The sequence below is a fragment of the Malus sylvestris genome, chromosome 16, assembly GCF_916048215.2.
Source record: "Malus sylvestris chromosome 16, drMalSylv7.2, whole genome shotgun sequence".
Classification (NCBI taxonomy): Eukaryota; Viridiplantae; Streptophyta; class Magnoliopsida; order Rosales; family Rosaceae; genus Malus; species Malus sylvestris.
This window is the reverse complement of record NC_062275.1, coordinates 18,631,186-18,703,274: the sequence shown is the minus strand read 5'-3', so window position 1 is coordinate 18,703,274 and position 72,089 is coordinate 18,631,186. Positions and strand designations below refer to the sequence as shown.

Below are 72,089 nucleotides of genomic sequence, written 5' to 3'. Positions count from 1 at the left end.
GTGGAGTCATATACCACTGTAATTTTCTTTCATAAGTCTCCATCGCCTTTTGGAAGTAGGAAAGTTTAAGCAAAGGCGAGTGGGTTTTTCTTGGACTCACCGTACTGACTTCTAGGGCGAGTCTATCGGAATACCTTAAAGTCCCCTGTACCTTCATGTTCCTCTAGGACCTGTCGTTCATTCCTTAGATTGGCAGCTGGCATAAGTCGTGGGAGGGGACCGAGTCTTTCAGAAATCCTTGGGTCATTGATCTTCGAGCATATGTGGAGAGGATTCTCTCGACATTGCTTTAAGAAGTCTCGGCAGTCATGATAAACGGCTTTGGATCCTTCCAACCCTGTTGCAAGGAGGTGTCTTCCTCCACTTCTTCTACTTCGGGTCGAAGCATCTAGGTTGAGAGAAGTCTCATGTTGATCAATGTTTTGATGATTAGCTCGCTCCTCATTAGGGATACCCATGTCGAAGGGAGGTGACCCTCCGTGTTGGGGGGTACCCATGAAGGAAAATTTTGTGAAAACAAGTTCATTTAAGCAACATCATATAGCAAGCAATTAACAATTAAAGGCGGAATCATGCTAGCATGCACTTAAAAACAAAACATTAACCAAGAAATTCAAAGCCTAGTAGATTGGTGAACCATTAATCAACTCAAAACAAAGTGAGTTGAGATTTATACCTTTGTAGATTCCTCTTTGCATAAGCAAAGGCTAATCACCCAAAGAGAGGGCCTTCATTCCTTGCATCTTAAATCTATATTTTTGGATGGAAGAATAGGTTTCTCCAAGTTCCCAAAGTAGGGAACCTCTAAGTCTCTTCACCAAGGAGAGATTGGAGAAGAAATGAGTGACCTTGGAGTAGTGGGATTGCAAGATGCACCCCCCAAGGGGCCGGCCTCCTAGAGAGAAAATGGAGAGACAAGTTCTCACCAATTTTCTCTAAAAGAAACCCCAATGAATAAAAGGCTATAAAGTCATATTTATACCTTTATTCATTTGAGTGGCAAACTTGTGATTAAAGCAAGTTCACTACCCTTCCTCTAAATGGCCGGCCATGGGGTGTTGTTTGGGCTTTTGGGTCTTAGTGAATCATTATTCATTAAGTTGTCATACAACTTAAGTCAATGGGCTTGACGTTCGAAGCCCATTGGGCCTTAAGGTCCAAAACCTATCCCGAGGTCTTTAACGAACTTATTCGTTTGAGTAATTAACATATTAATTAATCCTTGCCATAAATAAATGATTAAACCATTTAATCATTCTTACTCATCTCCGTTTAATCTCCAATCTCCACCTCTTATGGTGTGCGATCCATTAGGTTCCTTTTAGCGAGGCAGTGGGCGATTAAAACCATTTCAAATCGATTGTGAATTGAAACTTACTTTCAATTCTCCCTTTAGTGATTACACACGTTTAGGGCTTCCACAAACCATGAGTGACACCTTGCAGCATATCATGGTTACCCAAGCTAATCAGAAGAGGTAGAGAAAACCTATTCAGTTTGGGATTACAAATGCAATACGGTCTTTCTCTAATCTAATACTCCTGACCACATTGTTTGGTTTGATAGTTTATTTATTCATGTCTACTATCCAATGTGATTCGTGTGCTTATATGATTTCATTGAATGTGATTTAGAACGACTTTTCTAAATCTCATTCATACTCTGGCCAGAGATTCTAAATCATATCATAGAGTATTCTCCCTCAAACGGTTTGAAGGTTAGAGATCCCTTGTTGCGCATTCACTTGCCTCCATGACTAAGTGGCTTAACCCCAACGATGCCGTGGACACCCCGATGGGGTGACTTTGACATAATCAAAGATCAAGGACTTAACCACAAGACAACTGTGATGCCTCAGGTCAAAGGACTAATTTGCATTATCCCAAACATGAGTTCTCATGTGACATGAGTATGAGAACTCTTCGTTGATCACGTTCAGTGAACTCATTCTCTACTGAGCACCTACGTACTTGTCTTGATGTCACACACACCAATGACTCGAGACTAGTCACTCTCCCTGAGAGAAGACATAGCACGTACCGATCTTGACGGACTGTCAATGCCCAATTGGCAATCCTATGATCAGGAACATTTAGGATGTGTCTACGAAAGAATGGTCTCATGAATCTAACTTCATTAGATTACATTCTTCCAATCACATATTCCTTGGACTTTATCGTTTAAGCATATAACATTTATATGAGACGGCTCAAACAATAATCTTTGCCCTTTATATTAAACTATATTAGTTTAACATGTGAAATGTCCGTAAAGTATCATCACATGATTGGTTTTAGGGCACATTTCCAACAATCTCCCACTTGCACTAGAGCCAATCAGCTTGGTCATCAGTGATGATACCTCTTCTGTAGTCATTTCATAAATGGCTGAATAGTAGGCCTAGGCAATGGATATCTATATGTTATCCATAAAAGCAACCTTGAGAATAACGACGTCACCATTATACATGATTCTCAATCATGTGGTTCAATCTCTCATATGAGTTCGGATCTTGATGAGACCTTGATTCCCTGGCTTGAGCTATCGCCCCATTAGTGTCATACACTTTCTGGTTGGAACCGAATAGAGAGTTCATAAATGAACTTTCTCATCCAAACAACATTGTTGTAAGCTTCTATATGGCAATATATTTTGCATTCATAATGGAACACACTAAAGTCATTACTTTAATGTTTCCATCCAAATATCTCTTTAGTCATAATAAAGAGATATCCGTTTATCTCTTCATTCATAATGAAGAAACATCCAATGATGGATTAGATTCATAATCTAATACATTTACGCTTCCATTACATTACTCTGATTCTTCCTCATTCTTTGAGGAATTTATCCTTTAGTATTTCTTAAATACTTAAGGACTTACTTGACAGTTGCCATGGTTCTGATCCTGGGCTTACACTGATATCGTCTTGTACCTTTCTAGGTACAACCCATATCAATGTTTTTCATACAATATGAAATACATAAATCACCTTTCTGCTTACGCATAAAGGATTCTATTTACGCATTATTTCTTTGGGAGTCAAAGGGTACGTTCCCTTTGAGAAGAGCTACCTCCTAGTCTCACTAGAGTTGTTCTTCTGATTAAAGTTTATCATCATATGAGGAACTTCCTAGCATCTTTTGTCTATTATTAGGGATTAATATAATCAAATTATATCCTAAAATCTATCAATATAGATTTCCATCCCATGTATATAGACTATGTCTCCCATATACATTCTATCTTCATATAATGTTTAAAGTCATAACTTTAACGAAGAAATATTCTTTTCATTTCCAAAATTAATATATCATACATATATTCATATATATCACATATATATTTATATATATATATATATATATATGCAAATTTAGGAATATGATTAACTCCCACTAATCTTTTGTAAAACGAGTAAACAAAAGATTCATTTACATCTTTATGAGAAATCAAACGATTTGACCTTTCTCTCATAAGACGCTTATAGCTCCCACTAGCTTGCTAAGATCCATGATGGATGGATCTCTACAACTTATATGTCTTGTGATTCATAGTTTTAGACATATATTATCAAGACTATCTTAATAATGGTTTCGGAAACCCATATTATGTCCAAACATTGAATCACCATTTAGTTGTAGCTAGCAATCTTCAAATTAATTGAAACTAAGACTACGTCAAAAATGGTTCCTTCAAAGTCAACCATTCTATTTGATTGTAGTCACCTTAAGCTACCAATTAGCTTATGAAGGTTTCATTATTTCGGGTCAAATGGTACTTTACCATTCCCATGAGTATATATCGTGTATGCACTCAATGTAGTCATAAGGATTTTCATTCTTATTTCTTTCGAATTAAGAGGTGCAACTCTATGACATAGTCATAAAGTTCAAACCATTCAACTGAGACGGTTTATAAATCCTTCTCGACTACCTTGGAGCTTATGGTATAGGAACTAGGTTGTTATATTTGTTGATTACTTTCTTGTCTCTCAAAGAACCATTCTTTGAGTTCTATCCTTCGTTCATTTGCTCTTAGGCAAATCACATTGTAGGATTACAATGAACTATCCAACAAAACAACATTTGTTAGTTGGTTTATAGAAGCGATATCCAAAAGTTAATTTAAGGATATCCTACAAGATTGTTATCAAACAAATATTGTGTATTAACACACAACCCCAAATCTTAACATGCTTAAGATTTGTCTTTCTTTCCAACTACATCTTATGGAGTCATGAAAAATTTGGAAGATCTTCTAATTGACAATCATATTGTTTTTAGAAGTATATATCCTATATATATGGGTAATTGATAATATCCAACGAACTAAATCTTATTCAAGTTCGTTCTTCTCCTAATGGAGAAATCCATTATCTTATGATGCTTCTTTCCTTGATATCTTTCAAGAAAACTATTCTAAAGTGTTACCATTCCTTGGATCAAATCTGAGGATGTAAATACTTTAGACGTCTTACTCATCAACTTACATTTCTTGAATTCTTTGAAACATTTTGCAAAGTATTCGGACTTGTGTTTATTCAAAAATAAACTATAGTCCAACCGAGAGTGATCTTCGGTGAATGTTATCCAACATGAGTAGTATTATGTTTGTGGACAAGTGCCACTAACATCTAAGTGAATTAACCTCAACAACTTTGTGATTCTTTCTTCTTTCCAAAAGAATAAAGATTCGAACATTTCGCCTCTATACAATTTTAACAAGAAGGTATTGGATCCGGATCTAATGATCCAAAGCGTCCATCTATGACCAACTCGTAATTTATGTTTTAGAGGTATCACAACTTTAGTTGGGATTAGTCACTACTTTGCAACCTTGTGGGTTTTTTAAGCATCATTATATTCTAAACAGTTAACACTACCATATCATCTCTACTATAGAGATAATTAATTAGATTACAATAATCTAATCATTGATTAATAAAGAACAATGTTTTGTCAAACAAAACATTCATCCATCTCTACTATAGTGACGGAATTAAATTCCTTAAAATTGGAATATAAAGACAATCTTTGGTTTTTCCAATTTCTTTGGCAATTCATATGAGGAAGTAAGTACCATCTGCTTTCGCAGAAATCTATATTTTATTCACTTTCCGAATGTGAAGTACTTTCTCTTCTCTCATATATCTTCTACTTCTTATTAGCCATACTTTTACAACGATTGTAAAACTTTAGTTACTAATACGGAATCAAGCATTCAAGTAGAAGAACCAACTGTTTTGAACTATTCAAGAACAATTTACAACGCCTTCGAAAGGTGTGTTCTTGACACTTGCAAGACATTTCTTGCAAATACCCCTTCCAATGTCCATCCTTTCATAAAGAAAGTTTGTTCCCTTGGAGTTATTTTGCTTTCTTCATTTGACTTCTCCTTTGACTACCATAGTCAAGGTCCCTAAACTCCCACTATCTCTCTTGAAACTTATTTCAATTATGTTATACACATCAAACATTTTGGAGAGCATGTGGTTATTGTACACTACATAGTTTACAATAAACTTAGTGAACGATTAGGATAGGGACACAAAGGTGAAGTCCTTGCCTAGTTCCCGTCTCTAGAAGTGTTTTAATACTTCAACACTCAATGATTCAAAATCATCATAAGTCCATATTGATGGACTATTTTTGTCAACCAACCATTATGTTCTAAACATAATTACAAACTTTCAAGAGTTGTTCAAAGCAACTCTCATTTCTTCATACAACAATTTGTAAGTGAAGAATCATGGCACATTAAGTGTCCATGCCTTTGTGCTTTCTTCTCAAGTTCTTTGTTCATTTAACAAAGAAACAAGCACTAAGTTTTTGCATTGACTAAGGGTTGTTCAAAACAACTCATTATTTCTTCATACAACGATTTGTAAGTGAAGAACTAATAACACTAAAAGTGTCCTTTTCTTTATGCTAATCTTCGTAAGTTCCTTTGTTCATATAACGAAGGAATAAGCATTGGTTGTTTGTGTTGTCCTCTTCATGATAGACCTTTCTAACATGTTCTTCCAATGATACATTATCATTAGGAAGATTGTGAGGATGAGACTACTTAGGTACATATACAATCCATTTAAGACATTCTTTGGGATTGTGGTACCAAGTCCGGAAACTAAAACATTCGGTTTTTATTTGTCAAGTGTTGGATAGCGTTTGCATATATATTGGTAAACAAATACATAACGAATATAAATTGATTGATTTTAAGCCATTTGATCCGGGTCTTTAAATCAAATAGCACCACCCACTATTTTTGGCAAATTCCATATCCCTCAAAGGAATTCGAGAGTTTTTGGATGAAACTCCTAGTAGGTTATGGGAGGCTCACTATTACCAAGCCCACCTCACAATGATATGATATTGGCTAGCATTAATAATAATGAGAGAGTACGCTTACTCATTTGCAACTAATGCAAGTACCCATCTTATTTGGCCTCTAGAGAATGTAACCTCACAATGATATGATATTGGTTCCATTGCACTTAGTTAAGTCATTCCCACCATGCTTAGTTCATGAAGGGGTTCAAGAATAGCCTCACAATGATATGATATCGGCCATCCTCGTTGCCTACACCAACCTCATCATATGTTTATGGATTCCTCCTGAGTATAAGCATGCACTTTGTACTCCCCCATGATAGGGTGAAGCCGGTGTACAAGTCATAAACGATTGGATCCCACCATGGTGGAAGGCCTACGAAAGAGTGTTCTAAGCACTCTCACGCTTATCAACTTAATAATGGTTTGGATGAGGGTTTTAGGTCTCATCACATATAAACATACATTTTAATCTCTATTAAAACAATTTTGGTCCTATTACAACTATTGGTCCATATGATTGTTTTTAGTTGTATATAATACTCCCACTATGCTTATAAAACGGTTTTTAAAGCAAGAGTATATGATACTACTAACATAACCTTTGCATTCATTTGATGGACTATATAGTTGCCTTAGGGCCTTAGGATGATTATGAACCTTTGTTTAGATTCAACACGAGCCTTGTGTTGAATCTCGGTCTAGGAATGGTGATTGATTTTAGTTACGCGTTTAATCACATTAAGGCGTGTTGTCTTAGGGGCGTTGGACCCAACTACTTCATTTTCATGCATATCATATAAAGCAAGAAAGAAGTACTTCAAAGTAAAGGTGAGCTTATGCTCATTACAACATTTGCATAAAACAAATTACTTTAAAGTAAAGAAGAGCTTAAGCCCTTTTACAACATTTGATCAAATCAAATTACAACCAAAATCTAATCTACACATTCCCATGGTTCAAACAAATTTGAAACGGCCTTTCACATAGCTCAATTATATTAGGCTTAGGTTCATAATCACCCTTTAATTAATTAACACTTTAACTAATTAAATTGAATGCAACATTTTCATTTGGTTTTTGTATCCATAAAATTGATTTAAATGGAGCTAAACAAAATGAAAATCCAATTCTCATTTAAAGAGACAAAACAATTTTGTTCTCAACCTAATTTGGGCCATCATGCAATAACCACAACTTTTGGGCTATCTTGCAATTAACCTCAACTTTTGGGCTATATTGCAAAACTATTGGGGTCACTTTGTAAAGACACAAAAGTCCACTACTTCATGTAATTACAATAGAACCCAAAATTTAATCAATGCAAAAACTTCATTAAAGGATCAAAACAATTTGTCCTTTAGCGTTTTTGGACCTAAACGTAAAAACGTAAACTTTTGGGCCAAAGTGCAAATACACAAAAGTATCAAAACTTTATGTAATTGCATAAAAGACCCAAAAGTACTCCCACTTGAGGGAGGGCTGGTTTTAGAGAAGGAAAGGGAGTGGAGATAAGTCCACAAAATTTTAGAAATTTTTTTTCAACAATTTCATAAAGCCTTGCAAGTGGAATTTGTGACATAAATTCATGCAAGTGGAATGTGACTTAAAGTCATGCAAGTGATGTGTGTGTAAGAGAAGTACTTCTTACACACCTATCACCATTTCCATCACCTTACACAATTTCTATCACATTAAAACATTTGATAAAACACAAAACAAAGACTTTATGAAATAAATCAAAACTTTGAATCAAAACACAAACCTTTTTGTTCTTGGCAAAAATGTCAAGAACAATGAAGAACACTCATGAAAAAACTCAAAATTTTCCATGAACATTTTTCACCCAAAAACATTCCAAAACCATTCAAACTTTAGGGAAATAACATCTAACCAAACTAGGGTACATAGGGGTTCCAAAAGTCACTTGAAAACACTTTTAACAAGTCAAACAAGAACCCAAAAAACCACCCTTTGGATTTGGCCGAAAATCCCCAAAGTCATGGCACCAAATTTTAGCTCCAATATTCATGCTCATATGAACTACATCTACAACATTTGAGATGGCAAATTTTCTAACAAAATTTACATTCAAAGAAACAAGAATAAAGCTTGTAACATATTACAACTTTTAAATCACAAACTATGAATTACAAAACCCAAAAGGATTCACCAACTACTAGACCTAGGCTCTGATACCACTTGAAGGAAAATTTTGTGAAAACAAGTTCATTTAAGCAACATCATATAGCAAGCAATTAACAATTAAAGGCGGAATCATGCTAGCATGCACTTAAAAACAAAACATTAACCAAGAAATTCAAAGCCTAGTAGATTGGTGAACCATTAATCAACTCAAAACAAAGTGAGTTGAGATTTATACCTTTGTAGATTCCTCTTTGCATAAGCAAAGGCTAATCACCCAAAGAGAGGGCCTTCATTCCTTGCATCTTAAATCTATATTTTTGGATGGAAGAATAGGTTTCTCCAAGTTCCCAAAGTAGGGAACCTCTAAGTCTCTTCACCAAGGAGAGATTGGAGAAGAAATGAGTGACCTTGGAGTAGTGGGATTGCAAGATGCACCCCCCAAGGGGCCGGCCTCCTAGAGAGAAAATGGAGAGACAAGTTCTCACCAATTTTCTCTAAAAGAAACCCCAATGAATAAAAGGCTATAAAGTCATATTTATACCTTTATTCATTTGAGTGGCAAACTTGTGATTAAAGCAAGTTCACTACCCTTCCTCTAAATGGCCGGCCATGGGGTGTTGTTTGGGCTTTTGGGTCTTAATGAATCATTATTCATTAAGTTGTCATACAACTTAAGTCAATGGGCTTGACGTTCGAAGCCCATTGGGCCTTAAGGTCCAAAACCTATCCCGAGGTCTTTAACGAACTTATTCGTTTGATTAATTAACATATTAATTAATCCTTGCCATAAATAAATGATTAAACCATTTAATCATTCTTACTCATCTCCGTTTAATCTCCAATCTCCACCTCTTATGGTGTGCGATCCATTAGGTTCCTTTTAGCGAGGCAGTGGGCGATTAAAACCATTTCAAATCGATTGTGAATTGAAACTTACTTTCAATTCTCCCTTTAGTGATTACACACGTTTAGGGCTTCCACAAACCATGAGTGACACCTTGCAGCATATCATGGTTACCCAAGCTAATCAGAAGAGGTAGAGAAAACCTATTCAGTTTGGGATTACAAATGCAATACGGTCTTTCTCTAATCTAATACTCCTGACCACATTGTTTGGTTTGATAGTTTATTTATTCATGTCTACTATCCAATGTGATTCGTGTGCTTATATGATTTCATTGAATGTGATTTAGAACGACTTTTCTAAATCTCATTCATACTCTGGCCAGAGATTCTAAATCATATCATAGAGTATTCTCCCTCAAACGGTTTGAAGGTTAGAGATCCCTTGTTGCGCATTCACTTGCCTCCATGACTAAGTGGCTTAACCCCAACGATGCCGTGGACACCCCGATGGGGTGACTTTGACATAATCAAAGATCAAGGACTTAACCACAAGACAACTGTGATGCCTCAGGTCAAAGGACTAATTTGCATTATCCCAAACATGAGTTCTCATGTGACATGAGTATGAGAACTCTTCGTTGATCACGTTCAGTGAACTCATTCTCTAATGAGCACCTACGTACTTGTCTTGATGTCACACACACCAATGACTCGAGACTAGTCACTCTCCCTGAGAGAAGACATAGCACGTACCGATCTTGACGGACTGTCAATGCCCAATTGGCAATCCTATGATCAGGAACATTTAGGATGTGTCTACGAAAGAATGGTCTCATGAATCTAACTTCATTAGATTACATTCTTCCAATCACATATTCCTTGGACTTTATCGTTTAAGCATATAACATTTATATGAGACGGCTCAAACAATAATCTTTGCCCTTTATATTAAACTAGATTAGTTTAACATGTGAAATGTCCGTAAAGTATCATCACATGATTGGTTTTAGGGCACATTTCCAACAACCCAGATGATGGTTGATATCCACAGGGGCAATGAGCTCGCGTGTTTGAGTACGCCTAGTTTCATGAAGTGTCTCAAAGAGCTTCTCATACTGCTCCTAGAGAACCTCATTCTTCATTGCTATCTTGTTGTTTTGAGCTTCTAGCTCATCGACTTTAGCTTGAAGAGCAACCATTTTTCCTTCCTTCTTTCGTTGCTTCGCACTAGGTGCAAGAGGGGTGTCATTTTGTGTGTTGTGGCTTCCTTCGCTCCCTATGTTGGAAAGGGATGCCTGGTCAAAAGAGAGTGTACGAATGGTGGAAACCAGCTTGGCAAAGCTGAAGAGAGTGGGAATAAGTGTCGTTCCCACATACAGCGCCAAATGTTGATGCATAAAATCAGTGAGGACTTTAGTATAACAGAAAGTGTTAAGTTTGTGACCTTCGCTAGATTGCTCCGGTCACTAGTGTGGATAAGTATGCAAATGGATAGAGACAAGGAAGCAAACACAAGATGTACGTGGTTCACCCAGATTGGCTATGTCCACGAAGTAGAGGAGTTCTCATTAATTGTGAAGGGTTTACATAAGTACATAGGTTCAAACTCTTCTTTAATGAGTACTAGTGAATGATTTAGTACAAATGACATTAGGAAATATTGTGGGAGAATGATCTCCTTTTATAGAAGAGAGTTTCTAGCTTTATTCTGACATTGACACGTGTCGTGTTGTGATTGGCTTCCGATGTCGACACGTGTCGCGCTATGATTGGCTTCTGATGTCGACACGTGTCGTGCTGTGATTGGCCTCCTGGTTGGAGGGAAACTCTTTTGGGTCCTTGATGGTATAACGTTAACCAGTGCTCGGTAGTTTTGGGATTGGTTGAGTATGGTACAAATAGGGTGCAATCTCAATTGCCTCCCCCCCCGCATCTCGGCAATTAAGATTCTAAACCTTATGGTTTGGTGTGATTCTAAACCTTCGAATCAACATGTATGAAGTCTCGAATTGGGTGAAGTGGCTATTTTCTTTGTCAAACTTGCCTGTTGGTTTGAGTAAAGACCAAATGTACTTACTCTCGTATGTTGCTTTCACATGCTGGCATATTTGGAAAGCCAGGTGTAACTTTTTGTATGATCACTGACCAATCAATCCCTCATAGGTCTTATGTGCTATCACTAACTCGATTGGAGCTTTCTTTGAAGCTGTTTGCAGGAATTCAAAGCCCCCAATACCTATGCCGGTGGCTCCTTGGCCGTCCCGCTAGTGCCCTCCTACAGCACCATACTTAAAAATTAATGTTGATGCTATTTGGTCTGCTTTATCGAGATCTGGTTATGTGGGGATTGTTATTCGGGATGATATGGGTTCTTTCGTTGCTGCGATACGACATGCCATTCACGCTCCATCCGTGGATGCTGCTGAAGCCCAGGCAATCCTTAAATGTTGTGAATTTGGTTTGGCAACGGGGCTTTCAAAGGTTGTTGTTGAATCTGATTCCTATGACTCTATTAGCTCTCTATCGGGTTCGATTGAAAATGGCAGGTGGGAGGCTTACCCTTACTTAGTGAATGCTCAAAGGTTAGGGAAGTCTTTTCATGACTGTCGCTGGTCTTGGATTCCAAGATTAGCCAATAGGCGGCGGACTTGTTGGAGTCACAACAGTGTGAGGAGATGTGTGACCATTCTTGGGTCAATAGACCCTCATCTTCATTAGTTTATGTGCTTCAAAGTGATGGATTACCTTGTCCTTCATGATGGGTTTGGGGCAGTAGAGGAGGCGACGACATAATGTGGCTCTGTTGTTCGTATTTGTTTTTGCTTTGATGTTTGCTTGCCTCTAATAGGCTCTTCTTGTATGTTTTGGCTTCTTAGCCTGGGTAATGCATTTCCCTGTTTACCAAAAAAAAAAAAACTCTTGTGTTTTACCGTCTCAAACAAAGGATCGAGGATCTCGATGATCTTCCAATCACATATCTTTATCGTATATCATGCAGTCAGTTTTCGTCAGGTATTGTTTATATTTAATTTCAAATAAAAATTTTACAATGATTTCTGACCACACGATGTATGATGAACGGATGTGATTGAAGGATTTTCGGGATCCTCACAAAGAGAATCCGAAAAGGACTCATTCCAAACAAATATATATATATATATATAAGAGTAGATGCATGCGAAGCCCGTTCATCAAAATATTTGTCAGGATAGTGTGATTGTCTTTTTAAATTTTACTTCAAGTTTAGTCAATTTTCTCTTTAAGGTAGATAATATTATGTGGTAAAAGAAAATTTTCTAAAAGATATTTTTAATCATAAAATAAGATGTCACTTAATATACGGTCAAGTGATAGCTCTTATGTTCATTTCTCTCAAAAAGTGAATTTAAACCACATTTGTAACGACCTGTTCCCAATTTTACAGTTTTTATAATTTCAATAAGTGAATTTACGAAAATGCCCTTTGAGGCAAGTGAGTTGACTTTCATTGACTACAGTGTCGTGTCACGTAAGACTCATTTTCTTGGCGTATCCTCGTAGTACTCGTCGATACGAACACGTAGGCGCAAATGGAACATAAATTGGAGTTATAACGAAGATTCTACAAACCTTTAAATGTCGAGGGTATTTTGGTAAATTGACAATTGAACATGTGAAATTGGTTGTGCCACGTAGGACCCACAGATTGGTCCCCATTCTGGATTCTTCTTTTCCTCTTCTCCGTCTTTCTCCTGTAACTCTCTTCTTAGCTCACATATCTCTCTCGCCCTCAACTATCTCCCACTTAAACACCAATCCACCTTCCCGATGAATTAACGACTTGAAAATCACCATATTCTTCCTCTCGTCGGACCTAGAAACCTGAATCCAATTTTGGTTTCTGGAAATACTATGCACAGATGCCATTTCAAGATCCTTCATTGGAGCCGTGGGGTTCCCTTCAGTTTCAGACAATTTCCAGCCATCTTTTGAACTCAAAACAGGTATAAATCGATTCCTCTCGTTGATTAGATGAATTTTTATGTTTAGATCGTTTAATTTAGTGAAGAAATGAGAAAGTTATAATGATTTAAAGTTTGCCCAGTTTCCGGCGACCTCCCCCACTTTTGAGGCGTTTTACGGCCAAACTATGGTGAGTTATATGTCGTGCAAGGTACCAATCTCTTTGTCTCGTTGAGTCATTGAGAACTATGATTTTTGTTTTTGAATCACTTGATTTCGTTGCGTATTTACAAATTATGAACATTGAAAGGTTTCCCAGAAATTCTGTCGAATTTCCCTTTTTTCCCTCGGGCAGCCTTCTTTCAGGCCATTTTGTGGCCATCTCCGGCAACCATTTGGACTCCAATCAGGTATAATTTTTTTTCTACACTTATCTATCTTCGATTTGGTATATTATGGGTCGATTTTGGTTGAAAAACAAGTGAGATATGGAGTTTTAAAGATTGCCCAGGAAATCTGCAAAATCTGCATAATTAGACAAAATTTCATTAAGGTCCGCCACTTGAATAGTATAGCAATCAACGATCCGACTGTTGGATCATCACTAAAATTTAATATGTTATAGTACATAATATTTGAGGACCATAGGAACTTACGGATCGGGAATCTGAATTACGGATCTTTCTGAATTAGATTTGTAAGTTCGTAAAATAAAACGTTAACCGCCACATGAATTAGCAATTGACAGAGATCCAACCATTGGATCATAATGAAATTTTAGTATGTTATTCTAGAAGCATAATGTAGATCTTTGGAAGTTACGGATCGAGTTGCGTAGGATTATGGACCCTACCATCGACCTTTAACCGTCAGTTGACTTTTGGTCAATGGGTCTCAAATCATTCTAGAATGTCCTTGAGGATGTGTTTTATGTGAGTTACGTGTTTTATTGATAAGGATTCTGAGATGTGGTTTGATAATTGTTCTAGGCATCAATCGCTTGTGACGCCTCGATGTTTATGCTAGGGAGTTGTAGCACGGACTCTAGGTGAGTGGGCTTTTGGTTTTCTATATATACATATATATGTTTTCCATTTTCCCAGAAACAGTTTTAAATGGATCTACGTTTTTAAATGCCATGTCAATTGCATTACATTTTAGTATATGCATTAGTATAGATATGCATATTATTGCATGACGCTACGGACGCCCAGGTAAGCTTTAGGTGAGTGCATATTGATGATAGTAATTGCAGTGTGTATGATTATGTTTAGATGCATTTAGTGCTCATTATCCTACACTCCGGTGTTAGTGCTTCGCCCGAGGCCAGGGCCTAGCCTTCACGTGATCGTTCACCTCCCGCACCACACGCTCACCTTGGATCCAAGGCAGGTGCTAACCTGTCGTACAGACCACATTAGGTGGTTCTGACTCGTAGGTGATTTGTGATACTTCGCATAGCCTTCACATGATCGTAGCACTTGAGCGTATCTATTTACACCCTGTTAAACCCCACCCCCGAATTTATATGTAATTTTATAAATTCCCAAAGTTTTATTGAAATTATCATTTTGGTCCTTAATTATCTATCCATTTCAAATTTAATATTTTTTATTTTTATTTTATCCTCCACTCCCTAACTGCCACTTGGCAGCACCCTAACTCCCCATTCTTTTCTTCCATTTTCCCCCACCTCATGACCCCCTCTTCTCTTTCTTCCAGCTCTTCTCTTTCAAACTCTCTCTCCCTTATCTCTCTCACTCTCAGATCCACACACACACGCACACACATGCAATCACCACACTCCCGTACCCACTCACTCCTCGACATCATCATCATCATCATCTCGTTGTCTATATCTCTCTCTTGGTGTGTGAGGCTTGGCCGAGCCCAGGGAAGCCCAAGCAAACCGAGGGCACCCAAACCCGATTTTCGAACATCACCGGTCATTCCAAGGCGAACAAAAGGTATAACCTCACTCCCCTCATTTTCCTCTACATTTTATACCTAGATTGGACCCTAAGGTCCATGTTTGTAGTCGGCCGGAGCTGGGATAGCTCCAGCGTGCACCTCCGACGGGATAGGCCTTTCAGGCCATTTGGAAAACTATTGGGCCTTAGGCCCGTTTCAATACCCAAAACCTTTTTTATATATATAATTATTTTTATTTTAATTATTAATTGTTTTAAGTTAAAGGCCTTTGGGCCAAATTAGCTAAGGCCTAAGCCTTTTTATCAAAAAACCCAAAACCCTTAAGCTTAAAGCCTTCGAGCCTTTTGAACCAGGGCCCTAAGCCCTCTCCTCTAAACCTAGCCCACCTAATTAGCTAAACCCTAACCGGCCCATAGCTTTTATTGGAAATATTCTGTCAGGGAATATTCCATTAGAGAATATTATGCCAGGGAATATTCTTTAGAATATTCTAGAGATATTCTGTTGACATTTTACGAAATTTATCCGGGACCCTTCTTAGGATAATTAGACATTCTGAATCTGTTTCCAACGTTCGTTTTCCCAAATTTAATTTCTATTATATAGTTTTATTAATTGGACTCTTTATATGCTTAGGGGCAATTATAGTGGCATTTCTGTCTTCGCTAGTTGCGTGACTCTTCGGCGACGAAGTACTGTGAGTGGACTCCTTCTAAAATTACATGATTTCATAGTTTAATTGCATAAATGAATAGCATGCCTTACGAGTTTATGAACTGATTTTATGTTAAGCATGTTTATGGAATATGTTGTTTATCGTCTCGTTTTTTGTGAAGAATTAATTATTAGCCTATATTGAGCTATAGTTTGATATATCGTATTTTCTATAAAAAAACCATGAACTAGTAGACTATCTGATGGATGACAATAGGATGCTAGAACATGTTTTAGAAACCCCTCTTTATAATATAGATGATGGATGACTTTATACTATGAAGTGGTTATCTATGAGAGGCGTAACTATTTGTGCATACCTAGTGGACACTATGCCACCTGGGGTGAGGATTTGGTGTTGGCAGATAAGCCGGGAGAAATAATCCCTAGCTACAGGCTGAGGGACATGGAGCAGGCATTGGGCCGGGAGTTGGTAATCTTTGGCTACGGGCGCAGAGATCACGATGTTGGCATAGGGCCGGGAGTTATATTTATTCAGTGATTTTACTGGCAGCACACCGCGCTTACGAGACAATCTATGAGACGTTTGATGTTTTGATTTTTACGATGTCTTTAGAGATGTTTTTGGCTTGCTAGGGTTTTCAGTAAACCTATCACTTATTATGCTAGTAGTTTTCTGTATATAAACTATGGGGGTTAGTATCTTGATAACTGTTTTATTATTACTGTATATATGAACTTGGTCCACTCATGTTTGTTTTGCACCCCCTTCAGGACTTAGAATCGAGGCATACAATCCTGGCATCCAGGCACTTTCGCATCGGCATCTTCAAATCCCCTCGATGTAGGACCCATTACTTTATTCATTCAATTTTTATATTATTTGTTTTAGTGTTCTAGTTAGTTGTATGCTCTGAACACATTCTTTAAATGCATATTCATTATTCGTTTATATTTATAAGTCTTCTATCCCTTGTTTTCAGCTTTTGCACTCAATAAATGGCTTTTGTCACCTTCGGGTGTCAGCCAGCACGTGCCTATCCTGGTATTCGGGGAATATCGGGATCGGGACGTGTCACACCCAGCCTATCATACAGACCACATTAGGTGGTTCCGACTCGTGTGTAGGAATTGGTTATGAGCTATAAGTTCTGCCGTACATGTCACGTTAGGTAACTCCGGCTGATATATCATATTATATTGATTCACATCACCTGGCTTACATATTTATTAATGAGATACTTGACATGGCACTCACTTTGGTTTTGATTGCTCTCAAGCCTGATTTCTATATACTTATGTATTATTATTTTCTGGGAAATTATACGGGTTTTATGGTGAGAGGTTAAAGCTTTGTTTTTGCCCACTCACGTTTTCTGTTTTTCGTCCTTTCAGGTTTTAGCTGTTGAAAGTTCATATCAACGAGGATTCTTGGCGAATCTCAGTATAGGTGGCTACCTATGATGCGAAATATATAAGCACACAAATTAAACCCTCTTTTGTCAAATTGTAGTAGAGATGTAAGTAGGGATCGTTCTAGACCGGGGATTAGGAGGGATTGCTAAACACTTGGAAACTGACTTAAAAACTCAAAAACAAAGTTTAAACCACTAAACTAGACTCAAAGAATGCAAAACTAAAGGTTAAAACACTTAAACAAACCTAAAACTCAAAACAGCAACTAGAAGGCTCCAAACTGCCTAAAAACCACTTTCTGGGCAGTTTTGAGCACCTACACTAATTTGGACGAAATTTGATGAAAACTTGAATCAAAATACTTAGAAACACAAATCAAAATACTTTCTAACTAATCTAAGACTTCAAATGAGAGGGGGATTTGTTTTGGACGAAAATTTAACACAAAACAGAAACTTTAACTAGCACAGATTGTAAAAACGATTTTGGTGAAATAGATGGATAAAAGGCTAGTTAGGAGGTTCTTCTCCACACATGTCACACTTGCAAACAAAACGATTTTCAGTTGTTCTTCCAATAAATTATAAATACTCAACGCCCCACATTAACCGTGAATTGCACTAATTAACCCTCAGTTTTTCCACAAGTTATTAAGTTGGATGATTGCATACGACAACCCAAAACATTCCCTACAAGTTCCCTACATGAATTGCATAATAGAGATACAAGCAAGAATCATTACGTTCTATGAAAAACATAAGCATTGACGAAGCATTTGTTACTATGAATTGCATGAAACTTATGCTAAGAATTCATTCAACGCGATCGTTTTCAAGCGATCTTCACTACTTGTGATTATAAGATTGTAACTATTAGGTGAAACTCCCTCATAATCTAGCATCATATTCATGCATGAAAACTAAGCGTGCACTCTCAATCAACATACATAAATAAATTATCAATCAAATAGATGAACGAATTGAATCCACAACTTATGAAATAACAACTGAATGTAATCGAATCAAATTGCAAGCATGTACATGGTTTCGAATTACCCCCCAACTATGGGGGTTTAGTTCCTCATACTCACAACATAAAGTTTATTGAATTGAAACATCGAAGACATAAGAAAGATTACACCTAAAACGCCCAAGAATTCCACTTTGAATTTCTGACTTCAAGCTCCTCTTTCTTCTTCTCCTTGTTGCGGCATAGATGGTTTTGGGGGTTTTTGGATGTGGTTTTGGTTTAAGAATGGAGTTAGGATGATATGGTGGTGCGGCAAGGTGTGTGGGTGGTGGATGGAAGTGTAGAATGGTGTATGGAGGTGGATGGTGGCTGCGGCAAGGATGGGGAGTGGCTGGTTTGTATGGAGGAGTGGCGGCTAGGGGTTCTAAGGGTGATGATGGCTGCGGCAAGGTGGGGAAATAAGGTTGGATGAATTTCTGATTTTTAGAATGGGAGAGGATCGGCCAAAGGATGTAAAACACATATATATAGGCACCTAAACCCTAAAGAAATCAGATTAGACAATGGGCTAGGGTTAGGTGCGGCTAAGGTTGGAAATCCACCAGAAAATTGGGTTTCTAGAACATTAGGTGCGGCATGGGCTTAGGAGAAATGGATTAGGGTTTAACATGGCAGAAATTGAATGATTAGGCCCTAGGATGCGGCATGGACTTAGGGTTCACAAGGAATTAGGGTTTAAGTCATCTAAAAGCCCAAAGCCGAGAATAGAAACTCACGAAAATGGAAACCTCCAAGAATAGAAACTTCCAACTTTAGAAACTTTGGTTGCCAATTCCGATTTAGGAAAGATCAACCCAAAATGGAAACTTTTAGGCTTAGCTTTCCTACTTCAAGTAGGAAACCTCAAATCTCGAACTCTTCAATTTCATCCCAACCTTGTGTTCCAAGCATGTCCTTTTCATTCCAAGCTCACTTTTTGCTCCAAAAGCTCCAAATTGCATCATTTCATGTAATATGTCCTTTAAACCTGAAAACACATGAAAGTAGCTTAAAAGACTACTTTAACGAAGAAAACATAACAAAGATGCATCAGAACTAGCTAACTAAGGCGCATAAATATGCTCCTATCAACCTATGAGGGTATGATCCTTACTCACACTACTGTACTTTACTTATGTTCTGACGTCACGTGTGAAATAGGTTCATTCCTGCTCATCGGCGCACTCTTGTCTTTAAGGCACTTTTAGGTTTAAATTTATTCACATTTTTCACATCACTACACTTTATTGCTTCGTCACCTTCCAGATGTCGGCCAACACAGCTCGATTCGGAATCATAGTGGACATACCGGGTCGGGGTGTGTCAACATTATTGCTAACTTATTTTGAAGCTTAATTAGCCCACTCCCACATTATTGTAAATCAAATATTGTCGTTTGTTGCAAAAAAAAATTAATAATAATAATTCATAAAATAAGATATTTTTGTCATGGAATAGAATAACATATCATATCATATCAACGTCATAAAGGAAGCACAAAGCTTTAGCATATGACTCCTGATTTGTCTCTGAGTTCCAGCAAGATGGAGCACCATGGTAAGCCAAAGCCAACCTCTCGACCATAAAAAGGTCTTTGCAAACTAGATATAAGAATAAGAATATTAAAAATACATATTTTAAATATTAGGAAAACTAATGAAAAAGGCTTGAAAACTTTGAGTTTTAATGATAAGGAAAAAATAAAGGGTAAAGTGAATAGTACCAGGATTGACTTTTTAGTGTAAAAATGTGGTTTTTCGTTAAAGTGAACAGTACCGGGTGCTTTTCATTAAAGTTCCCTTTAATATTTCTTTTCTAGAAAAGAACATATAGTTATATTACTTTCTTAAATTGGGAAGAAGAATTTAAACTTGGATCTCGGTCCAGAAGTCAAGTTGGAATAGCTAATTAACCTTGTATTACAAAGTCTGCTTGACCGTGACTAAAGTAGGGTAAAAATTTTCATAGCTTTTTCAAGCCCGAAAGGGGTGAACAACTAGTGGCTCCTTTTTAAGAGAAAAAAAGAACCTTCTTTTACAAAGTCAACTTGTTTTGATATTCGAAAATTTTAAATTAATTCATAGAGCTAAGTTAAATTTTATTTTATGGTATGAAAAAAAGTTTTTTTGAATAAAAAAGAAAGTTACACATGTTCTGGGGAGAGAATGAAATTGACCCATCTTTGAACCAAGTTAATATAATATCTTAGTTAGTAATTTTTTATGTTTTTCAACTTTTTACAATTTTTTTATGTTACATAATTAATAGAAAATTCTCACATTGAGTCTTGTTACTAACTTTTTCTTGCTAAATTACCAAATTATATTTATTTTAAAGCGCTTAATTTTGCTTGTTTTATGTGCAGCTAGGCGACTGGAAATTTTGGATGCAAATGAGTGCCCCCAGCTATGCAAGTTAGCTTATGATTACTTGAGAAAAACGAAAGGGTGTGAAGAAAACATCCACGAATATTTCGCTTCAGAAGCAGATCAAGATTCTCTCTGCATAAATTTGATTGTCGAATTTGATAGATGCATCCTCAATTATTTTGCATTTCATTGGAGCCAAGCTACTCTAATGATTAGTCAGGTATGTGTGTGTGCGCATGCGCGTGCGTGTGTGTGTATTACCCAAAAATTCGAAATATGTAAATCAATAATGTCAATGTACCAATTAATTCCAGAGAAAAAGTCCAGCTAGAAATTAATATAAAATAAACTAGCATTTGGGTTCTTCTCTTTTCTGTTTTAGCCTTCTTAATTAATTAATCGCAATATAATATTTTATTCATTAGTTATTTATCTTGCGAGTAATATTATTCATATCATGTTTTTGTACCATATTTATATACTACCTTAGATTTTGAATGTAGAGACTAAGAAGATAACGAAGCTCAAAGACATGGTATTGGCAGCTACCAGGTTAATTCTCCCATTTAGTTTTTTCTTTACATGCTCCCATTTAGTTAATTACCTAATAATCATAAACAATTTTGCGTATTAATTTAACTTATCCCACTCATTAAGTTTTCTCCCAACTCTCCTGAAATAGGGTAGAAATTTTCAGTTCAAGTATTCTTGTATACATGAAAGGAAATTATTTTCGAGTAAAAAAAATGCCTTTCATGTACTAATACTAAACATGGCATTCGTGTCGTGTTTTCGGTGTTCGTGTCGTTTTCATGTCATACCCGATATCTTAACAGGTCATGTCATGTAACACTCGTTAAAATAAACAGGTAAAATGATCCGACCCGAAATCAACCCGATAATATTAACAGGTAATATGATCCGACCCGTTATCCGTTAAGGAAAATATATTTTAAACCAATAAATAATCAAATGAAAAACATAATACTAAATAAGTATACACATACCATATTGTTACATCCAAAACATAAAAACACATTTTTCTTTTAAATATATTTTCACTTACCTAAAGTCTTTAATAGTTTTTTAATTAATGTAGAAGTGTAAAAAAATATAGAAAAAATATATCTATGCTCGTAATGACAAGCTTTACAACTTTCATGAAGAGCTTAACTTCGAAATTCGCCACTATAATCATATAAATCATAGATCAAAATTTAACCGTTGATTGTTGTTTTCATTTACACTTTATTGTTCTCATCAAATTTTATATTTTTTTCAAATTTTGTTTTTTGGAAACTTGATCTATTAGAGGATGCAGGAAGATGAACGGTTTGGATCGTTGATATTATATTCAGAGTTTTACGGTTAGTGAAAATATTGCTTGATGTTTATAAAGTTTCTTCAAACTATATGACATCGACTCATATTTTAGTTAATCATAAATATCGAAACGTGATATCAAAGATCTAAATCGTTCATCTTCTTACATCCGCCAGATGATCATGTTTTCAAAAAAGAAAATTTTAAAAATGAAATTCAGTAAGAAAAATAAAGCGTAAATAGCAATCGACGGTTAAATATAAATTTAAGGTTTATGAATTATGGTGTTGGATTTCGAAGTTGACGCCTTCATGAAAGTTATAAAGTTTGTCACTATGAGTGATTGTATATTTTTTTTATACATTTTTTACACTTCTACAATAATTATTATTAATTTTATTAATTTTGCCCTCAAATAAAAAACATTATTCATGAAGGTTTGGATGATTTTAAAAATCTAAACAATAATGTAAGTGTAACTATTATCTACTCGTGGATGAATAATGATGAATCACGAGGATTTTAAAAATCTAAACACTTTGTTGAAATTGCTTACATGGCACCAGAGCCGTGCTAAACTGAGACCTAATGAGGCCTTCCAAATTTAGTACCTTACTAGAATTCATGCCCGCGCGATGCAACGGGTCAAAAACTTTGTCATGTAATTAACAAATACATATAAAAAGGGGCAAGTAAAGTAAAAGAGTCCATGAATTTCCATAGTGTACCAAGTTAGTAGAAATGTACTCCAACATGACTAGGTCTAAAGGAGATTCCTTCACTCTCAATATGGTTTATCAAAAGTCGTGTCTCATTTTCTTTAGGCCAAACATGTAGGACAACACCAATCACAACTACAAATATTAACAACTGTGCAAAAGAATTATAAAAACACTCATGTACCATATAAGAACAAACCTCACAATTGGTCTTAAGAATCGTTTTTCCTAAGAGACCCATTAGAGCAAGTTCACCGTTGGACCTTGCTCGGGGGACAGGAGAAAGGAAAGGGCCCGAGAGTCGGTGGGTTCGACTCCAATGTTGGGCAGCCCGAGTGAGGGTGGGAGCTCGAGGGCCAGGGCTGTGAGGGATTGCCAGCCCTTTAGCTCGAAGGGTGTGACGTCAGGCTGACGCCATGCCTAGCGTCGGTCCTTTTTTTTATTTTTTTTTGTGTCAAGCGCATGCCCCTCATGCGCACGTGCGGGTGCGTCAGCCGACACGTTTTCAGAGTGAATGACCTGCACGCAGTGACCATTGGAAAGCCACGTGGCTTCCCACGGTCCGTTCGATCCCAACGGCTCTTTAATACGAGCCGTCCGATTTCCAACGGTAATAAAAAAAAACTGATTTAATATCAACCGTTCGATCTGAGATCAACAGTTGATGTTAATTTGCTTTATAAATAAATAAAAGTTACTATTGTGACACGTGGCACAATCTGGAGTGTTGGAATTTATTTATTTTTTAAATCCAACAGCAGAGATTAATTATTTGAATAAAAAAATTTTAAATTGTAAAAAATCCGAAAAAAATATTTGAAAATTAAAAAAAAAAATTCTATTTTTCTATAAATACCTTCTCATTATCATCTACCTTACACCACAATTTCATATGTTCTACACTACTTTCAATCACATTCCTATCTTTCTCTCAAAGTTTCAATCCAATTTTTTTCAACATAATGACTACTAATGCAGGTACGAATTGGACGTCTCTTGAAGATGTTGCATTGTGTACTAGCTGGGTTGAAGTTACTCATAGTTCGCGTACAGGTAACGAGATGCAGTTGCGAGAAATGTGGAGTCTTATTCATACCAATTATCTTGAGAAAATGGGTGGGAGTAGAACCTAAGAATCGATGTCTAGTCGTTGGAAATTACTTAGCCAATCATTTACTATTTGGAGAGACGCCTTGGCACAAGCTAGTAGTAATCTTCAAAGTGGGGAAAATTACACGGATCAGATAACAATATATTATTTATTTGTTTGTACTATACCCAAATTTACATTGTAATTATTTGTTTGTATTATTTATTTGTTACCTACTTTAATTATAATTATTTGTTTGTATTATTTATTTGTTATCTACTTTGATTATAATTATTTCTTCTCCCCCATTGTGTAGCTAATTCAAGCACAAGCTTGGTATGGTGCCAAAACCAAAACAAAAAATAAATCATTCAACCGGTGGGAATGTTGGAATATTGTCAAAGATTATCCTAAATTTAGAGTTGTGCCTGTCGGTCCAGAAGTTGTCATGAACAACATCCCGCTATACTCTACACCTGATAATGGCTCACATGAAGATGATGCAGAAGAAGTGCCCGAAACGTCCATCCCTGAACAAGCATCGGGTTCGACCCGTTATCCAATTAGGCCTCAAGGTAAGAAGGCTTCAAAGAGAAAAGGAAGTGCTTCCAAGCATGATTATGCAAAGTACATGGAAGAACTTACTCGCCATAGTGAATTGACTTTGGCTCGAGAAATGGTGAAATTTGAGGCTAATAAGGCTAGAAATGAGGCAAAAGCTGCAGCTATTAAGAGAGAATTTCAAGCTAATCAGAGAGAAAGAGCTACTTAGGCAAGAAAGGGAACTGGTTAGAGAATAAAGAATGGCTCAACGAGATCGTGAGATTATGAACACGCCTTTAGAAGGGAAGTCTCCAAATTCTAAATATTTTTGAAAGTCGGAGAAAAATGATGTGGTGCGTAGCAGGCGTGCAAGAGAAGTGAGAGCAAGAGGAAATGGTCCTAGCACCACAAATTGGTTAAGTGATGATGAATAGAGTACTTTTTGTAATCGGAGCCCATAATTTTCCAATCACCTTGGGTTGTAATTTATTATTTATTGAATTAAGTATTTTATGTTGTTTCCAATTTATTGAATTTAGTACTTTATTTAAAGTGAGAGTAAATTTATTTAATATGGTAATATATTTATACTATAAGAGTCTTTATTCAAATGACATAAACACACCAAATAAAAAACTCACGAAATGAACTAAAATAAAACGCATCAAATAAAATTACATAAACACACCAAATAATAAAAAACTCACTAAAATAAAACATACCAAATAAAATTACATAAACACACCAAATAATAAAAACCTCACTAAATGAACTAAAATAAAACACACCAAATAAAATTACATAAACATACTAAATAATAAAAAAAAAAACACACTAAATGAACTTAATTATCTTCAGCTTGTTTCAATGCCCACTAGTGTGCTCTATCAAGTCATTTTGTTAGGCATTGTGCATGTCTGGCCTTTGAAATGCAGTATATCGTTGAATGATCCTTTCATTGTAACGTCAATCCATTTCTAATGGCTCATGTTGCACGGGCTCATCGGTGGCGTCATGAGCACAATATATACGTGTTCTTGAATTGTTCATCGTGTCTGACTCATATTCATCAACGGCTTCATAATCGTACTCATCTTCCACAATCATGTTGTGAAGAATGATGCACGTCATCATGATGGATCGAAGCGACTCTACCTCAAACAATCTGGCAGCACCCCTAACGATCGCCCAACGAACTTGGAGGATATAGAAACAACGCTCCACATCCTTCTTGCACCCTTCTTGACACCTTGCAAAGTGTTTTTTCTTTGCACTTCGCAGACGTGGCACTGTTTTGACAAATGTTGACCACCTTGGGTAAATGTCGTCAGCTAGGTAGTATGGCTCATCGTACATACGTCCATTGACCTCATACGTGACTTTTAGTGTCTTTCCTTGCAGGACATCGTTGAACACTAGGGATTGGACAAGGACGTTGAGGTCATTTTGAGCTTCCAAAACCCCGAAAAAGGCATGCCAAATCCATGTATCAAAAGATGCCACCGCCTCCAAAATGATGTTTTTTGCTCCTTTTATGTCTCCATAAGCGCCTTGCCATGCACTTTGACAGTTTTTCCACGTCCAATGCATACAATCAATGCTCTCAATCATCCCAGGAAAACCTCACATCTCGGCCTTCTTCAGAAGCCTTTCCAAGTCCATGTGAGTAGGTTTTCAAATGTACTATACGATGTAGATAGATTCGATTGCTCCGCAAAACCTTATCAAGGACTCAAGAATGGTTGATTTCCCTATCCTCGCTATCTCATCCACTTGGTCTGCAGATGCTCCATACACAAGCATCCGCAGAGCAACAGTAATTTTTTGCTCGGAAAGGAGACCCATAACACCACAAGCATCCTTCTTTTGCACAAAGTAAGAATCATGGTTGCAAACAACAATCATGATTTTTTTGAACAAATGTCGTTCCATTTTAAAACGACGTCTGAAGTACGTATCAGGAAATGCACTATTATGGACAAAATAATCGTCCAACAGCTCCACACCTTGTTGTTGCCTGCTTCTATCAAGGTTTCCGGAACGGGTGGGCCTGCATATATGAGCCACAACTTGAATGACTCGATAGGAATGTGAGTCTTTGGCCATTCTTGCTTCGTCATTTCTCCTTCTCCGCTCCTCAACCTCTTCCTTCTCATTTTAGGCTATATGGAGATTGAACATTCCTTCATATTGGTTAAACAATTCTTCCTCTTCTTGATCGATTTCCCACATCATGCTTGAAGAAGAAGACATTGTAAGTAGAAACTATGAATAATTATACAGATTTTAATTTGGTGAAAAAGGAAGCAGAAACTATGAATAATGATAGAGATATTAAGAAAGTTGGTGTGAGATTTAAAAGGATAGATGATGGATTATATAGAGGATTCTGAAGTGATTAGGTTGTAAATAATGTCACGTGGCATACCGTCTTTCGTTAAAAATCTGATCGAAATCTATCCTAAAAGATTCTGAAAAGATAACGACACGTGACATGACAGCATTGGATAAAAATCTTATCGAAATCCATCACTAATAATTATTTTTTCTGATAATGACACATGACGCAACAAGAATAATTTAAAATCTGATCGAAATCTATCCTCAAAGATTATGAAAAGATAATGACACGTGGCACAATGACATTGGATAAAAATCTTATCGAAATCTATGACCAATAATAGTCGTTTTGGGTAAATGACATGTGGTGCAACGAGAACGATTTAAAATATCTTATCCGAAATTACAAATAAATTTATTTAGTATTATTTTGTAAAAAAAAAATTAATAATATTTTATTGCCTATTTTCAAGGTTATTCAAGTTCAATGGTGAAGATGCAAAAGACAGTTACTGTTCATTAAGGCAGTTACTGTTCACATGGTGAATTGAATAGTGGATTGCCTGGAAGGAGGACTCCAATGATGAAGTTGCTCTTACAACGCTATCTGAAAGATAACAAAACAAGAATAATATCAAGGAAACTACATTTTCTTTGTCAAGTAAAATCTACGGCAAGTAATGAACAAAATACAAAGTTCTCAACTTTAATTTAATTATTATCAAATATTGAGGGAAAGTAGCAACTACCCAGAAATGTTTGCTCAAAATTAATTGATAATATGAATAATTTAATTACACAACATTTACAAAACCCAAAGTTCTTATAGCTTAATTTGATCTTACCATTTAATTGGAAGAACTAAAAATTACACATAAATGTTTGCACACAATTAATTGATGAAACAACCAATTGGGCAATCAAAAATTTCAGATGAAGAAATCATACCAATGGGTTTCCATTAATTTCGATATCAAAGTTTAACTTTTTGAGTTGCTCCAAATCGTTCCCCTACCAAAAACAGAAACAAACCACCAAAATAAGGAGCTCTGTTGGTTCCCAAATATTAACAACTGTTTCACGTGTACCCTTCATGAAACAGGTGGTGATCGTTGCTACTAAGCAGGATTGAAGATTGAGTATCTGATTATTATAAGAATTAGAAGTCATCTTCGAGAAGAAATCAAATACACAGGGATAGGCAATCAAACTAATGGTGCAGTGAATGACAGCCACCTACTCCCTCCCTCTCTCTCTCTGTGCAAAGGCGGCATTGCTCTCATTCACCAAACCCTCATCGAACGACAGCCACCTAGACCCATCCCAATCCGTCCCAAACCCATAGGACAAAATTAACCTTCCTAACTTAGCATCATGACCGCTTCGGATCTAAAAACTTTTGGCACAGAGAGTGCACATGCATAATTAAAATTCACAGATCTAGTGCATGCAAGCGTACATTAGAAAAAGGAGCCAGAGATTATTACATTTTACCTTGGGTTTGAGATCCTTAAGTTTTTTCCAAACGGACTTGAGATCCTTAAGCTAGGAGTCTCAATTTCAAAATCCAAATCAGAAGATAAAACAAAATTGAATGAACTATGAAGACAATTTATTCTCCACCAGAGTTGGAACGAAACTAATGAGATTAAATTGAACAAAACCTAACTCAATTGAAGCTATTCTCTGAAAATCTTCCGAATCAAATTAATAAAACAAAAATAATTTTTTTTAAAAGTTGGAAATCATAAGAAAGCATATTAAAGCAGGCAAAAAAGACAGACAGAGCATAAACTAAGAGCAGATTTCCTCCAGATTTGCTTAAGAAGTTGAGTACAGATTGTCTTCTAATGCAAAATCATCAAGTGAGTTCTAATCTAAAGGCTCCTACTTTAAAATTAGACGTATTTATCAAACATATAATTTAATAATCCTCACGCATGTAATTATCATAAATAATCAAATGCGAAACCATTTACTTGGACAAATCTTATAATTGCTCAGTTTGTTTTTTACTTTCCAAAGGCAAACCGCTTATAAACATATATATAATCTTCGGTTGAGAAAGTTTGTTTTATGGGGTTTTCACTATTTTCGAAATCCATATCAAATTTTGTAAGGAAGAGAAAAGAATTTACCTTTGGGAAAGTCTGAACGGTTGCTGTGGTTGGTAGAATCGAATTGAGATTCAACTTTCAAATATGAAGACTTTAACCCACAATTCTTTCTTAACTTTTTAGCTACTTCAGCTACATAACCCCAAAAAAATTAATTTAATTATAGTTAACTAATATGGGTTAAGATTAATAAAAAAGCTTGGAAATTTCAGATCTAAAATCACACCTCAGGCTGTAAGTAGAATAAGAAATATGGAATTTCAAAAGTCAAAACCACTCACCTTAAACACAGAGGTCTTCGCAGACTTCAAAGAATAGTCACAAACTCGAAAAACCCGATCTCCTGAAATCGAAAACAAAACCAAATCAACCATCATAAGAATAACTTTATTCCATATTATCAAATTCTAGTCAATTACAAAAAACAAAACAAAAAAAGGATGTTTAGCACTGAGTTTTCTGGGCACGAAATCGGTTCGGAGGACTGACCTGCAAGCGTTTCGGGGAGGCCTGGAAGCAGAGCTTGCGCATTTTAAATTCTGCTCCGCTCCTGGAATTTTTTAGATTTGAGCAGAAAATTTGGGAAGGAGAAGAATTTGATCGGAGAGAGTGAAAATTCAATCTACTTCAGGATCAAACACTAAAGTACGAAACTTTACCTTTTCCCTTCTCAAATTTGACATCTTCGAGAGCTCCACCATACTTTTGATCGTCGTATCTGAGTTCATTTGTGGGTGTCGGCGACTTGCAAGGATGGTGGATCCACGAAATGGAGGTTGGTTCGTGGGCAGGAGGAAAATTCGATATGGGTTCGTGTGGAGGTGCATCGGTGATTGTTCGATGGATTTAACTGAGATGATGAAGAGGAATGGGGTGAGCAGCGCTGGGGCTAGGTTGAGAGAAATGGAGAAAGAAGTATCTCGAAATTGAGAAAAATGAGAGAGAAACAGTGCTAGGGTTGTAGGAAATGAGCTTACAGAGCGAGAGAAGGGAAGGAATGGGGATTTGAAGGATGGTTATCGAGAGAGAGTCGGGAAGACAGAAAGAGGGAAAGAAAAGGCGGTGGCAATTTTGTAAATAAAGTGAAATTCGGCTCAAACCTACAGACACAATTATCCCCTAGCTTTTAAGAATTATCTTCCCAACCCAGCCCATATCTGATGGTTTTGTTGTAAATAGCGTGAAATTGAGAGGCAAATAATTGACTGTAGCTGAATGAACAATCAATCCCTCCTTAATTGTAGAATAGATAATTATGATTTTTCTTCACAACAATAAAAATTTGGGATGCATCAGATTAGATTTATGAGAAGAAGAGTTTTTTTTTCTTCTTTCGAATCAAGAATATTATGAATTATGAAAATTTTAAGGTATATAATAAGGGTATGAAGAAAATATGAGGCCGTGACGCCCAAGGCACGTGCCTTGTTCGCTTTGCCTTTAGGCTGAATTTGCGTGGCATAAATGAGATCGTGTGATACTTCTCTAGCGTGGGACAAATGAGATATTCCGAGACCCTTAACGGCTAAATCTTGGTCATTGAGTGTTTGACCAAGATCAAATGGTTCAAATTTCATGATGTTTTAACATTTTAAAGAAGAAAAATAACATTTTTGGGGACGAGAATTTGAAATTGATGAGACTATTTATGTACTAGACGAATTTTGAATTGCTAATTTGTTTATCTAATTTGGTGAGAATTTGCTTATTTTGTTTTGACATAGAGGAAGCAGAGATTTGAGAGGATCAGCAAGGAGCTTAAGATGACAAGGGTATTTTCTACTTTGGTAGATGAAATGAAAGCCATTGGAAGCACTGCAATAAAGGGAGAACCACAATGTACGGACGTGATGAAGCCGGTGGCCCATAGTGAGAGGAGTCCCATGCTTATTCTTATGGGTGGTGGAATGGGCGGTGGCAAAAACACTGTCCTCAAAGATATTCTCAAAGAGTAATTTTCATACACGCTTGCACCTTGTTTCCATGTCTAATATTGGGCGGAACAAATTTTCTTCATGACTAATGCTTCTACTTTCGACTTGGACAAACTATGCAAGTTGACATCTACTTCTTCATTCAACATTTGTTAAAACTAATAAGTTATCCACGTCAAACCAATCTTAGAGACCAAACGAGGCATGAGGATCAATTAGTGATTAATGCAGTGTGCTTAGTGTGCATGTCCATATTTGGCAAATCATTCTGGTCAGGAGCAGTAGCAAATGCTGTGGTAGTACAGGCAGATGCTTTCAAAGAGACGGACGTCCTTTACAGAGCCCTTAGCTCTAAAGGCCACAATGACATGCTCCAAACCGCTGAGCTAGTAATTAAATCTCTCTCTCTCTCTCTCTCTCTCATTTAGTTAATTTTGTTTATCACAATTTAACCTGGGAGACAGTGACTTTAGATTTCTAATCTCGGATTGATTAATCGCCTGGCTAGATCTTAGGTTGTAGGTGCTCGAAATTTGATACTTAAAACCATAAGGTCCAAGCTCTGAATGACCATTCTATACTCTAAGAGCAGTTCCACCGGAGGTGGATAGCCCAGCACCCTGTTTAAAAACAAGGCCAGCACATTGTCAATTTACTCCACCCCTTCAACTTGACTGGCCCCCAGCCCAAGTTGGTCTCTGGACCAGCCTAAAATAGACTGACCAAGAAGCCGGGCTGTTTGCCTGGCGTGTGCATTTCACGGGGCCGTGGCGTGAGTGCCCTGCAGCCTTTCAGAGGTGGGACCCCTATCGCAGGCGCACTCAGAACTCACCCCAAGTAGGCGACGTGGCTCACTTTCTGCCGTTGGATTTCCAACGGCTAGTTTTTCTAGACCGTTGGATTTCCAACGGTAAAAAAAATTTAAATTTTACTTTTAAAATAGACCGTCTGATCAAAGATCAATGGTCCATGTTTTTTCACAAAAAATTAAAAAAAAAGGCCCAACAGTCAGAAATATGACCGTTGACCACGTGGCAACTCCCCGGCTCTTGGATTTGAATATTTTACAAATCCAACAGTCCAGATTAATTAACTATATTAAAATTTATTAAAATTTATTAAAAATACAGAAAAATTTAAAAAAATACATAAAATTTAAAAAAAAATACATAAAATTTTTTAAAATGTTAATTTTTTTTTCTATAAATACCTAACCCTCATCTTCCACCTTTACACCATGTTTCAATATTTTCTACACTTTCTATACTATCTACATTTCAATATTTTCTACACTTTAAGAGAGAAAAATGTCTTCGTGGAAGCTCATTAAAGATGTTACGTTGTGTGAATGTTGGGTTCACACTACTCATGACCCGATTAGGGTAATGAGATGGATAAGCGAGAAATGTGGAGTAAAATTACGAAAGCGTTTTGTGATGCACATGGAAAAGATGCCAGAACTAGTCAAGGTCTTCAAGGTCGTTGGAAAAAACTCAACGCATCCTTTACTTGTTGGAAAAATGTCATCTTTCATGCTTCCGGTAACCTCCGTAGTGGGACAAGTTTAGCGGATCCGGTGACAATATTTTTATTTATTTATACGCATTCCACCCACATCAATATTTTGATTTATTTAATTTCCTATGTAATTTTTATGTTATTTCTTATGTAATTTTTATATGCATTCCACCCGCATCAAAATTTTAATTTATTTAATTTCTTATGTAATTTTTATTTAATTTCTTATGTCATTTTTATGTAATTTATATGCATTCCACCCGTATCAATATTTTAATTTATTTATTTGTGTTACACCCGCATTTTTTAACACTATCTTATCCCACATTTTTATAGACACTACAAGCTCAAGCATTCTACAATTCAAAGAACCAAAACAAATCATTCACCATATGGGAATGTTGGCAAATTGTCAAAGATTGCCCTAAATACAAAATTGTGGTAACCAGTCCAGAAGTTGTCATGCACGGCGTGGGTCTACATAGTTCGCCATAACCAGACACGGCCGAACAAGAAGCCGACACATTTCAAGATACGGAAGGGACGCCTAAACAAGTGCCCGAGACCCAACCAACTCGTCACTCCCTCAGGCCTCAAGGTAAAAAGGCATCAAAGAAAAAAGGTAGTTCTTCCAAAAATGACTACACTAAATATATGGAGGAACTTGCTCGCCAAGGTGAACTGAACATGGCACGGGAAAAGGCTAGAGATGAGAAAAAAGTTGTTGCTATGGCAACAATAATAGCAGCTAATGAGGCCTGTGATGCGGCGGCTAAGAGACAAAGAGAAATAGTTAATCGAGAGAACGAGCTGGTTAGACAAGTACTTCATCGAGAAAATGAAATGCTTAGAGAAGAAAGGATGGCTCAAGCAGATCGTGACACTATGAGCGAGTCTCTAGTAGGACTATCTCCAAATTCAAAATATTTTTGGACATCGGAAAAAAGAGATGTCGTGCAAAGGAGGTGTGCAAGAGATGCGGAAACAAGTCAAGGGGGTTCTACCTACACAAATCATAGCAACCAAGATCCTAGCACCACATATCCTAGCTCCAGAGACTTTGTATAATTTTTATGTAATTTCTTATTTGTTTAGAATTTTATTTAATTTCTTATGTAATTTTTATGTTTTTTTCTTTTTTTCTTTTGAACTTTATTTAATTTCTTATATAATTTTTATGTTATTGAGTTGTTTATTTTTAAAACTTTATTTATTTTTATTTAATTTATTATGCAATTTTAATATAATTATTTATGTATTTTTGTACTTTATTTAAACACGTGAAATAAGATTACATAAACTCACCAAATAAACCTAAAAACAAAACACACTACATAGAATTACATAAACTTTAAAAAAAATACACTTTATTTTTCAACCACAAGCCTCATTTTAATTATCTTCGCCTTCATGCAATCTCCACTGGTGCTCAATCAAGTCATTTTGGCGGGTTACGTGCCAGTATGGCTCTTGTACATCAGTGTACCGCTGAACGATCAATTCATTGTAATGTCCATCGCGTTCCAACGGCTCGTGTTGCACGGGATCTTCAGTCCGGTCATGAGCACAGTAGATACGTGTTCTTGAGTTGTTCATCGGATTCGGCTCATATTCATCGACGACATCATAATCATACTTATCTTCAACAATCATGTTATGGAGAATAATACACGTCATCATGATGGATCGAAGAGCCTCGATATCAAACATTCTAGCTGCAGCCCTGACAATTGCCCAACGAGCTTGCAGGATACCAAAACAACGCTCGACATCCTTCCTACACCCTTCTTGACATTTTGCGAAGTGTTTTTCCTTTTCAGTCTGTGGATGTGGCACAAATGTTGACCACCTTTGGTAAATGTCATCTGCAAGGTAGTATGATCCCTCGTATTGGGTACCATTAACCCAATATGTGCATCTCGGCGATTTTCCTTGCAGCAGATCGTCGAACACTGGGGATTGGGCAAGGACATTTAGGTCTTTCTGAGCTCCTGGAACACCAAAAAAAGCATGCCAAATCCATGTATCAAATGAAGCCACCGCTTCTAAAATGATGATTTTGGCTCATTTTCTGTCGCCATAAGCTCCTTGCCACGCACTTGGACAGTTTTTCCAAGTCCAGTGCATGCAGTCGATGCTTCCAATCATGCCAGGGAAGCCTCGCATCTCACCCTTCCTCAAAAGCCTTTGCATGTCCCTTGGCGTAGGTGTCCGAAGGTACTCATTGGTGTAGAGGGCTTCAATTGCAGAGCAAAACCGCATCAGGGACTCCAAAACAGTTGTTTTTCCCATCCTCGCGATTTCATCCACTTGATCTGCAGATGCTTCATATGCAAGCATTCGCAAGGATGCCGTAATTTTTTGCTCGGGAATAAGACTTAGAACATGAAAAGCATCATCTTTTTGCACAAAGTATGGATCATGGTTGCAAATAGCACTCATAATTTTGTTGAACAAATTTCGTTGCATTCTAAAATGATGTCTAAAAACATGATCAGGGAATATGCTGTTGGGAATAAAATAATCTTCCAAGAGATCTTTACCTCGTCTTTCCCTTTTTCTATCGAAATTTGCAACACGTCTTGGTTTGGCTATCTAACCTACAGCTTCCATGACACGGCGGGAATGTGAGGCCCTCTGCCTTCTATGGTGATCATGCTCATTTTCCTCCATGAAGAAAGCCTCATCTCCACCTCTACCTTCCTCGAGATTGGCCAATTCTGACTGTCGTGCCAACAACCTTTTCTGTTGCTCCTGCAACTGTGTATACACTCTCCTTGAAGAAGACATTGTAATAAGAACTCAAGATTTGAAAACGATGAACAAGGATTCTGAGCAAAAGAAGGATTGAGCTTAGTGTGAGGATGGATGTAGGGATGTAGGGTTTATATGGACAAAAAAAAAAAGATGAGGTTCTGGACAATGCCACGTGGCACTACGTGATTGGTTAAAAATCTTATCGAAATCTTGACTAAATTATTGTAAACTGGAAGTGACACGTGATGTGTCGGGATTGGTCGAAAATATTATCGGAAATCTATCCACAAAATAGCACGTTCGGATAATGACATGTGGCATGACGTGATTTGTGGAAAATCTTATCGAAATCTTGGCTAAATTATTGTAAAACGGAAGTGACACGTGGCGCGTCGGGATTGGTTGAAAATCTTAGCGGAAATCTATTCACAAAATAGTACGTTCGGATACTAACACATGGCGTGACGAGATTGGTTAAAAATCCTATCCAAAATTAAAACTATTTTATTTTTTTATTCTTTTAGAAAAAATTTAAAAATATTTTAAATGGGCTGGGTGTCAGCGCATTTTGTAGGGGTGGAGATCGTTTGTGGCAGCGTATTTTTTAAGGGTGGAGATGCATTGGCCTATTACTATTCATTGGAGTCTGTTACTGTTCACTGAAGTGGATAAATGGGTTGGGTGCTCGCACAAAGTCCTTAGGAGTGGACTTGCTCTAACAATCAACCACGTCAATCAATGGGATAAAAGTGGAAAATTTTGAGTAAACTGTAAGATTGAGGTATTTTCAAGGCGCACGTCATGTTATCCCTGCACAAAGAATTTCTACATTATGGTTATATATATGCACATATTTTGCATTATACCCTTACATTAGTTAATCAAACGTCGCAATTGATGTCATTATAGTTTGTTGATGCATAAAATCAGTGAGGACTTTGGTACAACAGAAAGTGTTAAGTTTGTGACCTTCGCTAGATTGCTCCGGTCATTAGTGTGGATAAGTATGCAAATGGATAGAGACAGGGAAGCAAACACAAGATTACGTGGTTCACCCAGATTGGCTACGTCCACGGAGTAGAGGAGTTCTCATTAATTGTGAAGGGTTTACACAAGTACATAGGTTCAAGCTCTCCTTTAGTGAGTACTAGTGAATGATTTAGTACAAAATGACATTCGGAAATATTGTGAGAGAATGATCTCTATTTATAGAAGAGAGTTTCTAGTTTCATTATGACATTGACACGTGTCGTGTTGTGATTAGCTTTTGATGTTGACACGTGTCGTGCTATGATTGGCCTTCTAGTTTGAAGGAAACTCTTCTGGGTCCTTGATTGTATAACGTTGACCGATGCTCAGTAGTTTCGGTATTGGTCAAGTATAGTACAAACAGTGCTCCCCTAAGTTCCCGAGTGAGGGAAGCTCATCGGTTAGGGACTTGCAAGATCCAAGCCATTGAGTAATCACGAAACTTCTAAGTACTGAAGTGTGGTATCATTTTCACTTACCTTATATGTCTCATATGTAGATGTGGCATCTTCTCTAGAAGTACTTTTTCTCCATCCAATGGTGGTATCTTTAACTGATAAAGATGCACAAGGTAATGTATCAATTTTACTTGAAGCTTACTTGTAGTTTAGGGCTTGGTCAAGTGCGATACAACCCCTATAGTAGGAGTCCCCCAAGTCGCCGAGCTAGGAGATTTGCCGAATGAGGTAACATATAAGGTAAGCAATCAGATTTCCAAGCAAGCAACCTGGATTGGAGGTTTGACTTCGGCTTCCGGTTGATTGTTCTCATTTTCCTTGTGTCGTAAACAGCAACAAGGATAAGGAAAAACAAATGGAGAAGAGATGATATGAGATACTTTTGCTTTTAAAGAAGTAACTTTCCACAGGCTTATTCTTGAACTGGGATGGAGGGTTTTCTGGTTTCCTCTAGAGTATAAGGCCGACTCAAGAATTTGAGGGTCAAAACAAGTCCATTAAATCTAGTACGTTCGACCTTGATGATATAGGATACTTTTGCTGTTGACAAAGTAGTGGATGTATTGGCACGTGTTCTGTTACACTTGTCTCCACATGCTTCCTTGTATCCTTCTCACTTGCCCTATCTGTTCTTCAGGCAAATGTGGTATCTCCTCTAGAAGCATAAGATGTTGAAGATGAATACTCGAGAGCAATGCCAGGTAAGTAATCAGGCAAGGAGTTCCAGGCAGTCAGTTCCTAACTGGAAGCTTAATTCCAAGTGCTGACTGATTGCTCTATTTCTCCTTGTCTTGCAAGTAAGAACAAGGCTAAAGGAAAAGACAGGGAAAAAGCATGATATGGGATACTCTTGCTCTGGTGTAGCTTGTTTGCAGAGGTATTATCGGAGGGAAAAAAAGCTGAGTATTTCAAGAGACTCTGCTGAAAGTGCCCTCTCAGATGTGAAGAAAAGTTAAGCATTTTTTTTATTTGCAAGTCTACCTGGCTGTGGAGGATGAAGGTCGACATATATAAGAATTGTCCCAACAGCGAGTGGTAACGCTGTTTCTTTACCCTTCTCGATCATAGCAATGTAGTGGGAGCTGCAAGATTCATGTGTTTTAACTTTGTCAGAGCACTTTGAAAAAGTGGTTTGTGGTATCTAGAAAGCTGATGTTGCGTGTGAAGATTGTAAACAAGCTTTATCCAAGGAAATCTAGCTCTCGAAGTTCGGAAAGCAATCCTGTCGGGGATCTGGCTCTCGAGATTCGAAGAACAGTGCCTCTTCGATTTTTGAGAAAGCAATCCTGTTGGGAGTCTGGTTCTTGAGATTCGGAGAGCAGTGCCTCTTCGATTTTTGAACTAGTAATCCTGTTGGGAGTCTGGCTCTCGAGATTCGAAGAGATGTGCCTCTTCAATTTTTGAACAAGTAATCATGTTAGGAGTCTGACTCTCGAGATTCGGAGGGCTGTGCCTCTTCGATGTTTGAGTAAGCTATCTTGTTAGGAATGTTTTCTCGAATGTGAGTAAAGGTTTGGCATTTTTGCCAATCTGCCTTGCCACGGAGCACGGAGGTTGACACACATAGGGACTTTCCAGTTATCAAGCAGTGGTGCTGTTCCTTTACCCTTATGGGTAATAGTATGGTAGCTAGACCTTCAAAATTTATGTGTCTAAACTTTGTCAGAGATCTTTGGCAAAGTTATCTGTGGTACCCAAGGAGCTGATGTTGCGTGTGGGGATTGTTAACATATTTTACTTAGGAAAATCTGCTTCTCGAAATTCGGAGAGTGGTGCCTCTTCGATTTTTGAACCAACGGCCTTGTTGCCCTTTCTTTTATAGGGGTACCAATTGTGTGCAAGAAGTACGTTCAGAGAGTTATTGCTTGTAGGAATTTTCCTCTTATTTTTGTACTTCAGAGATTTATTGCATCTCATTTCACCTTCATCATTTCTGAGAATGTCTGGCCCATCTGACCGTTGTTTTGACTTAAACTTTGGTGAAGAGGCAGCCATGCCCTCTTAAGACAACATATGGTGCCCATCCTTCTTATCCCCTACTGTTTCTCTTATCGTTGGGGAATCTGTGATGAAGAATGATATGACCGCTGCGGTGGTGGCCAGGAACCTTCTCACTCCCAAAGATAACAGACTACTTTCCAAACGGTCTGATGAGTTGGCTGTTAAGGATTCTCTGGCTCTCAGTGTTTAGTGTGTAGGTTCTGTGCCTAATACGGCTCAACGCCTATTTGCTCGAACCCGCCAAGTTGAATCATTGGCGGCTGAAGTGATAAGTCTTAAACAGGAGATCAGATGGCTTAAGCATGAGAATAAACAATTGCACAGGCTCGCACATGACTATGCTACAAACATGAAGAGGAAGCTCGACCAGCTGCAAGAATCTGATGGTCAGATTTTACTTGATCATCAGATGTTTGTGGGTTTGTTCCAAAGGCATTGATTGCCTTCATCTTCTGGGGCTGTACCGTGTAATGAAGCTCCAAATGATCAACCTTCGGTGCCTCCTCCTTCTGGGGTTCTGCCTAATACTGAGGCTCCGAATAATCACCCTTCGGTGCCTTCTCTTTCTGGGGCTCTGCCGACTGCTGAGACTTCTCCTGAGCAACCTTTGTGAAGGCTCCCTCTTGTTTGTTTATTTTGATTCATGTATATGTATGTATTTGTAACTTATCGGAGATATCAATAAACAAGCTTTGCTTCATTTCAACGTATTGTGTTAAATACACCAAGGCCTTCTTCACTAAGTTTTTTGAACTTTTTCTTTTGTTGAAGCTTGTATGTTGAAGTTTTGTGAGTGAAGCATGTATGTTGAGGTAATGCTCCCTTAATTTCCCGAGTGAGGAAAACTTCTCGATTGGAGACTTGAAAAATCAAAGTCACTGAGTGGTCGTGAGACTTCCGAGTATCAAGGTGCAGTAACATATAGCAGGAGTCCCCCAAGTCTCCGGTCGCGGGAGTTGATGAAAGAGGTGTCTTGCTAGTAGCCAAGTTTTCAAAGTAACAAAACTTCATCATTTTCCTTTCTAAGTGGTAGCCCAAAACTACTCCTTCATATATATTTGTTGTGAAAGTTGTTATGTCCAAAGAAGATGAGGCCTAGATAATTTTTTTTCTTTTTTTTTGAATTTTTGAATTTTCAAATTTTTGAATTTCGAATTTTTGAATTTTCAAATTTCCGAAAATATATATATATTAAGCTTTATAGGTGAAGCTTTGTAGGTGAAACTTTGAGGTTGAAGCTTTGTTGGGTATCATGAATTGATTTTACTTCACACTATCTTGATCCAGATAGTGTGAAGCTTTTGTAGGTGAAGTTTTTGTGTTGAAGCTTTGTAGGTGAAGCTTTTGTGGGTGAAGCTTTTTTGGTGGGTGAAGCTTTTGTTGGTGAAGCTTTTATGGGTGAAGCTTTGGTGGTGGGGAAAACTTTTGTGGGGGAAGCTTTTGTGGTTGGTGAAGCTTTTGTTGGTGAAGCTTTTATGGGTGAAGCTTTTGTGGGTAAAGCTTTTGTGGGTAAAGCTTTTGTTGGTGAAGCTTTTATGGGTGAAGCTTTTGTTGGTGAAGCTTTTATGGATGAAGCTTTTATGGGTGAAGCTTTTTGTAGGTGAAGCTATTGTGGGTGACGCTTTTGTAGGTAAAGCTTTTGTGGTGAGTGAAGCTTTTATGGGTAAAGCTTTGGAGTTGAAGCTTTTGTTGGTGAAGCTTTGGAGTTGAAGCTTTTGTAGGTGAAGCTTTTGTGGTGGGTGAAGCTTTTGTGGGTGAACCTTTTGTGGGTGAACCTTTTGTAGGTGAAGCTATTGTGGGTGAAGCTTTTGTTGGTGAAGCTTTGGAGTTGAAGCTTTTGTTGGGTACCATAAATTGATTTTGCTTCACACTATCTTGATCAAGATAGTGTGAAGCTTTTGAGAATTTGTAGTTGTCCTCCATTGATGAAGCTTTTGTTGGTGAAGTTTTAGTGGTGAAGCTTTGTTGGGTACCACGAATTGACTTTGCTTCACACTATCTTGATCAAGATAGTGTGAAGCTTTTGAGAATTTGTAGTTGTCCTCCATTGATAAAGCTTTATTGAATTTCCTCTTTTTTTTTTTGTTTTTGTTTTTTTTTTGTTTTTTGGGAAACTAGAAATTTGAAAATGTGGGAGAGACAACATATACAAATTTTGCTTCCACACTGTTGAGCAAGAGATTGTGATGCAAACCACACCTTGTAGTAGTCGAAGGTTTGGATGAACCATATAAATTGAATTTGCTTCGAACAATCTTGAATTTGCTTCGAAGGTTTGAGAATTGTAGTTGCCCTCCATTGATGAAGCTTTTGTTGGCACCATAAATTGGTTTTGCTTCACATTGTCTTGATCAAAAGTGTGTGAAGCTTTTGAGAATTGTGGTTGACCTTCATTGATGAAGCTCTTGTTGGCACCATAAATTGGTTTTGCTTCACACTATCTTGATCAAAGGTGTGTTAAGCTTTTGAGAATTGTGGTTGAACTCCTTTGATGAAGCTCTTGTTGACACCATAAATTGGTTTTGCTTTACACTGTCTTGATCAAGAGTGTGTGAAGCTTTTGAGAATTGTGGTTGAACTCCTTTGATGAAACTTTTGTTGGCACCATAAATTGGTTTTGCTTCACATTGTCTTGATCAAGAGTGTGTGAAGCTTTTGAGAATTGTAGTTGCCCTCCATTGATGAAGCTCTCTCTTGTTGGCACTATAAATTGGTTTTGCTTTACACTGTTTTGATCAAGAGTGTGTGAAGCTTTTGAGATTTGTGGTTGAACTCCTTTGATGAAGCTCTTGTTGGCACCATAAATTGGTTTTGCTTCACACTGTCTTGATCAAGAGTGTGAAGCTTTCTACGAGTTGTAGTGTTTGCATTGTTATAGAGGGGAAATGTCTGAAACAGATGCAAGATGGCTGAATAGCTTAATCTTTGTATGCCATGCACTGAAGTTGTTGTTGGCTTGCAATAAGACTTTGTTGGTAACTATAACTCTTGTTGGGCATAAGTGCTCCCCTAGTTGAGTTGTCAAGCTTGAGGGTTTTTGATTATTTGTGAATGCTAGGAGTTCACATGTACAAGTTGTACCACTCGTTTTCTGGTAGGTGGAATGAATTGTGGGTTGCTTTCATCACTTGGTTTGTGGTATGAGTTCATTCATCACCTTTCATCACATTTCATCACTTGGTTGGTGGCATGAAGATGAGTTCCTTCTTCACCTGGTTGGCGGCATGAATGGCAAGTTGCCAAATGATATTAGAGTACGGGTTATACATTTCATCACCTGGTTGGTGGCATGAAGGAGAGTACGGGTTATACATTTCATCACCTGGTTTATGGCATGGAGATGAGTTCCTTCTTCACCTGGTTGGTGGCATGAGTGGCAAGTTGCTAAATGATATTAAAGTACGGGTTGTACATTTCATCACCTAGTTGGTGGCATGAAGATGAGTTCCTTCTTCACCTGGTTGGTGGCATGAGTGGCAAGTTGCCAAATGATATTAGAGTACGGGTTGTACATTTCATCACCTGGTGGGTGGCATGAAAGAGAGTACGGGTTGTACATTTCATCACCTGGTGGGTGGCATGAAAGAGAGTACGGGTTGTACATTTCATCACCTGGTTAGTAGCATGAAGAAGAGTACGGGTTGTACATTTCATCACCTAGTTAATGGCATGAAGATAAGTTCCTTCTTTACATTTCATCACCTGGTTGGTGAGAATAAGGGCAAGGTGTCTAGGCACATTGTAGCAAGTGTCGAATGACACAAAATATGTTGAACCCTTTCAAAGCACATTTGGCTTATGTATGAATGTGTTGGAATGTATGATTGAACGAATATACTATGAAGTTGTTCATTTATTTGTATAGTCTTGTTGACATATAATTAGACTTTGTTTCATGTTGGAAGCATTCATGTTGAAGCTTTGAACCCGAGTGTTTCATTGCTAGGAATGTAAGATGATTAGGACCGAGTTGTCTGAATCACTTCTTTATTGAATTCATGCCAAATAATCTTTGTTACATAGGATGCCGAATGGCTGAAGCTTAACACTTGTACAATGTGAGTTTACTTGTAATAGTACTTCAAGTGATCAGCGTTCCATGGATGGCCAAGGGTCTTCCCATTAGAGCTTCTAAGCTTGTAGGAGCCAGGGCGACTGATGCCAACAACTTCAAACGGTCCATCCCGATTTGGACTAAGTGTTCCTTCACTCGGGACTCTGTCGCAGAGTAATCTTTTCTTCAATACCCAGTCCCCCACTTTGAAAGAACGTGGTTTGACCCTTGAGTTATAGTAGTTGGAGATGCGCTGCTTGTAGGCGACATTCCTCAAGTGAGCCTGGTTTCTGTGTTCCTCAACTAGATCTAAGTTAAGGGTAAGTTGTTTGTCATTTTCGCTTTGCACATAGTTCTGGACTCGGAACGTTGCTTGCTCAAGCTCAAATGGGACAACTGCCTCTGTATCAAAGGCAAGTAAGAATGGGGTTTCTCCTATTAATGTTTGATAAGAAGTGCGATATGACCAAAGAACTTGGGGTACAAATTCTGGCCAACAACCTTTAGCCTTGTCCAAGCTAGTTTTTAAAGTTCACTTGATTATTTTGTTGATGGCTTCAACTTGTCCATTAGACTATGGATGAGCTGGGGAGGCAAAACATAAGTTGATGTTGAACTTAGAGCAGAACATCCTGAACTTATTGTTGTCGAACTGTCGCCGTTATCAGTGACTATTGCATTGGGAATGCCGAATCTGTAAATGATGTTCTTTCATACGAAGTCTTCTATTTTTGCCTCAGTAATGGTTGCCAGGGGTTCTACTTCGGCCCACTTTGTGAAGTAGTCAACTGCAACGATTGCATAGCGAACCTTGCCCTTCCCTGCAGGCATTGGGCCGATCAAATCCAGTCCCTATTGGGCCAAGGGCCAAGGGTTGATCATAGAAATGAGCGGCTCGGGAGGGGAGTGAGGAATAGTTGCGTAGTGTTAACACTTATCACATGAGCGAGATATTCTGATGGCATCTTGGTGGAGTGTTGGCCAGTAATATCCTTGGCGAAAAGCTTTGTGTGCTAGGGATCGAGATCCAGCATGATCTCCACAAACTCCTTCATGTATTTCTCGAAGGACAGTTTCCGCCTCTATAGGCGTAAGGCATCTTAGGTATAGTAGGTTAAAACCCTGCTTGTAGAGTTGGTCATTAATGATCAAGTAACCGGTAGCCTTGTATCGAATCTGCTTAGCATGGACTTTGTCATTTGGAAGAGTGCCATGAGCAATGAATCTATAAATCGGGGTAATCCAACTATCCCCCTGTTGTAAGTTACACACTTCTGCAGCCATGGTGCTTAGTGCTGCCAACAATTTAACCTGAATTTTTCTCCCAATCTTGTCTTACACTGCTAAGGTGAGGCAAGCCAAAGCATCTACATGACTGTTTACTGCTCGAGGAATTTGGGTGATCTGGTAGTGGAAGTGCTTGAGCAACAATTGTGTTTGTGCCAGATATGATACCATGGAGCTATCCTTAGCGTCAAAGTTGTTGGTGACCTGGTTAACCACCAATTGGGAGTCATTGAAGATATCAATTCTGTTTATACCATATTTAGGGTCTCCGTATTTAGACCTCGTATAAATACTCGGGGGACTCAAATGTAATTATGCAATAAGGGAAGGGGCAAATATGTAATAAGTGAGGAGTCCTTATTCTATAAAAGGACTCCTCATCCTCACAATTAGAGAGAGGCCAATTCCTAAGGCTCCTCTCACCCCCTCTCAACGCTCTCACTCTCAAAGCTCTCTCTCTCCGTCAAATAAATACAATCAGTGTGGACGTAGCCCAAATTTTGGGGTGAACCACGATACATCTTGTGTTATTTACATTTCATACAGATTCACGGCCGGATTTACGTTGTTCCAAGACCTCCGATTTTGTGCATCAACATTTGGCGCAGTCTGTTGGAAACGATACGAAAAGTTGTGTCGGTTTTCCTTCATATTTTCACCTCCACTGTGAATCTGCAAAATCACAAAAAACTCATAAACAGAAAAGATCCAAATCTGAAACACTCCTCAGCTCTCTCTCTCTTGTTTCTAGGGTTGTGTGCTTTTTAGTCATGGAGATCTGCATCAAGATGGGTGGTCCTGTTTTCGTCATTGGCTTGTCCTGTTTTCTCCCACCTCGCCAGAAAATGGGCAACCAGTATTGGCCATGGCGTAAGAGAGACTGAGAACGTCAGCTCCAACCATGACAGTGACATTGTGGAAAGCTGGACCGAAAGTTGGGCCACTCTGCCACTAACCCTGAAAACCCAGAAGGATCAAACTACTAGAAGCTTAAGCACACCAATTTCCGTCGTCAACCTCGCAACCCCCGCCTCTCTCAGTCGTCAGTATCACTTATGGCTCCCCCCAAAATTCTGCTCTCCGGTGACGTTTCCGACAACCTAAAGCAGCTCTTCAAACGCGTTGTTTTGATCAACAAATCGACGATGGGTCCATTCGACCCGCTGCTCTGCGTGGGCCAGTTCTTCCTTAACTCGGCCGACCAGCTCGACAAGTTCAATGATTACATCGATCTGGGTCATGCGGCCTGTGCTGTTTTCCTCCGTTGCTCTTGTGTGTTTACTTCTGTGTCCTTGGCTCTATCATGGATCCGTATACCCCTACATAAAGACCCAACAATATGAGTACATACATGTTTACATATGGCATTCAAATGAACTGTTGTTGAACTTGTAAATGTTGAGCTTAGCAAAAGCAGACGAACGAGATCTGTACCTATATGACATACAGAGGCCGCGACAGTTGCTGTTGATTTTGCTTCAGGAACCACTAGACCGGATGCTCATAGTTGTTGTCTCTCGGTTGTACGCTGGAGTTGAGGGAAAAGTTTTCAGTCACAGTAGTGGTTTTATTATTCAACTCTCAGATCATCATTCATCAATAAAAAGGGTTACGGGTTTTACCTCAACATTTGCAGATCCTTGGTTGAGCTGAGCTGCTGACTCCGGGTGTGTTCTTGTGTTGTTGTATCGGATTTGAAACCATTAGGGCTCTTCCCACTGATAAACCACATGCAGGTGTTAGTGTTTGTTCCAGATCTCTCTAACAAATAAATTGGACACTGCAACCACAAGATTGGAGGATGATTTTACCTTTGGGTTTCCGTTTTTCCGATTTTCCACCACGGCGGGGTACTCACGGCGGTGTGTTGTTGTTGGGTTATGGACGGCTACGGATGCATCAATCTGCGAGGAAACTGAGACATACACAGAACAGTCAAATGCATCAGTCACAAACATTTTCATTTTACTCTTGGTGATGAAGTTAGCAGAAATGGAGCTACATCTTTACATTTGAACGAACAAAAGGAGAAATGGCATGGCTTCGTTTTTACCTGCAAAGGGGGGATTTTTGGACGAACTGTTTTAGTTCTGCTCGTTTGGGTCTCCGTATTGCGGACCAGAGCCCTATTATAGAGGAATCAGACATGCCTGTGTCGCTCCACCATGGATGGGGTTTGAGAGCAAATCGAGAGAAATGCGAAAAAAAAAATAAATGGAAGGGAGAAGGTTTTTGCATTTTTTTTGGAGTAATGAAGGAGAGAGAGCAGAGATATGGGGAAATGAGAGAAGAAAATAGAGAGATAAAAAACCTTTTCAGATTTTCTAGAGAGAGGACGATGGGCATCTTGGATTGATCTTCACCCTTACTTTGGAATCCTATGGAGCTCCCTGCCGTGATGCTTGCCACGTGTCAAAGCTGGTGTATTCCCAGGTCTATTCATGGGACTCGGTTTGCATTAAAGAAAAAGAAGAGCCGTTCGGCTCGGGACCCAATATTTGCCGGATTTTTTTTTTTTTTTTTTTTTTTTTTTTTGAAAGGCATGCAGGCTTTGGTCATATCTCCATCAAGTGGGCACTGTTATCTGATAAGTTTATTTTAAAAAAATAAAAAATAAAATATTTTGCACGCCAGCTGCCCACCACTTGTCACACGGCATGCCAATTGCATGCCTTTCCAAGAAGCGAATCCAATGCTTTTCCACAACTAGTGCTAGGAGTTGGTGCACATGTGCCGTGCACATGGCCTTGGTTGTGGGCCGGTTCTCCATGAATGGGTTAGAGGCGTTTTGTCCAGCCACTTCATTGTCCAGCCAGGTACTATCTTTCTTTGTTTTAGTTTTGTTAATCATTTTCACTTTTATAATTATTATATTTTAGTTTAAGTTTATTTCATTTTTATCATATTTCTTTTATTTTCTACACCTTGAGGACAAAGTGTGAAATAAGTTTGGGGGTGGGAAAGTAAATTTTAGTTTTTTTTTTTTTTATTGTTGTGTCCGTTTAAAAATTTTCATTATTCCTAAGTTAATATCCATAGAGTATTTTAAGCGTTAGAACAAATGGACATGGTGAAAGTTAATCCCACATTAGAGTCTTTTCTATGTATCGTTGCTTAGACACTAATTCATGAATTATACTTTGAACTTTGCACATCACACCAACATGGTTTGTGGGGAGTGAGATTGAAATACTTGCTTTTAGTCTAAATTTATTTTTATTTTTTATTTTTTATTTTAAGTAAAGTCAGTTATTAGTGTGAAAAAAAAAAAAAAAAGTAATAATTGTCTCACCCGAGGTTTTGCCTAGTAACCGGGCCAGTCCTGCCTAATCAGCAGTGATTCTCGCGTCAAACGGTAGAGTTTTGGCATGAGGCAGGGTGGTTAGTTGGTTTCGTAGCCTTTTCAGCTCGGGTTAATAAGTCCTTAGGGGTGTTCTACACCTAGTGTCCTAAAGCCCTAGTGGTTTGGGAGTCATTGACCTAAAGCTTGCTACATGGGTTGGATCGAAAGCTTAAGTAAACCGACATTGCACGACCACTACTGTTACTGGAGAAAAAAAAAATGTTATATATAAAAAAAAAAAAAAGTGAAAAAGAAAAAAAAAAAGAAAAAGAAAGAGAGTTATATTTAAAGTTACTATGTGTGAAATAAATAAGGACGAGAGGTAAGGGTTTTAGTCGAGTCTCCTTAATTATGTTGGTTCACTTTACACCAAAGGAAGTTTGTGAATTCTTTTCTAATTGATTCTAAATGGCTTAGACTCTGTGATGGGATTGGTTGGAACTTTTGAAAAGATGTTCTAGTTTTTAAAATTTGCTATGGATTGCAACTTTGAAGGTGAAAATTTTTGTCAGTTAATTTTAGCTAGTTAGTTTGTTAAGTTTTTATTTTTGTTTGAGTCTTGTTTTGCTTGAGGACAAGCAAAAAGCTAAGTTTGGGGGTATTTGATGAGTAGATTTTATATTATATATTTTACCCTAATCTTAGTATATTTTGGTTAATATATTGGAAGAATTTTGATACTTTGAATTGTATTTTCAATATAGGACTTTCGACTTCCTCTGGAGCAAAACAGGACCAAATGGACGAATTTTGGAGTAATTCCAATTGGAGGACGTTCGTGAGTCAATTAGCTTGATCGTATCAAAATTTGGGATTTTTCCACCAAGCAGTTATTTTCTGCCGATGAAATAAAGAAGCAGTGTGCAGTGCTGGAAAGTGACGTTTTTGGGCTTAAATTGCGTTTTTGGAGCCTAAGATGACCTCGGATGGGTTCGTGGCCTTCTGGAAAAGTGTTCAGAATAGTCCAAACATTAGATCCAGCTATATTGGGCCAGTTTTGGAGCAGCTTATGGGCCAAAACGTGGCTGTTCAGTTTTTAGACGAATTTTATTATTTAATTTAGGGTTTTGTTTGCTAGGGTTTGTGTGGTGGCTTAGCAAATATATTGCTTAGCCGTCTACAGTTTTAGATTACGTTTTATTTTATGCAATATTGGAGACAGGGAGAAGTGCTAGGGTTTTGAAGATTTTCTACTTGAAGGTGTTTTCAATCCTTTTCTTAATAATATTTTCTATGATTTCAATTATGAATATGCGGAACTAATTTCTTTTGCTAGGGCGAAGCCTTGAGCCTTAGCATGAATATGTGATTTTTATTTAATTGCTTATGATCGATTGCATGCGTACTTTGAATTGTTAATCACCGGGATAAAAACTATCTAATTGTCGTAATGCCTGATCACCATTAGGATCTTTAGAAAAGTAATTTGATGCAATTTTGGTCGGAAGGTTCCCTGAAATTGACGCTGGCTTCTTGTGATTAATAATTGTAATTTCTCTTAGGATGAATATCACGTCTTAAGGATTGCATGGTTTTTCAAAGGATTTTCATAAAGCATAATGAGTCTTTCATGTTCATATTTGATCCGAACGTCCGGAAGGGTTGCATGTTAGATATACGTTCTACGTTGGAGGTTCCAAGTAGAATATGAATTAGGAAAATCTAACCTTCAAAGTGGTATGTGTAGATCATAAGTAATGGGTAAAAATTCATAGGATTACTAGGTGATGGTGGAACCCTAGTGCCTTCTCAATTTGATTTTCTCAAAACTGTTTTCTTCTCTAGTCCTAATATTGCAGATTGTCTTATCATTAATAGTTAAATTCGTTTTTAATTTAAGTAGGTTATAAAATCAATCATCTAAATTTCTACTTTACAATCATTAATTGGAATCTGATTTGTTTCGAATTATTTAATAATCCCTGTGGAGAATGACCTTGCGAGATCCGTTTATACTACAATAACCTTGTGATTCTTGCAAGTAAAATAGGAGGTTTTTATCGCATTCACATAAGCAGTAAAAATCCTATCAAGAAAATGGCGCCGTTGCCGGGGATTATTTAAAATAATCCCTACGAATCAGATTTTCAATTAGTATTGCTGTTTATACATATATAAAAAAAACAAAAAAAATATTTAATTTTCGTTTTCATCTATTTTTACAGATTACAACAGTACAGATTTCAGAAATCTGTGCATGGTCAGCACCCGTTCAACAGTGCAGAAATTGATTCCACTTGATCCAGAATTTGAGCAGCATTTAAGGAGGAAACGCAGAGAGCAAAATTTGCAGCGGGTTCATCCTCTGCAGGAGAGGTTTCTGGAATCAGTTTTTACTGGGGAACTGCACAACAAAGAAAAAATGGCGTTTATAATTCCAGAGGCAGGTCTGCCCCTGGGTGATTCACTGACTGCCCATACCACAAATATACCCAGTTGCATCACATATCCGGCAGTGGAGGAAGGGACTGCATTTGAAATAAAACAGCACATGTTGAATATTCTACCTACGTTTCATGGGTTGTCATCTGATGATCCTAACATGCACATTGCGGAATTTTTAATGGGTTGCAAAAACATTTTGGTGAGGGGATTTTCAGCCGAATCTATTAAGCTGCGATTGTTTCCATACACTTTAAAAGATCAGGCAAGGAGATGGCTCCTCACACTCCCATCTGGAAGCATTACAACTTGGGCCCAACTCAGTGAAAAATTTCTAAACAAGTATTATCCGGCTTCTAAGACCCTTGACATGAGAACTCAGATTTTATCGTTCGCCCAAAAACCAAATGAAGAGTTTCATGAGGCGTGGGAGCGATTTAAGGAGTTGATTAGAAAATGTCCGCATTCGGGTATTAACACTACTGATCAAATGCACATATTTTTCAGAGGGTTGAATATGACTACAAAAACTCTTGTCAACGCTTCATGCGGAGGTACGTACAAAGACAAAAATGCACAAGAGGCTTGTTTGTTATTTGAAAAAATGGCAGAAGATACTCAGCAGTGGGCAGTGGAGCAACCACAATCTAGGTCAGCTTTTGAGATGCCAAATGGTTCTCCATATGTTACAGCACAAATTGAAAAAATGGAGAAAAGGCTAGAAGCAAAATTTAACATGTTATTACAGAGAATGCCAGGTTCACAGGTTGCTGTACAGCAGCCTTTACAAGCTGCCTGCAGCATTTGCAACTTAACAAATCATGATTTTTTGAGCTGTCCACATAAAGATGCTTATCCGGAATTTACAGCAGAGCAGGTTAATTCATTTAACAATTTCCAGCGTCCCCGATATGACCCGTATTCTAATTTCTACAACCCAGGTTGGAGATATCATCCTAATTTAAGGTGGGACAAGGAACAGCACACTAGGCCTCAATTTCAACAGCAGGTACAGCAGCCTGCTGCACCTAAGGCTGCTTGGGAAGTTGCAATTGAAAAATTGGCAAACACTACCACTCAAGAAATTCAAAATCTACATGCAGCAGTGAAAAACATCGAAAAACAGATGGGGCAGATTGCTTTACAGGTTTCAGAAAGAGCTCCGGGTACATTTCCTAGTCAAACAGTACCTAATCCAAGAGGACGAGAAGAATGCAATGCTATACGGACTCTACGGTCTGGCAAAAGTTACAACAACAAACATGAAAATTCTGTTGGGAATTCACAGGCAGCAGAACTACCCCAAACTAAATCTGCAATTATTGAAGATTCTGAAATTTCTGCAGATTCTGGGCAGTCCCAAGACAGATCCGAAAATACTGCAGAAGCTTCCACAAAAACTGCAGAACGTGTTTACGAACCCCCTATGCCGTATCCAGAAAGGTTGAGACCTAAAGCTAAAGATCAACAGTTAACAGATTTTATGAAAACTTTGGCTAAAGTTCAAATTAATCTGCCGTTAATTGATGCCATTAAGAACATTCCGTCTTATGCCAAGTTTTTGAAGGATGTTTGCACAAAGAAAAAGAAGCTTGTTGATTTTGAGAAAGTGATTCTTACAGAACAATGCAGTGCAGTCTTATTACATAAATTGCCTCCAAAGAAAAAAGATCCGGGGAGTTTTACTATCTCTTGCACCATTGGAAATTGTGATTTTAGTAGTGCTTTAATTGATTTAGGTGCTAGTGTAAACTTAATGCCATATTCTGTTTTCAAACGTTTAGGTGAAGGGGAGCTGAAGCCAACCTCCAGTATTATTCAATTGGCTGACCGTTCAATTACCTACCCTAGAGGAGTCATTGAAGATGTTATTGTGAAGGTTGACAATTTATATTTACCAGCTGATTTTATGGTGTTGGACATGGATGAGGATTTGACAACGCCCATTATTTTGGGCCGCCCATTTCGGGCAACAGCCCGAACTCTTATTGACGTTGAAGCCGGAACATTAACATTCCGAGTTGAAAATCAAACTGTTGTTTTCAAGTTGTTTGAAGCAAGCATACATTCAGGTGACAAGCAAGAATGCATGCGTGTTGATGCATTGGATGGTTTACCAAGTGCCAAGTTTATGAACAGATCATCAACTGACCATGTGTCCATAAAGCCCCCGAATTTAACTCCTGATTTTACAAGTCCTAAACCACAGCAGCAAAGGGTGCTACATGAAGACCAGCCAATGAACACATTGAAAAAACATGAAAATTTGCCAAGCAGCCCAAATTTTAAGAAAATACAGCCTGGTAAAGAAGTGTGGTTATTAAGTTCAGATTTCAAGTCATTTCCAGGGAAACAAGAGTCTAGATGGAAAGGCCCTTTTCTGGTTACTAAAGTTTTTCAGAATGGTAATGTGAACATTAAGACTAAGGGCACAGATTTCTCATTGAAGGTGACCAAACATCAACTAAAACCATGCATAGAGAAATTTGGTGTAGGCGAGTCTTTGACTCTAAAGGCACCAATGATCTAGCCACCGGACTTCCGCAACGTCTAGCTACAGACTTAAAAATAAAGCGCTTATTGGGAGGCAACCCAATTTTTCTAAACTCTTTCTTAATTTTAATTTTCGTTTGATTTTCTCTTTAATATAAAAAAATAAAAAATAAAAACTAAAAAAAAAACAAAACAAAAAAATAATAAAAAAAAAACAAAATTTGAAAAAAATGGAAGATTGCATATTGATTTTATTTACCCAGTTTATTTGATTTTATTTTAATTTTTTGACGCATATTGGTTAATTGCAGGTTGCGAACGTGGAAAATAAAGCGCGTCCTATGCTGGAATCCTGCACCCAGCAGCAAGTCTATCGTTCACATCAACCACATCTACACTATGTTGGAAATTTAAAGCAGTCCACATAAAAAGCCATTCACAGATGCAAGTTTGGGGGTGATTGTTGCAGATCCAGCACATAAACAGAATTTAGAGCAGTTAATTTCTGCAGCTCAGTTTTGCGATGCATGGAGGAAGCACAATTAAATCACAGATCCATACACCACAGAACTGAGTACATATATTATTACCAGATCTACAACAACTACACTTGCAGGGATTCGAATTTTACCTCCCAGATGCATCGATCTGGGTCATGCGGCCTGTGCTGTTTTCCTCCGTTGCTCTTGTGTGTTTACTTCTGTGTCCTTGGCTCTATCATGGATCCGTATACCCCTACATAAAGACCCAACAATATGAGTACATACAGGTTTACATATGGCATTCAAATGAACTGTTGTTGAACTTGTAAATGTTGAGCTTAGCAAAAGCAGACGAACGAGATCTGTACCTATATGACATACAGAGGCCGCGACAGTTGCTGTTGATTTTGCTTCAGGAACCACTAGACCGGATGCTCATAGTTGTTGTCTCTCGGTTGTACGCTGGAGTTGAGGGAAAAGTTTTCAGTCACAGTAGTGGTTTTATTATTCAACTCTCAGATCATCATTCATCAATAAAAAGGGTTACGGGTTTTACCTCAACATTTGCAGATCCTTGGTTGAGCTGAGCTGCTGACTCCGGGTGTGTTCTTGTGTTGTTGTATCGGATTTGAAACCATTAGGGCTCTTCCCATTGATAAACCACATGCAGGTGTTAGTGTTTGTTCCAGATCTCTCTAACAAATAAATTGGACACTGCAACCACAAGATTGGAGGATGATTTTACCTTTGGGTTTCCGTTTTTCCGATTTTCCACCACGGCGGGGTACTCACGGCGGTGTGTTGTTGTTGGGTTATGGACGGCTACGGATGCATCAATCTGCGAGGAAACTGAGACATACACAGAACAGTCAAATGCATCAGTCACAAACATTTTCATTTTACTCTTGGTGATGAAGTTAGCAGAAATGGAGCTACATCTTTACATTTGAACGAACAAAAGGAGAAATGGCATGGCTTCGTTTTTACCTGCAAAGGGGGGATTTTTGGACGAACTGTTTTAGTTCTGCTCGTTTGGGTCTCCGTATTGCGGACCAGAGCCCTATTATAGAGGAATCAGACATGCCTGTGTCGCTCCACCATGGATGGGGTTTGAGAGCAAATCGAGAGAAATGCGAAAAAAAAAATAAATGGAAGGGAGAAGGTTTTTGCATTTTTTTTGGAGTAATGAAGGAGAGAGAGCAGAGATATGGGGAAATGAGAGAAGAAAATAGAGAGATAAAAAACCTTTTCAGATTTTCTAGAGAGAGGACGATGGGCATCTTGGATTGATCTTCACCCTTACTTTGGAATCCTATGGAGCTCCCTGCCGTGATGCTTGCCACGTGTCAAAGCTGGTGTATTCCCAGGTCTATTCATGGGACTCGGTTTGCATTAAAGAAAAAGAAGAGCCGTTCGGCTCGGGACCCAATATTTGCCGGATTTTTTTTTTTTTTTTTTTTTTTTTTTTTGAAAGGCATGCAGGCTTTGGTCATATCTCCATCAAGTGGGCACTGTTATCTGATAAGTTTATTTTAAAAAAATAAAAAATAAAATATTTTGCACGCCAGCTGCCCACCACTTGTCACACGGCATGCCAATTGCATGCCTTTCCAAGAAGCGAATCCAATGCTTTTCCACAACTAGTGCTAGGAGTTGGTGCACATGTGCCGTGCACATGGCCTTGGTTGTGGGCCGGTTCTCCATGAATGGGTTAGAGGCGTTTTGTCCAGCCACTTCATTGTCCAGCCAGGTACTATCTTTCTTTGTTTTAGTTTTGTTAATCATTTTCACTTTTATAATTATTATATTTTAGTTTAAGTTTATTTCATTTTTATCATATTTCTTTTATTTTCTACACCTTGAGGACAAAGTGTGAAATAAGTTTGGGGGTGGGAAAGTAAATTTTAGTTTTTTTTTTTTTTATTGTTGTGTCCGTTTAAAAATTTTCATTATTCCTAAGTTAATATCCATAGAGTATTTTAAGCGTTAGAACAAATGGACATGGTGAAAGTTAATCCCACATTAGAGTCTTTTCTATGTATCGTTGCTTAGACACTAATTCATGAATTATACTTTGAACTTTGCACATCACACCAACATGGTTTGTGGGGAGTGAGATTGAAATACTTGCTTTTAGTCTAAATTTATTTTTATTTTTTATTTTTTATTTTAAGTAAAGTCAGTTATTAGTGTGAAAAAAAAAAAAAAAAGTAATAATTGTCTCACCCGAGGTTTTGCCTAGTAACCGGGCCAGTCCTGCCTAATCAGCAGTGATTCTCGCGTCAAACGGTAGAGTTTTGGCATGAGGCAGGGTGGTTAGTTGGTTTCGTAGCCTTTTCAGCTCGGGTTAATAAGTCCTTAGGGGTGTTCTACACCTAGTGTCCTAAAGCCCTAGTGGTTTGGGAGTCATTGACCTAAAGCTTGCTACATGGGTTGGATCGAAAGCTTAAGTAAACCGACATTGCACGACCACTACTGTTACTGGAGAAAAAAAAAATGTTATATATAAAAAAAAAAAAGTGAAAAAGAAAAAAAAAAAGAAAAAGAAAGAGAGTTATATTTAAAGTTACTATGTGTGAAATAAATAAGGACGAGAGGTAAGGGTTTTAGTCGAGTCTCCTTAATTATGTTGGTTCACTTTACACCAAAGGAAGTTTGTGAATTCTTTTCTAATTGATTCTAAATGGCTTAGACTCTGTGATGGGATTGGTTGGAACTTTTGAAAAGATGTTCTAGTTTTTAAAATTTGCTATGGATTGCAACTTTGAAGGTGAAAATTTTTGTCAGTTAATTTTAGCTAGTTAGTTTGTTAAGTTTTTATTTTTGTTTGAGTCTTGTTTTGCTTGAGGACAAGCAAAAAGCTAAGTTTGGGGGTATTTGATGAGTAGATTTTATATTATATATTTTACCCTAATCTTAGTATATTTTGGTTAATATATTGGAAGAATTTTGATACTTTGAATTGTATTTTCAATATAGGACTTTCGACTTCCTCTGGAGCAAAACAGGACCAAATGGACGAATTTTGGAGTAATTCCAATTGGAGGACGTTCGTGAGTCAATTAGCTTGATCGTATCAAAATTTGGGATTTTTCCACCAAGCAGTTATTTTCTGCCGATGAAATAAAGAAGCAGTGCGCAGTGCTGGAAAGTGACGTTTTTGGGCTTAAATTGCGTTTTTGGAGCCTAAGATGACCTCGGATGGGTTCGTGGCCTTCTGGAAAAGTGTTCAGAATAGTCCAAACATTAAATCCAGCTATATTGGGCCAGTTTTGGAGCAGCTTATGGGCCAAAACGTGGCTGTTCAGTTTTTAGACGAATTTTATTATTTAATTTAGGGTTTTGTTTGCTAGGGTTTGTGTGGTGGCTTAGCAAATATATTGCTTAGCCGTCTACAGTTTTAGATTACGTTTTATTTTATGCAATATTGGAGACAGGGAGAAGTGCTAGGGTTTTGAAGATTTTCTACTTGAAGGTGTTTTCAATCCTTTTCTTAATAATATTTTCTATGATTTCAATTATGAATATGCGGAACTAATTTCTTTTGCTAGGGCGAAGCCTTGAGCCTTAGCATGAATATGTGATTTTTATTTAATTGCTTATGATCGATTGCATGCGTACTTTGAATTGTTAATCACCGGGATAAAAACTATCTAATTGTCGTAATGCCTGATCACCATTAGGATCTTTAGAAAAGTAATTTGATGCAATTTTGGTCGGAAGGTTCCCTGAAATTGACGCTGGCTTCTTGTGATTAATAATTGTAATTTCTCTTAGGATGAATATCACGTCTTAAGGATTGCATGGTTTTTCAAAGGATTTTCATAAAGCATAATGAGTCTTTCATGTTCATATTTGATCCGAACGTCCGGAAGGGTTGCATGTTAGATATACGTTCTACGTTGGAGGTTCCAAGTAGAATATGAATTAGGAAAATCTAACCTTCAAAGTGGTATGTGTAGATCATAAGTAATGGGTAAAAATTCATAGGATTACTAGGTGATGGTGGAACACTAGTGCCTTCTCAATTTGATTTTCTCAAAACTGTTTTCTTCTCTAGTCCTAATATTGCAGATTGTCTTATCATTAATAGTTAAATTCGTTTTTAATTTAAGTAGGTTATAAAATCAATCATCTAAATTTCTACTTTACAATCATTAATTGGAATCTGATTTGTTTCGAATTATTTAATAATCCCTGTGGAGAATGACCTTGCGAGATCCGTTTATACTACAATAACCTTGTGATTCTTGCAAGTAAAATAGGAGGTTTTTATCGCATTCACATAAGCAGTAAAAATCCTATCATCAATCAGCTTCAAAAGCTTTATTTACAAAAGCTCCAGCTTCGAAAGCTTCATTTACAGAGCTCTAGCTTCAAAGCTTCATTTACAGAGCTTCACCTACAAAGCTTCAGTGCAAGGTATACGAATACCGCATCCGAACAACCGCCACTTCGGCCCATACATGGATTTAATTTAAAGTCTCCAGCCAACATACTCTATTGACCGAATACTTGGGGGACTACATTAGGTACCATATATTGGGCCTCAACTGGGCCTCATGAAAAATACTTAGGGGACTCTAGCCCATTATTTATGTATTGAGGAGCGAGCCCTTACTTTATAAAAGAGACTCCCTCACCATCATTAGAGCAGCATCAACTCTAGCCCATTATTCATGTACTGAGGAACGAGCCTTTATTTTATAAAAGGGACTCCCTCACCTTCATTAGAGAGCAACACCGCCAGTTGAGCAACCGCCTCATCGCGAGCATCACTCCTAGCCCATCACTTATGTATTGAGGAGCGAACCCTTATTCTATAAAAGGGACTCCCTCACCACCATTAGAGAGCATCGCCGCCTACTGAGCAACCGCCTCGCCGCGATCATCAACTCTAGCCCATCATTTATGTATTGAGGAGCGAGCCCTTATTCTATAAAAGGGACTCCCTTACCTTCAACACCACAAGCTGAGCCAACCAAGGCAACATAAGCCACAAGCCGAGCAGCCTCGCAGCGTGTGCTACTTCTAGTTGAGCGTCATTTCAGATTGAGCACTGCCTCATATTGAGCATCAGTTCAAGACAGTATCTAGTTACTTCGGCCCATACATGGACTGAATTTCAAGTCTCCAGCCAAAAGACTCTCTTGACTGAAGACTTGGGGGACTACTGTTTATACCATATTTAGAGCCTCCGTATTTAGACCTCGTATAAATACTCGGAGGACTCAAATGTAATTATGCAATAAGGGAAGGGGCAAATATGTAATAAGTGAGGAGTCTTTATTCTATAAAAGGACTCCGCATCCTCACAATTAGAGAGAGGCCAATTCCTAAGGCTATTCTCACCCCTTCTCAACGCTCTTACTTTCAAAGCTCTCTCTCTCCCTCAAATAAATACAATCAGTGTGGACGTAGCCCAAATCTTGGGGTGAACCACGATACATCTTGTGTTATTTACATTTCATGCAGATTCACGGCCGGATTTACGTTGTTCCAAGACCTCCGATTTTATGCATCAACAAATTCATTTAACCCTAAGGTGTTTGGCCAAACGTAAGCCTGCTAGGAGGGCTTCATATTCAGCCTCATTGTTCAACGCCTTGAATTTGAAACGAAGAGCATACTCAATCGCCACTTTGTCAGGGGTTGTAAAGACTAGTCCTGCTCCACAACCTTGTTAGTTGGACGAGCTATCAACATATAGACTCCATGCTGGGGTTGTTGGTTCTATTTTCTGAGCTTCCGAGGGTAATGAAACCACTTTTTTAGGCGTAGAAACAATGTCAACAGGATATGTGAAGTCGCCAATGAATTCTGCCACTGCTTGGCCCTTCTCAGCTGGCTTTGGTTGGTAGAAGATGTCAAACTCACCTAATGCTATCGCCCATTTGATCATTCTCCCAGAAGTGTCAAGACTTTGGAGTATCTGTCGAAGAAGATGATTGGTAAGCACGATGATGGAGTATACTTGGAAGTAAGGGCGAAGTTTTCGAGTAGACATGACCAATGCTAGAGCCAATTTCTCAATGTTGGAGTATCGTGTCTCTGCATCTTGTAAGGCCTTACTAGCGTAGTAGACAAGTCGTTCGACATTACCATCATTTCGAATGAGAATGGAACTTATTGCTGAAGCCGATACCAACAGATAGATAATGAGAGTGTCACCAACCTCAGGTTTGGAGAGTAGATGGGCTTCACTCATGTAGTCTTTGAGGTTCTTGAATGCCTATACACATTTATCAGTCCATGTAATGTACTTATTACTTCTCTTAAGTGCTTTGAAGAAATGAGCACATCTGTCTGTGGCCTTAGAGATGAACCTAGTTAAGTCTGCCACCTTGCCAGTAAGGCTCGGGATGTCTTTTGAAGTTACCGGTTCCTTCATGTCGATGATTACTTTGATCTTCTCGGCAATAGCCTCAATGCCTCGTTGGCTTATCATGAAACCTAAGAATTTGCCAGAGCCTACGTTGAAGGCACATTTGTTGGGATTTAACCTCATTCTATACCTCTTCAGAATGGTGAAAGTTTCAGATAGGTTAGCGATGTGTTGGTCAGCATGTTTGCTCTTGACTAGCATATCATCAATGTAAACTTCCATGCTCTTCCCAATTTGTTCGGCGAACATTGAATTGACTAGTCTCTGATAAGTCGCTCCTGCATTCTTTAGGCTGAAGGGCATGACTTTATAGCAATATAGTCCCTGTCAGTAGTGAAGGCTGTGTGTTTTTAGTCCAGAGGGTTTACAGGGATTTGATTGTATCCAGAGTAAGCATCCATGAAGCTTAGGAGTTCACACCCTGCCGTAGAGTCTATAAGTCTATCAATAAGAGGAATAGGAAAGTTATCATTCGGGTATCCATTGTTTAGGTTGGTGTAGTCGACACACATTCTCCACAAAACCTTTTGGAGCAAGAGACTTTCTTTGGTCGGATTTTTCTTAACAAGGACCACATTTGCTACCCATGTTGGGTAATTGACTTCGCGGACAAAGCCTATGCCTTTGAGTTTTTCAACTTCTGCCTTCATTTCTTCGTATCATTCAGTGTCATAAGATCTTCGCTTCTGTCTCATTGGCTTGGTCTTGGGGTCAATACTTAAGCGATGACATATGATATCGGGAGAGATGCCTGACATGTCCTCGTATGACCAGGCAAAGACCTCAGTGTTCTCTTGCAAAAAAAAGATCAATGCCAACCGAATGGGTGATGACAAAGTGATGCCAATCTTCACCATGCGATCTGGATAATCTTTTGATATAGAAACCTTCTCTAGCTCTTCAGCGGGTTGTGCTTGCTAGGTAAAAGAGTCATCTCAAGGATCGTCGGGTTGACTGTTGCATCGTGAAGATCCAAGTTGGATTCGTCCGGGCTAGTCTTTATGACTTGGTCATGTATAGAAAAGGTTTCCTTGGGCACATATAGGTGTTGTTGCTTGACCAAAGTGTTGTAACATGACCGTGCACTAAGTTGATCTCCTCTAATATAACCATGAGGGTTGGAAATTTCATCAACAACATATGTGTGGATACCATGGCCTTGAGATCATTGATGTCTGTGCGTCCAAAGATGACATTGTATACCGTTGGGCAATCAATCACCAGGAAGTTAGTGGTAATGGTAGCTGTGTAAGGGCCAGTACCAATGGTGAAAGGTAAGTGTATGCTCTCTAAAGGTTACACGATATCACCGGAGAAGCTTATCAGAGGAGAAATCGAGCGATCGATCAAGTGTTCATCTACATTAAGTACCCTGAAATCTTCAGTAAACATGATATTTACCGAAGCCCCCATGTCTACCAGGATTCGTCGTACTTCAAAGTTGGCTATGTGAGCCTCCACGATCAGTGGGTCGTTGTGAGGGTAGATGATACATCTTTCTTCCTCAGGGTAGAAATATATTGGATCCTAGTTAGGCTTTTGATACTTGCCTCCTCTGATGTCTTCCACATGAAACACTTGGTGGCCAGGCCTTAAAGCTCGTTTGTTGTTTTTCATGGCTCTATTGGAAGATTCAGATATGGGTGTGCCGCCGCTTATAGAAAATATCACATTCACTTGGTGTTGGTTACGGTTATCCCTTAAAAGGTGAAGAATCAATTTTTCCTTCATGCGCCAAAGCTTCAATATGATCATGAAGGGTGATACACTTCTTGCCGTTATGGCCATTATGCTCGTGGTAGTAGTAAAACGTGCCCGTGTTCTTCGTGGGCTTGTAACCCGACTGTCTTGGCATTGGCTTCGGTATCAGGTGTGCTATGCTGGGGTAAATGGCCACGCATGTGGCGTTCACAGGTGTGTATGTCTCATACCTCGGGGTAGGGCCTATCCTGACACGTGCTTGGCCCACTGTGTTGATTGCCTAAGGGTGAACATTATCATGGTGATACCCTTGGTTATCGCGATAGTGTCCCTTACTCCTTTTACTGAAATGAGACTGGTGATGATGGAAATCTTTCCTTTTTCCCTGAGGTTGATATGTATGTTGACTTGGTGAAGTATTAAGTAAGGCAGGAGGAGGCACCGCTGCCGTTTGGAAGGTCGAGGTCTTCTCATTTGGTTGGATCTGGCTTCCACTCCCCATTTGTTGATAAGGGGTGGATGTGTGGGGTTTCCCTTGATATATTCTTGCCTCGGTGGAGGCATGGTTGTAAGCTTGTGCCATCACCTCAGAGTAAGTCTTCCAAGTGTTGGCATTGATCATGTACTTGAAGAAATAATCATGTAAGCCTACAGTGAAGGCTTTGAGGGCAGTCTTGTCGTCTGCCTCGGCACAACGGGAATACTCATAGCTGAAGCGGCCAACATACATACGTAATGACTCGTCTGGCTTCTAGCGAATAGTGTACAAGTCATCCGCAGAGTGCAAACAATCGGTCTGGAAAATATGTTGAGAAACAAACAGTTTCCTCAATTCCTCAAATGAGTCTACCGTCTCAGGTGGAAGACGGCAATACCAATTTAGAGCTCCGCCAGAGAGGGTGGAGGGGAAGAGAAGACATCGCTCTTCGTCAGTGTGCATCCAGTATGCCATGGTGGACTCAAAGAGGTTAAGTGTTCAATCAGGTCCTCATTTCCAGTATAAAGTTGCAAGCCAAGCTTATGCTTTGTCTTTGCTTGGAGAGGGTGTCGAGGATCCTCCTTGTAAGAGGGCCAGACCTAAGTTGGTTCCAATCAAGTATCTCAACTTGTCGTTCGGCCTTCAACTTGTTTACTTCCTTAAAGAGCTGTAAAACAGGAGGGTCCTGAGTGGAGTTATGTACCACTGGAGTTTTCTTTCATAAATCTCCATCTCCTCTTGGAAGTAGAAAGGTTTGATCAAAAGCATGTGATTTTTCCCTTGACTCGCCGTACTGACTTCCAAGGTATGTCTGTCGGAACATCTCTGAGTCCTCTATACCTTCGTGTTTCTCTAGGACTTGTTGCCCCTTCCCCAAATTGGTAGCCGGCCTGGGACATGGAAGGGGACCGAGTCTTTCAGAGACCCTAGGGTCATTGATCTTCAAGCTTACATGGATGGGATTGTCTCAACGTTGTTTTAGGAAGTATCGACAGTCGCGAAAGACGGTTTTCGATCCTTCCACTCCTTCTGTAAGGAGGTGCCTTCCTCCACTCCTCCTGCTTCGAGTCGAAGCAGCTGGGTTGAGAGAAGTCTCATGTTGGTCACTATTTCGATGAGTAGATCGTTCCTCAAAGGGAATAACCATGTCTAGGGCAAATGACCCTCCGTGTTGGGGGGCACCCAGTTGATGGTTGACTTCCACATGAGTGATGAGCTCGTGTGTTTTAGTATATTTAGCCTCGTGGAGCATCTCGAAGACCTTCTTATACTGCTCTTGGAGGATCTCATTCTTCATCGCTATCTTGTTGTTTTGAGCCTCTAGCTCATTGACTCTAGCCTGAAGAGCAAACTTCCTTTGTTTCTTCTGTGTGTTGTGGCTTCCTTCGCTCCCCATGTTGGAAAGGGATGTCTGGTCAAAAGAGAGCGTACGAATGGTGGAAACCAGCATAACAAAGCTGAAGAGAGTGGGAATAAGTGTTGTTCCCATAGACGACGTCAAATGTTGATGCACAAAATCAGTGAGGACTTTGGTACAACAGAAAGTGTTAAGTTTATTACCTTCGCTAGATTGCTCTAGTCACTAGTGTGGATAAGTATGCAAATGGATAAAGATAGGGAAGCAAACACAAGATGTACGTGGTTCACCCAGATTGGCTATGTCCACGAAGTAGAGGAGTTCTCATTAATTGTGAAGGATTTACACAAGTACATAGGTTCAAACTCTCCTTTAGTGAGTATAGTGAATGATTTAGTACAAAATGACATTCGGAAATATTGTGAGAGAATGATCTCTATTTATAGATGAGAGTTTCTAGTTTCATTCTGACATTGACACGTGTCGTGTTATGATTGGCTTCTGATGTTGACATGTGTCGCGCTATGATTGGCCTCCTGGTTTGAGGAAAACTCTTATGGGTCCTTGACTGTATAACGTTAACCGGTGCTCAGTAGTTTCGGGATTGATCAAGTATGGTACAAACACAGTTAATCATGATAGTTGATGTATTAAGTATATGTCTGCCACATTTTTTGATGAGCTAGAATGATCTAAGAATGTGCTTTTGTAGCAATTTTCAAATGGGATAATTCCATCATATAGTTGCATCAACTAACTGATTGATCAATGCTGGTGCACCAATCATCCGCTGATGCTGCATCATCGCTTCTAGTGATTGCACTCAATGAAGGAAGGGATGTAATCATGGACGGCACTCTATCCTGGCTGGCCTTTGTTGAGCATACAATAGACATGGCCCGGGATGTTCACAACTGCCGCTACCGCATGGAGGTCGGATACAAGGTGGAGGAGGATGGCACCGTTACCGAAAACTATTGGGAACGAGTGGATGAAGAAGAGGATCATCAGGATCAGCAGAAGATGATAGATAATGGGGAGGAACCCAGGAGAAAACCCTACAGAATAGAGTTGGTTGGAGTGGTTTGTGATGCTTAATTTAGCTGTTGTTAGAGGCATAAGAAGAGTTATCATGGTCGGGAGGGCAGTGAGGGTCAGTTCACAGTTGAATTCCCACAAGAGATTTGCTAGTTCATTTTATAGATATTGCCAGCTTGTTGACAATGCCAGGCTCTACTGCACCAACGCTACGGCTGGTCCTCCAAAACTAATTTAATTTTGTACTCTCAAAAGCTACTTACTTTGAAGTAATGTTGTTATGGAGACCACAATTTTAGACGACATTTTCTGATGATGTGTTAATTCAACCACCACATTGACGGACTCACTTGGAAATATTTTTTTAGAAAGCACTTTTGCACATTAAAAACGTTTTTATTAGAAGGATATTTATATATATATATATATATATATATAAGTTGTATAGAAACTGATGAAATGCTTTTTGAAAGAAACACAAATTAAGTCATTTATCATAAAGTCAAAATCTTTTACATTCTAGAAACGATATTAACTTTTTCTTTCAAGCACTGCCAAAACGGCCATATGCATGGCATGAAATTTACTAACTTGGATTTGTGCATAAAATGCAGCTAATAGGATGGAAGGATGGAGACAACAAGTTGCTAGTCGATCATGAAGAGATAAAGTGCTTGACAAACTTAAAGCAATTTGAACTCCAAGGTAGAATCCATATACGAGCTTTACATGCTGAACCCAAGCCGTACTCTCGAGCCTGGTTCTCTCTGGAAAGATATTGTTTTGTGCTCCTCAAGGCCCAGCCTTCAGCTTAAGCTTAAGGGCTATCATTCAAAAAATTGAAATTCCATACACTGCTAACAAATTGGGTTAATCATCAACTTAGTTCTTGTTTAATTTTGTGTTTATTTGAATTCTGTGCATACAAAAATGAAATATATAATTCACTGTCATCAGATATCATAATAATTCTCTCGTCGAATATTGCTACTAATAAGCCCAAAAAAAATCAAGGAGACCACTACATTATACAAGAGTACAAAACACTTCAACAAAATTCCGTCCCCGAAAACCTCACTTTATATATACGATTGCATGTGCCTTAACAAAAATGATACGTAAAAAATGTAGACTCAAAACTCTCCCCATATGTTGTCACTTTAGTAGTGGCTACTGTCATTGCGGAATTTGCTTCTTATTTTGTTATGAGATGAGTAGGATAAGTTGAACCTTTATTCGGTCATTGTTCTGTTGTTGAACTATGAGAAGAACAACTTATACGAAACAAGTTTACTTTTACGTGATATTTAGATTCAACAATACATTGCCACGTAGAGAAAAATTTGCTCATGACGATATGTTTTTGGACAAGAAACGTCACGTGATGATGAACCTGTTTCATATAAGTTATTCTCGTGTTGAAGATCCTTTTATGTCTAGTTTAGATATTTAGGAAAGAACACTACTTAGCTGCTATAAATTTAGCAGCAGCCAAATAGTTTTCTTTAGGAAATATATTGTCCTTCCAAGCAAAATAGTTGACTTGGGCACCATGGACACACACACAAATTAAAAAAAATGAAAAATAAAACTTACTGATCATAGTATGGACTCAAGTGCAACAGTTGTCATCATTTAGTACTACGGTCTAACGATATGCCTCTTCACTTGTAAGTAAAAGGTTTCTCGCCAAAGATGAATTTGTACCACATTATTACTAGTCCATTATGAGGTTAAGCCCATCTATTTTCCTTAGTATAGATAATAACGTTCGTTAAATTTTTTTTTTTGTAACAATTGTCAATAGTTTAATTTGAAGCCCAATTAGCAGCCCAATTCCAACCTCAGACAGTCAGATCCGGATGAGGATCCTCTTTGAAGAGATCTTAGGAATCCTCATACATCGTATCGTATAGTTAGTTTTTGTTAGATATTATTTATGTTTAATTTTAAATAATAAAATTTAAATAATTTCTGATCATACGATATACGATAAATATTTCAAATGTAAATATCACTAAGATTTCCACAATTTGAATCCGAATGAAATCCATATCCGTCAGACCCTAGTGGTTAAAACACAAAACCTGAGCCACCACCAAACAATCGAGATTATATAAATTCAGCTTGAAAGGAAAAACCTCTTGGTTCGGAAAACCCTAGCGGCCACTCACAGATCCGAATTCTTCCAAGCTTTACTCCCGCCTAGCGTTTCCGATACCGAAAGCTACACCATGGTAAGCCTCCAAATCCCCACTCTCTACCTCTCTCTGAATCGCATCATTTCACTGTTACTTTCTCTCTCCTAACTCTCTCTCTCTCTCTGTTTTCTGGGTGTTTCAGGCTGACGTTGAGGCCGATGTTGCGGCGGCCGGAGTTCCGAAGAAGAGAACATTTAAGAAGTTCAGCTTCAGGGGCGTCGATTTGGATGCTCTGCTCGACATGTCCACCGATGAGCTTGTCAAGCTCTTCCCTGCCAGAGCTCGCAGAAGGTAATACAGATGGCTCTATGCGATCTCTTTGTTTGATTTATTGGTGGTTTTGTGAATTGGGTTTGAATTGAATTTTTTTGGAATTTTCGTGGTTGAAAGGTTTCAGAGGGGTCTGAAGCGCAAGCCTATGGCTTTGATCAAGAAGCTGCGCAAAGCGGTAATATTTCAGAAATTATTGGTTGAATTGTGTTACAGATTTTGTGTTTAGATATTAGACTTTAGTTTGCTGATGTGGTTCGTGATGGTTTAAAATGGGAATGATGCGTTATTTATAACTGAGATATGTTTGTCCAGTTATCAGCTTATTTGTTTTCGATGCATAATAGTTAACGCCAATGTCGGTCCTGAGCTCGTCCACCCTCTGTCAAGCATATGTTCTATACACACTATGCATCTAATTCATATAATGAATCTAATCTCATATCAGGAGTTGATTTAACTTTGTCTACATGTGATTTGTGTTCAGGGAATGGGGACCTGATATCCCTGATCTACTTAAAATATATGCTTTGGTTTTATAGAGTAAACACATGGGAATTGTGTGGATTTTCTTGTCCGTTTGTTTTATTACGCTTACAGAAGTTTGGCTGACAAATTGATTGACCAATGTATAAATAATGTAGGAATGACTTGTATACTCGAATGTAGTAGTCTATACACCCCTTAGAAGGCATAATAGAAATGGGACTACTGTTTAGGACACTATTCTGTTGTTGGATTTAGTTGAAGCTGTATTTGATTGATTGGATATGGATTTTGATATATTATCATGAATAGTTTACAAGGAGCAATTATTAAAACAAAAGTTTGAAATGAATGCCTATATAAGACGTTGCCTTGATTAATCACTATTCTCTAGTGATAAATGAACGTTGCAGCATACTATTTTAGTGTCGGGATCAAGCATCTCTTCCTTTTCGCCGTTCAGTTCTGATGCATATTGTCATATGCTTCCATGGTTGAGGAAAGTGTGGACCTAATGCGTGTTTCTTTGTGCTTGTAACAGAAAAGAGAGGCTCCACCCGGTGAAAAGCCAGAGCCAGTCCGTACTCACCTGCGTAACATGATTATAGTTCCGGAAATGATTGGAAGCATCATTGGAGTGTACAATGGTAAGACCTTCAATCAGGTTGAAATCAAGCCTGAGATGATCAGCCACTACCTTGCTGAGTTCTCAATCTCATACAAGCCTGTGAAGCATGGTAGACCTGGTATTGGTGCCACGCACTCTTCGAGGTTCATTCCTCTTAAGTGAGATTTTTGCCAGCGGTCTAGATGTCTGGTCATGTTATTTCTTTCAGACTTTGATGTCGATCGCATTTTTGATCATTGCTTTTCAGTTTTGTTATATTATGACCATATCTTGATTACTATTTAGATGGAAGTTATATTTACTATTGTGGTCCTTTGGATGCGCAGACTATGATTGGAGCGCACAATTTAATGTCAGCATAGTTGAATTTAAATGCGTGTTCTCTTGAGTCACGACAGTATGTCATTGTTCTATATTTTCTCTTTGCCAAAGAGTTTGCAGCCAATTTTCAGTTCTCCAGCATCCAATACTTTCAGGCGATACACAAATGGTTGCTACAGAGTGACTAGGCAGACCGCGAACTTCAACTTCGTTGCCATTCTTTGAACGAACCGAAGTTTTGCAGTTAGAAAGCATCCCAGGGACAACTCCCCTCTCAATAGAATAAAGCAGTCATGATCCAAAAATCATTTGGGGATTGGGAATGATGAACACAAATATATAAAGAGTCTCCCAAAACCTCCAAATTCAGCTTCGAATAATCATCGGCAGGGGTCGGTATGGAAAACTGGTGATATTTCTCAGTGGAAGTATCAAGGGTTAGAACTACGTATCCTTTTTCATCCAACTTGTTACGCATTAGCCAACATAAAGCACCGTTCGAAAAACACGAAATTACCGAAAACACGATAAATACCTTTGCAAGTCTTGGATCCTTTTCCAGGAGTGACCTGAGTAATCACAATACTGTTAGGTTCAATTTTCGCCAAAAGCGAATTTGAATTTATTGTAAGGCTTGCCCACTCCCCCATCCACTATGTTTGGATGAAGAAATTTAAAATGAAGGAAATTGAAATGATGGGATTTTAGTTTTTAGAATTTATGAATTTTCTTGTTTGGTTAACCTAAAAGAATAATGGAATTGAATACGGAATTTATTATTTTTAAATTCTCAATCATAGATATTGGGAAAATGAAACCTATTTATCAATTTTTTTTTCCACGCAGATTTCTAAATTTTTATGTTTATGAATCCAAACAAGGAAATTGGTCCATGTCAATTTATAAATTTTGACTTATAAAAATTCTAAATTTATTTCTCCCATTCAAACATAGTGAGGGTTTAGAGGTGAATTTTGTGCATTTGGGATATTGGGTTGGCTCCTTCTAGTGTACTGTGTTTTGGATCCAATGACAAGCCTTTTTAGTTTCCCAACACCTTGTTAATTTATGTCTATTGATCTTGAATTCATATTATCTAACGGCTAAAAATTGAGAAGAGTGTATGAGAAATAAAAAATTAGTGTGTAAATAGTACCACTCTTAAAAAAACACATATCCTAAAGCACATCATTTTTCCTTTATAATAAAATGCAAGTGCTTCATGGCTTGAAGTTTCTGAAAGAAATACGTAGAAGGAGCTTTTTTTTTTTACTCCAAAGTGTTATAAACATTGTATTTAAGTGTGATTATGTAAGTCTTAGATTAGATTTGATACTAGTTATTCTTCTCTATTAGGACTTGTATTCCTTGGAGGAGAATGATTCTTTCCTCTCTTATTACTATAAATAAAGGCATTGCATAGGGGAATAACACATCATCTACACAACTCTACAAACACATCTCTCTCTACTCTTTCTCTCTCTCTCTCTCTCTCTCTCTACTCTTTCTTTCTCTCTCTCTCTCTCTCTCTCTCTCTCTCTCTCTCTCTCTCTCTCTCTCTCTCTCTCTCTCTCTTTCTCCCAGGCCCCCTCTCTCCCTTGTCAGATTAATATAAGCCACAACACTTTATCAGCACGCTCTTACCGCTGTGCTTAGGAATCTAACGTGGAAGTTTTCTGCATCAAACCAGCTCATCAATATCATCACGCAATCAGGTTCTTCCAAAACAACGATTTTTATCTCAATATTTTTGTAGCCTTGATAGCATAAACATTCACCAGAATGCATGACCCAACTTTACGCTTTTTGAATTTTAGATTCTGGAAATTGAATTATATGTTATATATGCATGAAGTTGAATTAATTTATAATCTAGAAATTGAAAAGAAAAAAAAATTAATTCTAGGGTTTTAGAAAAACCCAAATCGCAAGCCGTTGGCCTCAGTTGTGCCGCGTCATCGAGCCACCATCACCAGGCCTACAACCTGCGTGGCTAAGCTACATCGTAAGCAGTGAAGCTGAGAGCTAGTAGCTCTCTCTCCCTAAAAACCAAAAAAATGACGTCGTCTATGGCGTTGCCCCTAAACCCACACTTGCTCGTGGATGAGCCACGACATATAACGCCGATTTCCATTGGGAATGATGACCTGCAGTCGTATTTTTTTAGGTCAAATCCATCATCTCCGACGATGATTGTAGAATTGATTTCTTGAGGATTTCAGTTCGAATCCCCATGGTTTTCACAACCAATGTTGAAAAACTAAATTTTTCTGTCCCAAATAGGGTGCCAGTTCGAACCTGTGCTTCACCCTTACCAAAATTGACCAAAACACAGCCGCCAGAAGTGGCGGCGCTGGCCTCATCTTCGGCGAGTTTACCTAGGAATGTAGGGATGTTCTCTGGTCTGAACTCGAGCCCATATGGGCTTGGCTTTATCGTGGTCAGCACACCAGCCCTTTTGGGCTTTGGTGTTTTCCTTAGGCTTGCATCATAGAGCCCAAATGGGCCTCTATTGGACTCAGCTCGTGACACCGGCCCGTAGGGCTATGGTGTCCCTGCGCCTGCAACACACTAAATCCTAACCCCTGGCTGGTGCATTTGTGTACCCACCCGCACACGATCCCGCCTGATACTGGAGTATCGGTGCATCGCACCATGTCGTACTTGATCCACGCCTATCTCGACCTCTGGTCTATTGGGCTAGCAGCCAATTTGTGCTTAACCAATCCAACTTTGGGCCTGGACCCCACGACATAAATTTGCTCAGCCCAACCGTTGGCTTTAGCCCACTGTTTTGGGCCCCGAGTTTAATCACTTATAATTTTTAGGCATTTTTATAATTCTTCACCCACACTTTAATTTTGGCCTGAAATCTAAATAAATAATTCAATTATATTTCTAGATTTGAAGATCTATTTGCATATTTTCTTGTTGCATAATTCTTGCGAAACCCAAAGTTTCTAGAAACATGCCTTGTTTGAAAAACCTGAAGTTTTTCCTTAAAAATATCACCCATGAAAACCCAAAGCTTTTTCTTGTAACTTTAAACCAATAAATGTCTATTAGAACCTAAATGTTCTACTTCTATGTGAATGGATCGATTTTTCTACATTACACTAACCACATTTTTGTCCATTTATTTTGTGATAGGGACATGCCAAATTTGAACAAACTCGACTTCACCGCTTTAGAGGTCTATGGAAGAAACTACCTCAAGTGGGTCCAAGATGTGAAGCTCCACCTCACCGAACGAAGTTGCGTCTTGCCATTGAAGATGAGACGGACAACCCGGTTGGCAAAGCTGAGAAAGCTACTGCTATGATCTTCATCTAAAGAAAAATTCATGATGCCCTGCAAACCGAGTACCTTGCTAAGAAAGATCTACGAGCACTATGGGTTGCTTTGGTTGATCGCTTTGATCATCAAAAAGACATCTTCTTGCTTGAAGCAAGACATGACTGACAGCATATACGCTTCCAAGACTTTAAGTCTGTGAATCAATATAATTATAAAGTTTGTCGAATCCTATCACTTCTCAAATTCTGTAATGAGAACTTGACCGAAGAGGATCCCTTGGAGAAGACCTATTCGACCTTCTTTGTTACCAATATTGTCCTATAGAAACAATATAGAGCTCAGAAGTTCACTAAGTTTTTAGATTTGATTTCTGTTTTACTTAGCACTGAAAAACAGAATCAGCTATTGATGAAGAATCATCAAGCTCGACCTAGGCACACATACTAAGTTTTCAAATTTGATTTCTGTTTTACTTTTATGCATGTGACCAGTTCAAATTAAGGTATGACTAGTGGGAAAGTTAGTTGTCTGGCAGATAGTGCAACCACACACACTATTTTGCGTGAACACATCTATTTCAATAACTTCATACCTAAGAATGCACCTTTAACAACCCTTTCAGGCCTATCCAACCTAATCGAAGGATACGGTAAGGCACGTATAATGTTGTCCAATGGTACAATCTTGACTATTGATGAAATACTCTATTCTCCACGTTTCGGAACAACATTGTTGAGTTTCAAGGACATTAGATACTATAATTACCACTCTGAAACCTATGTAGAAAATGGAGTTTAATTTATGTGCATCACTTCCTACTAATATGGCGAGAAGCATATTCTAGAGAAGATGGAGTGTATCTTAAGTGATATGTATACTACAACCATGCGCCCTATAGAGAGCCACTATGTGGTCGGCCTTACCTTAGGGACTGCGTATGAAATTACACTTTGGCATGATCATTTGGGACACCCTGGATGAACAGTGATACGACGTATCCTCAAATATTCACACAAGCATCCACTAACCCGAAGTTTAGGTTCGATTCAAGGAATCGCATATCAAACATGCTCAATGGGAAAGCTTATCATTCAGCCTTCTTATGACAAGATTCATTCAAATCCTCTTATTTGTCTGCAAAGAATTCGTTCGCATGTCAAACCTGCTTAATGGGAAAGCTTATCATTAAGCCTTCTTATGACTAGATTCGTTCGAATCCTCCTATTTTCTATAAAAGATTCAATGACCATTTATGGACACCCTTCACGTGGACCATTTAGATATTTTTATGGTATTGGTTAACACTTTCACACGTTGGTCACCCTTGCGCTTATTATCCACAAGGAACGCTACATTCTCTAAAATGTTGGCTCAGTTTATCAAGC

At 38.3% G+C, this 72,089-nt stretch overlaps 1 protein-coding gene, 3 long non-coding RNA genes, 1 other non-coding gene and 1 pseudogene across 7 annotated transcripts; 2 read left to right on the top strand and 4 right to left on the bottom strand.

Annotated features, from left to right (window-relative positions):
• Window positions 1-19,814: 19,814 nt before the first annotated feature.
• On the top strand, window positions 19,815-64,375 carry LOC126609179 (calmodulin calcium-dependent NAD kinase-like; annotated as a pseudogene).
• LOC126607089 (uncharacterized) lies at window positions 28,909-29,820 on the bottom strand. Of its 2 annotated transcripts, none has more exons than XR_007617493.1 (4): window positions 29,464-29,820; window positions 29,294-29,354; window positions 29,086-29,147; window positions 28,909-28,936 (listed from the first exon to the last, which is right to left on the bottom strand). It is a non-coding gene; the product is annotated as an uncharacterized LOC126607089 (long non-coding RNA). The 2 variants fall into 2 exon arrangements; XR_007617494.1 differs by having other exon boundaries at window positions 29,086-29,144.
• Window positions 45,097-46,137, bottom strand: LOC126607088 (uncharacterized). Its single transcript, XR_007617492.1, has 5 exons — window positions 45,853-46,137; window positions 45,654-45,757; window positions 45,465-45,560; window positions 45,277-45,370; window positions 45,097-45,161 (listed from the first exon to the last, which is right to left on the bottom strand). It is a non-coding gene; the product is annotated as an uncharacterized LOC126607088 (long non-coding RNA).
• LOC126609441 (small nucleolar RNA R71) lies at window positions 49,935-50,039 on the bottom strand. The gene has a single exon (XR_007618160.1). It is a non-coding gene; the product is annotated as a small nucleolar RNA R71 (small nucleolar RNA).
• LOC126607087 (uncharacterized) lies at window positions 52,502-53,699 on the bottom strand. 2 transcript variants are annotated; one of them, XR_007617491.1, is made up of 5 exons: window positions 53,530-53,699; window positions 53,288-53,391; window positions 53,099-53,187; window positions 52,911-53,004; window positions 52,502-52,795 (listed from the first exon to the last, which is right to left on the bottom strand). It is a non-coding gene; the product is annotated as an uncharacterized LOC126607087 (long non-coding RNA). The 2 variants fall into 2 exon arrangements; XR_007617490.1 differs by having other exon boundaries at window positions 53,487-53,583.
• Window positions 64,376-65,555: 1,180 nt separating the features above from the next.
• LOC126607086 (40S ribosomal protein S15-4) lies at window positions 65,556-67,459 on the top strand. The gene is made up of 4 exons (XM_050274526.1): window positions 65,556-65,738; window positions 65,845-65,993; window positions 66,093-66,150; window positions 67,000-67,459. Exons 1-4 carry the CDS (start codon window positions 65,736-65,738, stop codon window positions 67,246-67,248), a joined length of 459 nt encoding a protein of 152 aa, XP_050130483.1. The 5' UTR covers window positions 65,556-65,735; the 3' UTR covers window positions 67,249-67,459.
• Window positions 67,460-72,089: the final 4,630 nt, after the last annotated feature.

What these genes read in the sequence shown, in the direction of transcription:
- LOC126607086 (XM_050274526.1), top strand. An exon ending in CCTGCCAGAGCTCGCAGAAG is followed by an intron (nt 65,994 to 66,092) that starts GTAATACAGATG and finishes CGTGGTTGAAAG; the next exon opens with GTTTCAGAGGGGTCTGAAGC. An exon ending in TCAAGAAGCTGCGCAAAGCG is followed by an intron (nt 66,151 to 66,999) that starts GTAATATTTCAG and finishes TGCTTGTAACAG; the next exon opens with AAAAGAGAGGCTCCACCCGG.